Source organism: Ochotona princeps, chromosome 18, assembly GCF_030435755.1.
Source record: "Ochotona princeps isolate mOchPri1 chromosome 18, mOchPri1.hap1, whole genome shotgun sequence".
Lineage (NCBI taxonomy): Eukaryota > Metazoa > Chordata > Mammalia > Lagomorpha > Ochotonidae > Ochotona > Ochotona princeps.
In genome coordinates, this window is record NC_080849.1 from 22,656,676 (window position 1) to 22,728,764 (window position 72,089).

Sequence of the window (72,089 nt, forward strand, 5' to 3'; positions counted from 1 at the left end):
TTTGCTTTCTGATAACGAATACTTCTTCATCTCTTTTGCTGAGGTCCTTGAACCTGGTGATAATGCATTTTAGATATTGACTTTGGGAAATTTTAACAATGCTAAAATGCACACAAATACCATTGATGTTCTGACACTGAAACTATTGCATGAAATTTAAAACAAGACTGTGCCCCCACAAGATCAGTCCTGAATGTTCCACTTCCAATCCAGTTCCCTATTAATATACTTGAGAGGACAGGTAGAAGACCTATAAGAAACTTTGGGTTCTTTTCTGGCTTCAGCCTGGCACAGCCTTGGCTGCTGCAACCATCTGGGGAGTGAACCAGCAGATGAAGATTGCTTTCTCTATTCTCTCTTGCTGTAACTCTGCCTTTACCAAAAATATAATAAATGTGTCCCCTTGCAGATGGGCTTTTACTGTGACAGCTAAGACACTACACCTCAGATTGGGTGCCTAGATTCAAGTCTAACATTTGGGTCCCAATTCCATTTTCCCTCTAATGTGCACTCTGGAATACAGATGGGTTCAAGTGCCTGGGTCCTCATGTGAGAGACCCAGACTAGCTTTTAGGCTCCTTCTTTTGCACTGGCACAGAGCAATCATTCAATCATTTGTATCATTCCATTTCTCTGTCTTTCAATGAATGAATGAATGAGTGAATGACGAGTGAATGTGTCCCTTTCAGAATATATATTTAAATATATATTTAAAGTCTTATGTCCTGAAAATTCTTTTTTTAACATTCATTTTTTAATTGGAAAATCATATTTACAGGGAAGGAGAGACAGAAAGATCTTCCATCCACTGGTTCTCTCTCAAGCGGCTGAAATGGTCGTAGCTAAGCCGATCCGAAGCCAGGAGTGAGGAGTTTCCTTCAGGACTCCCATGCAAGTGTCGGATCCCAAGACCTTGGGTCGTCCTCTACTGCTTTCCCAGGCCCCAAGCAGGGAGCTGTAAGGGAAGCGGGTCTGCCAGGACATGAACCCCGGCGCATGCAAGGCAAGGGCTTTAGCCATTAGGCTACCGTGCCGGGTCTGCCTGTATATTTTCAATAGTACTTATATATTCTTCCTGAAAAATCATAATTCTTTGAGTTCTCTCTTATTTTTCATCTACTATCATCTATCCATCTACACAATAATTGTTGCAGACAATATCACAAACATGCATACTTAAAGCTTATGAAACTGTCATAAAACAAAATTAAAGAAAAGGAAAAAAACTTATAAAAATGAGACATTTGATTTGCACATATTTTTTTCCCATTGAATGCCCTACCAGAGTCCCCTTTTCCAAGTCTTTCGTGTTTCACTCATTTTTATTAATGATTTCACTCCTAGAAGTGGAGTTACTGGGTCAAGAATCATCTTCGCTTGAATTTAGCAGTCTCTCAATACCTTCAATACCACCATCTTGCCTTCTGGATACAACTTTCTCCACTGTAATATCTCTCTCTCTCAGGTTGTCAGAGATGACTGTTCCTTGAAGATAATATACCTTTCCATATACCTTTGGGGGTTCCTTAGCCTTACATTTACCTTTCTCCCTGTTAGTGTTTTCTTTTAGTGCTGTGCACATGGCAACTGCTCAAAAAAACTTGTTAGAAGAATGAATGGACATAGGCGAAGCCCAATACAATAGCAGCCAATCTGGTCCACCACCATCTGCTGGGTAGGCAGCATATGTAGTTCAGGGACTTTCTGCATTGCTTTCAGGAAGTGACTGAGCTTTTTTTGTTTCCTCAGTTTCCCATTCATCCAGTAAGTCTAGAGAAATTGGCTTGTTTCCCAGGAGACCTTGGGTGGAATCTGGTATTTCAAAGTGCTTAATGTGCTGCTCAGTAAATAAAAGATGTCATTAATATGCATGAAGCTATTTCATCAAGAGGCCAACAGAGCAAATTTAAAAGCTATCTTCAAGGGAAAAGAACTAAACTACTATTATTATGCATACTACAAGCTACAATGGAAGTCTGCAGGAACCAGGACAATGCCCTTCCAGGGTGCCTGCACATTCTGCTGGAACCTTAAGGTGCTCTGGTCATACTGCCAGCCTCTCAGGGAAGGGTCTGAAGACAAAAATCATGTGTTTGCTTCAGATGCTCACAAGCAGGAGTGGAGCCCTCAGCATTCTGAGGCTGTGTCGAAAGGCTCAGGGATGATGCATCTAATGGTTTCCGAGAACTGTCCCTTGGCAATATGAAAAATTAGATGGGAAATAGCCAATACAGAGGACAGAGAAAAACTCAGAAGGATTTATGATTTGCCACCACTACAAGGTCACATTTCGACTCTTGGGCATGAGAAATGGGGTGCGTGGTGAAGGCAGAGTCATTAGGAGTGAGTTGAACTTGCTGTGCTGAGAAAAGAACAAGATAATAGGAAAAGACTTTAGGATCCCTGGATTCTGCCTAGCAATGACCTTGGCCAAGTCCATCCAGAATGCATGCCTCACCTTGTCCATAGGTAATCCAAAAAACCCTAATGGAAATGCTACCCGTTCAGATGAACAAAGGTGTCTAAAGTCTTTTTCTAAAGGCTTTTCATTCATTAGTAATTCAAAAACTTTGGTCAGTCAGGTCAGTCTTCATCACAAATGAGAGATCCACTACTTGAAACTGCCTTTCTGTGTTGTTGTCACCACTGGCATTACACAGCACAGTCCACTCTGTTACTTTTATGGCTGAGTTGATGCTACTTCTGCTCCAGGTTTGTGCTTGGGAGCAGTGTGTCTTCTCCCCACGACTTCCTATTTACAGCTGTTAGTGATTAAATAATGTCCAGCAGCAGGAATTCTGGGCTTTTCCCCAAGACTTCTAGGTCCTGGGGTGAAACCAGATCAATACTTCATATTTTTAAAATTCTCACTCACACACAAACTTCAAGACTCTCACACTGTCACTGAAGACCCAAACAGGGTATTTCCAATCCGAGCTTCCATCACCTCACAGGGAATCCCCTGGCACCTGTATACTACTGGACACTGATAGAATGCAAAGGGTTATGTGCTCACATCTTATACCTTAGGCAGAAATTCTTAATTATCTAGTGTGCTTGTTCAAGGCAAAAGCAAATTTGAAAGACTCTATAGTGACATTTTACATTTACTTATCATTGAGACAGCAGGAAAAGTTACTTCAAAACATAAACTCTACACTGTGTATTAGTTACCTCGGATCATGGAAAACATGCTATTTGTTACATGAATTTTGTTGCAAAGTACAGGAATTTTTATGGTGAATAGTATTCTGTAGCAGATATAAAACATATTTTCTTTATTCAGTCATAAGCTGGGGACATTTGGGTTGATTGATTCTCTATCTTAGCTACTCTGAATTGAGCTGGGAGTACAGATAACTTTCATATGCTATTTCATTCCATTCAAGGAAATTCTTAGGAGCTGGGATATAAGGTAAATCTACTTTTATTTATTTTTTTCTATGTTTTTTTATTAAATTTATTCATTAACTACATTTTGTTGTAATTACATAGAATCTGGGATTCTCCCCACACCCTCCCCCCATGGTGGGTTCCTCCACCTTGTTGCATAACCATAGTTCAAGTTCAGTTGAAATTCCCTCTTTGCAAGTATATGCCAAGCATAGAGTCCAACATCGTATAGTCCAGTCAAGTCCAACTACTTATTGGGGAGATCCTCTCTGGTCTGAGGGCAGAGACAGCAGAGTATCATCCTGGTCAAATAAAAGCACTAACATACCATCTGCAGCAATTAACATCGTTATGGAATTAATTGACATGGTATTGAGCAGTCAACAAGGTAGATCTACTTTTAAATTTCTTAGTAATATCTGCACTGTCTTCCTTAGTGATTTTGCTAGCTTGCATTCCCACCAGCAGTGGATTAGTGTACCTTTTCCGCCACATCCTCGCCAGCATTTATTGCTTTTGGAGTTCTGTACAGCCATTCTAACTAGAGTGAGGTAAAACCTCAATGTGGTTTTTATTTGCATTTTCCTGATGGTTCCTGAAAATATTAAAGAAACTGACATTTTGAGATTTGCTCACTGTTTACAGCCTTTGTCTATACTCTTGAGGAAGAGTGATTTTCTTCCACTTGTTATTTGTTGAATTATTTACCTAATGGAGTGTTAAACCTGTGATTGAAGTGAACTGAAAGCATGTCGTTGTGAAAAATTTTTTTAAAGAAGCAAGGAGGAGGGTAGATGAGCAACATGAGTGAGAGGTCAATCACTAAGCTCCTAAATCTGTATTGTGAAATACATACAACTTGTTTGCCTTAAAGAAACACAATAATTTTAAACAATAGGGTTTACTTTGCCAGAAGTACAAGGTGCTTTACTAATACCTGCTTCTGGGGGGTTGTGAATACTAAAGATATTCCTGAAAACATGTATTTTCAAAAACAAAAAAGTTAGTTAATTAAGTCAAGAAGTTGCTACGTAAATGGTCATGGTTCTTTCCATTTAAAATGAAATTAAGTTCTAAAAATTCCTAGCTCTAGAAAAGACTTCAAGGCAGGTACAGATTCCCAAACAGCAGTAGAGAATAAAAATTGGTTTTCCAAAAAAGGTCAGAGACAGAGCATACCTGATTTTTGTCTCAAACACGGAGGGGAAGCCGAAAGAATGGAATGACTGAAGTGAAAATAATTCATAAGTATTACTAATTCACAGCCAGTCTTCCCATCTAAATCATTACTATTCCTCTAGTTTTGCCTCCAAAAAATTACATAAGATTTTAGAAGTCACTTTCCCATTTGGAAATTCATTTTCCAAAATACAAAATGAGAAACTTAAACTAACATCAGTGGTTTTCAAATGATTTTAATCAATGGATGCTTTGAAAAAGCAAATACTTATCAGATGTCAAATAAGTAGACTCAGGAAACAGAGTACTAAATACTCTAAATCTATATACATCCAGAGATAAATGGTAATATTCCAAAATTTGTTCATACTTAAAAACGCTTCCCTACAAACTGACTCTAACACAAACTCTCTAGAGATACTTCAGGGAAATGCCTTTTGGGGGTGCAGCTCCTAGACTGTCAGTCCTAGAATGTCGATAAAGTGTCACTGAGGTTCTTGAGTAATCTGAGTTCCAAGAAAATGAATGAATTTTAGGAGTCAACATTTAAATTGTCCTAATTTTTCCAAGCCAGAAAAATAATTGATTCTGACCAGACATATACTGATGAAGATTACCTCTGATAGTGCCTGACAAACCACAGGCAGTTAGACAATGAATAGCCTCGGTGGACTTTCTTTATGTTAAACCTGCCTTCTTTTAATGGACTAATTTCTCACTTTGCTAATAGATGGCTTCAAATTCACCCTTTGTGCCCCCATCCTCCACCACCACCAAATGAGAGGCCAGTGTGTGGATGTAAGCAGCAGTTCCACTCTTGTATATGAAGGCATTGTGACCTTAGGCAAAAGCTGTTAGCTGGGGTAGTTGATGGGGCAGAAAAATGAAGAGAACTTAGGAATAAACCCAGAAATAGATACTCTTCATGATTCATCTCTAATACAAAACCCAATCACCGTTCAACTTTGTTACTCTTCAGAGCCATGGAGATTGTCCTTTCTTCATAAAAGTTTTCATGATACATGGGAAGGATCCTAAGCAAGTTCATAATGTGGGAATTGTGAATACAGATTTGTCCAAGACTCCCAGGTGACCAACAGTCCCATGCTGTGCTTTCCCCTCAATATAATGAAAATAATACAATGTGGTCATCAGGAGCAAAGAATCCCACACTCTGTGCAGCAAACTCTTTGTGTGTGTGCTCACAGGCCATGCAGGGCAAAACAGTATTCTAAAGGTATATTTTTACTTGTCATGTGAGTTTAGATTAAGAGAATGCTGACCTCAGGAGGTCAACTTGTGGAATCTCCTAAATGAGAAAGGAAGGCTTTCTACAACATTCCAAAGAGATGGTCATTCAGATTCTGGGTGACTCTCTTAAGAACCGAACTTGGTGCCATGATATGCAGACTGTACCCATGGTGTCAGAAAGCTCTTCCTTTGGTGAAACTGAGGGGACCCAACTTTCTTGTAATTCCAGAGGTAACTGCCGGAAGAGGAAACAACCAGAAATAATGCATTTTGCGTCTAAAAATCTCATGTAGGCACTGAAGTTAAAGAGTAGAGTACAGGAACTCAATCTATTATCTCTACTCTCATAGCTCTCTTTTGAATCAATAGAGCACTGGGAGGCTGGCATTTGACTATATTTTTAAATCTCATTATCCTTTTGTGGTTTCATGGGTGTGCCTTTAAAGTAGGCATATAAGCTACTTAACGGCAACTCCCATAACACTCTGCCTGAAGCTGGCTACACAGAGAGTATGCTTTAAAGAACTTGTGACTAAACCAGTTAAGCTGAAATTGTAACAGATTTTAAGTAACAATCCAAAATGAATTTAAATACAATCCCTCAAGTTGGGTCAGAAAGAGATAATCCATGGTGCCTTCGTGAGTGTACCTAGCTTTCCAAATGTATCTTTAAAGGTGGCATTCAAGTTGGTTAATTCTTCCACATTTGTGAATGAATAATCATTGGGAGTAGCAGAGAACCAGAAAAATGGTGGAGACCTGTTATTCACTATTATGATCCGGTAGACCCTATCCTTTCTATTCCCACAGGTTCAATCTCAGTTCAAGCTCTCATCATTTTGCATTTTTATGATTGCCATGAGCTCTTAGTTGAAATCTTTTAGCCTAGTTCTCAAGACATTATGTAAAAATCTCTGAGCTTCATCAGTTATGTGTTCTCGAAGGGTTTCATTGAGAAGCAATGTGACACTCTTCATACATGTAAGTGTATGTTTTAATTGATGTTTTCATGACCATACTATAAACACCCACAAGGGCAGTGGGGAAACCTATAACACTTCTAGCTGCTCACTAATCTCTCATTGAGTGAATGACCTAACTCCACACAGCCATCCTGTAACATAGTCTAACTGAAGTGCGCACTGTTCTTCAAACATCTGCTCCACTCTCTTGCTTTATTCTTGCTCATGTCATTTGCATTATGGCCATATTAGGAGAAAATGTCAAAGACAGCATGAAAACAATAACTTGGGCATAGTTCAAGTGGTTAATGATGAAAGGGAAAGGTCAGCTATTCTTGCTGAACACAAAAAAAAAATGATTTTTAGAGTTACAAACTGAGAAAGGGCGAGCCTCATCATCAAGATATCAGATTGTATTATTCCAGGTTTTGTCTCTAGGTTAGTTTGTAGCCTTGGGTAAGTTTCTTTACCATTTTGTGCATTAGTTCCTTATGCTGTGAAGTCTAGATAGTCCCTCTATGCCTTGATGTTCCTAAGAGGCTGTGTACAATAACTAAAAAACAGCCCAGGGTTTGACACTCTTGCCAATACATTTATTCTGCTGTTGTTTTTAACAATTTAACATAATTGAAACCTGGGCTCAAGACATATTTTTTTCTGCTTGCAGTATTAACCTCCAAAAGCATAATAATCCATTATAATAATGTGCACAAATAATATTAAGAAAATGTGTTCTGGAAAACAACAGCTAGCTTTTCAAATGTCTCCTTGAATCTTCCTTTCCTGACACTCTGAATATTGGGTTTAGTTCAATTATATTTGTTAATACCCCTTTTTATGCCAACCTACTGAGGTGTGGTTGAGGGAAAATGATGACCTGACTTCAAGAAGCTCTGGTACACAGAATAATGGCCCCAAGGATGCCCATGTTTTAATCCGCACATTGTGAATGTTCACATGTTGCCTTACACAGAAAATGAGACTTTGTGGGCGTGATTAAATTAAGGTCTTGAGACACAGACATTTTCCTGGATTAGTCTATCTAGGTAGGCACCATTTCATCATGTCATTCCTGAAACCGGAGATGGCTTTCATAACTGTGATCAGAGACAGAGGTTTGACTATTATACAAAGTGAAACAGGAGCTATCACTATCTTGGACAATCAAAGAAGGGTCCACAACCCAAGAACTGCAGGCAACTTTCAGAAACTGGGGAACCCAAGATAATAGGTCCTTCTCTAGAGCCTCTGCAAGGAATAGAACTCTGTTAACACTTCACTTTTGACAGCACAAGAGCCCTGTGAGAGCTGTGACTGGCAGAATTGTAAGCTCATAAACGTGCAGTTGCTGGCAACTTGCTATGATAGCAATAGAAAATTCATATAGACCTCATGAAGTGGCAAAAGAAGAACATGAGGGAAATTACAATTTAAAACATCCAAGATTAATTCTGCAGGAGCTGGATCAACAAAAAATATGAATGACAGTATGCTGACTAACATGACAACCCTTAAATGGAATTGTTATGTGTCAACCCTTGTTCTAATCAATACATATTAATTCACGCAGTGCTTGGACAGATTTTAATTTTGACCTTATTTAATAGACTGAGAACCTGAGGCTCAAGAATGTTAACATGCACATAACAAGTTATGCAGTAAATACATGTTGATTCAAACTTTGAATCCAAGTATTCTGAAAATATCACCTAGCCTCTCAACCCCAACCTTTCATTTGGGCGGAGAGACTCTTGGGAATCCAGCAACATATTCTTGGATTAGATAGAAATGCTTCACTTTGAATAGGTGTTTAGAATTTTCAGTGAGGAGAGTAAATAGATTAAATGGTAAAAATAATGTGAACAGTGCCATGGAGACAACTCTGTACTTGTGGGAAGATCCAAGTTTTGTTGACTCTATGAAGCATGTGGAGCATGTACTGGTAGGCATCAGAAGGAAGAGGAGATCATATGGGAACGGCCGTACCAGGCACTCAGCTTCTGATTTTTTAGACAGATGGCAGCTGTAGAAGGTTCCTAAGAGAAGTGACATGGCAGAATTCATTCAGCATGATCTACCATAAAAAGAAAAAAAATTATAACTCAGTGGGAGGGGCATATTTCAATTTTTTAAAGCTTGGTCTATGGAAATAATTTCTGGCTTGACATTTGAAAGCATCTATATCATACAATTCTAAAATTCTGAATAATTTTTCCTTGGCATTTAAATTAGTATTAACTCCTAGTTTCTAGCCCTCTAGAAGGCAGGACTTGGCCTCTATTTGTGTATTTACCCACACCCGCCAAAAACCTAATTGTACAAGTGTACAATTAGGTGTACTAGAGAAGATTTAAGTGTGAACTTAGTGAACACTTGAATCAATTGTGAATTCCTCAACATACATTTCTAATAACCTTGCAGGTTGGTAACACACAATACAAATATAAGAAAACGTGTACATGCCAAATCAAATAGACTTTCTCCAAAAGTTAGAGAGGGACTTTTGGACACCGGATTTAAGCAGGTCCATTATCTGTGTCCTGGAAAAGGTGGTGGTAGTGGTAAGTGGATGTGTGTACCAGACATGGTTACAGAAACCTTTGGCGAGATAGACTGAATCCTGTGTTCAGGAGCTGTGTGGCCATAAAAGGCTACATTGCAGGACAGCTAGATTCGCAAGGGGTGGGATCCAAGAATTGTGCTTTTGTTAGGGACAGCCACAGGCTAGACTGTATGCACTGGAACATCTTCTTGCAACCTCCTGAAACAAGCTCCTAAACTTACAGAGTTCTGAGTACGGTCAGCTTTCTTGGGGAGAATGGAAATGAGTGACATTTCACATCAAGACATGATGAGAGTAGAAGGCAGTCTAATGCCAGGACAAAGCTCAAGGCAATGTCCTGTCAAATGCACTCTGGACTTGTGATTTATAAAAAAGGGATGCCTCTCCCACATGTAAACTGAGAAGAGAAGGGGGCAGGCCCAGAGGCACTCAGAAAGAGAACTCTCTCGAACAGAGACACTGAGGATCTAAGTCCTGAGCCAGTGGCAGTGCCTCCGACAAGGTATCTACATCACCAAGAGACTAAAATGTCCCTGATAGGCTGGAAGAAGCCAAAGCAATCCTCTGTTGGTGGAACTGAGTCTCACCTGGAAATAGGAAATGCCCCTTCAACAAGGCACAGCCAACCTCAAGCTTATTGGCAGTAGCTCCTTCTCTGGCAAAGACCTGACAAGCACATTTATTAATTCTCACCACTGTAATGGTAACTTGACCATAGACTTTTTTCCAATAACCTTTAATTTTTTTCCTTTTCTTTTTAACCAAAATAAAATTTAGCTTTAAAGAAAATGTTGTAATAATAATAATAAATCACCCCATATCCTGTCACTAACACAATCCCTGTTGTCATTGTCTCTTATTCTTAATCCCTTTAATCAATGACAGATTCTCTCTTGTCTTATGGAAAGGACATTCTCAATGAGAAAATGGCAATATAAAAGGAAGAATGCTTCCATTATCTACTTAAGAGTGATACAATCTACTTTAAGTGGAATACAAAGGTTCTCTTCATATATGAACATGGAACCATTTTTTTTTTCTGCAATGGAATCCAGTCCCAAGCCTTGGGACAAGTTCTTTGAAACTTCGCAAATTAAAACAGCTAACACATGCATCTTGTTAAAGCAAGGAGCAAGAGAATGTGGCTGACAGGAGTATGGAAACAATAGTTCATGTTACAAAGATGAAACTTGGCTTTCAGTACTGGGATTCTGATTCTACAACATTGCAAGCAAGCCCAAGTTGGCTTTCAATCTATTCTTCCACCAGTTCACCATATTAATCTCAGATCTGTATACAGCAAAATCTCACCATCTGCTGTGGTCTGAAAAGACCCCCTCCAAAATTCAGGTGGTGTCCCTAGCGTCAGAGTGGAAGAGGAGGCGGCTTAAAAAATTATGTCTATTAGGAGGTCCCTGAAAAGAGACTCTTTGTGGGTTAGCTTGTCCTTCTGCCTTCTCCTACATGAGGACACTAAAGAAGACTGCAGATCTGTGCTGTTGCCTTGTCTTGAACTTTCCAATGTCCAAAACTAAGAAAAATAAATCTCAGTTCTTTATAAATAACCCAGTCTTTGGAACTGGATAACAGCGGAAACAGACTGGCTCTCATTTTTGTACATGAACTGTTTCTAATAACTTCCCGTTCTCTCTACCCATCCAGTGCCCGTCATGAAGTTTAGCTGTGGAGCAGGTGTGAATAGCCATTCCTGTTTTTCCTCTGTTAGCTTTCCTTAACCTGCCTTCCAGCAGGGGAGGCTGTGTGAGTCCTTTCTGACTAGTGAGAAATAGGTTGGTTCTGAAAAGCATTTCATTTCCCACTAGGAGGTGATGGATAGGACTGGCATCAACCTTTCTCCTTTTCTCCTTCCTGACTTGAATATAGATGCAATTTGTGGAGGCTTTCTGTGACAAGAAGGTGATGAGTGTAAGAGAAAGGGCAAGAAAACTCTCCTGTCTCACTGAGCTATGGAGTGTGTGCCCCGGCTGCCCACCTCCAGATCCTCAGGAGAAGAGAAAGATAAATTCCTATTTATTTAAGTCTTGGTAAGTCAGATTTTTTATTACCTGCAATCAAAACTACTTTTTATTTATTTATTTTTTTTTTACAGATATAACTGCCCTCGGTAGAATTCTCTAACAAAAGCAACCTGAGTGGCAATGTATGTAACGTGAATGGGGTCTGGACTCGACTTCAATTTTGAATCTACCTTCCATATGTCTCATTTTACTCCTATATGGGAGAATAACAGTGGCATGTGCTTTCAATAAATACTAAAAGAGATCATGCACATGATATTCTGAAATGCAGGTAAGACTCCAATAATGCCGGTCTTCCAATTGGAGCTGGTTCTGAGAGTCTGAAGCACTTATGGAAGTGCATGGAACTTTTTGCCTACAGCAGCTGCACCTACCTGGCCATTTCTCAGAGCCCAACAGATTCCATCACTCATCTGTTCTACCCTGCCTCACGTGGGCCTCTAGCCTGAAGCCTGAGTCGAACTTGGATGAGATTTAAGGGGTTCCATTATTACTCCCACAACCTATATCACCCATTAGTTTCTTAAATGGAGAGCTTTGCAGCAGAGAGAGAAAGAGAAAGAGAGAGTTACAAATCCATCTCCCACTTCCCTGCTTCTCTGTGGCCAAGGCTGGGCCTCTGCGAGGCTCTGGTGGTTACCATGGCAATGGGCTCTAGGACCCCACATGGCAGCCTTTTGGTCTCCCTCACACTTCAAGGATGGGAAAAATAAATTGTTCAAAGAGTTTCCTTACCCCTTGGGGACGAGGGATTACGTTGAAACTTTATTATTGCTTTAAATAAATAAATTACTCCCTTGAGGCCAAATGAAAACATGCTCTTATTAAAATTTTTAAAGGAGGGCAGGAATTGGGGAAGAGCAAAATCAAAGGTGCCCAATGGATTGAAGTGGCTCTTCAGAAGCTGGCAGAATAGCAATTTGTATTTATATTATGCTTCTCATCAAAGGAGTATTTCACAAAGGCTTCATTTCCCCAGAGTTGCCCCACAGAGCTCAACTTCAACACTGACAGCATAGAGCTTTGGGGGAATCTCCCAGTTTCCAAAGCACAGCCCCAGGGATCTGACCAAGGTGGCTGACTCTGTCTCTGATCCCTAGGGACAAGTGGAGAGAGCTGCAAGATGGCACGCATGTCCCCAGTGGTCAGTGAAAAAGAGGATGGTTGCTTGCCCCGTAAGGACTCCTGGTGTAGACTGTTCACAGAAGCCACCCTGGGGGTGGAGAGTGGTGTACACATACACCAATAAAACTAAATTGGAAAGAAGAGTCAGGCTTGGGTTGAGTTTCCTTCCAACCCTGTTAATGGAGACCAAGAAATCTGACTGTGTTTGCTTTTATCCCAGTGTTTCCAATAGGCAGGATCCTTTTTTTCCCCTGGATTCTCAGTAGGATATATGTCATATGTATAAATGCATGTGTGATGTATGTGTGTGTGTGCATATGCATGAGTGAGTGGAGGCATATGATATATATGTAAGATAAATAATATTTCTGAGGTTTATCATTTTCTTCAGCTACACAGTGCTCCATATGTTTTTGGGAATAAGTAAGTATTCTATGGAATAAATGCCTACCCCTGTGAACTAATAAAGGGCCGAGTGGATGAATTAAGTGGATAGTAAGTCAAGGTCTTTTGGTAGGAATGATCAGTTTGTGACTCGGAAGCTAGACTGCACTCCTCAGACACAAAAGCAATTAAGGAAAGCAGCAACCTTGTATTGAAGTATGCTTCCAGCATGTCCTTGTGTTAAGAGTTTAGTACATATTTTAACAAATATAAGCTTTACCATAGCATAGTCCTTCCAGTATCATTGCTTTGCATGTGAGGAAACTGAGATTCAGGGAACTTGTGACTTGTCTGTGGACTTGATAGTCAAGGTTGGAGCCTGTCTCTTTGAGATCCAAATCCATGTTTCTTTTCAAAGCTTACTGATCCTTTCACCAAGTCTTGTCTCATCTTTGTATCATAATCCCCACATCCATTCTTGGCCCATGGAACATACTTATATGAAGTGCATTCTTCTTCTACTCTTACTAAATGAAAAATCTGTGTTGCCTTTAGAGTTCATCTCTCTGATACGATACTCAAGTACCCAGACAGTGTCCCAGAATATCCTTAAGCCAAATATTTCCTCAGAAAAGGCAGAGCAGGGAACCCAAATCAATTCATCAAGGTTTATACAGCTTGTGCACTGGGCAAGTGACTTATGTGATTCATATCCAGGTTGCTCCTCTTCGTGACCCTCCATCATTGTGACCTCGCACACAGAGTGATTGTGAGCTCCCTCAATCAAAGCCTCAGCCTTCTCAGTAACTTCCTCTATGATCTTAGGTAGGTCACTGAGTCTCAACACTACCTTCCTCACTTAGAGAAATAAGAGATGATAGTAAAAACCTCACTCATTAGGGCTGTTGAAAGGATTTAATGAAAGAATAAGTATACAAGCTCGTCTCTGCTTCATAGCCTAGTGGTCAAAGTCCTCTTCTTGCACGCTCCAGGATCCCAAATGTGCACTGGTTGTATTCCTGGCAGCTCCACTTCCCATCCAGCTTCCTGCTTGTGGTCTGGGAAGGCAGTCGAGGACGGCCCAAAGCCCTGGGCCCCTGCACCTGCGTGGGAGACCTGAAGGAAGTTCCTGGTTCCTGCCTTCAAATTGGCTCAGCACTGGCTGTTGCGCCTACTTGGGGAGTGAATCATAAGACAGAAGATTTTCATCTCTGTCTCTTCTCCTCTCTGTATATCTGACTTTCCAATATAAGCAAATACATCATTTTTTTAAAAAAAGAATAAGTACAGAAGCTTTAGCTCAGAGTATCTGGCATGCAGTCATTTTGGTCATGATAGTTAGTGATGATAGGGCTGATCATCAAGATGGCAGCCACCACACATTTTTCAGGCAGTGGCTGCCATGATGGGCTGGCTGAGACTCTGCATGAGACTGAGAAGGAAGTAAAATGTTTTCAGGGACCCAGACTGAATGTCTTTGAGGATTTCAAGAGATGCTGCATGGGGAGATCATCTGAGTAGGACCAACTCCTGGCCTGGTTGATTCCCAGTGGCTAACCTAAGAAGCATTACACAATGGGATAAAATTGACTGGGATATTTATAAAGGATTGGGACATCAGGACAGCTGCAAGCTGAAATACCCATCTCCTGGATAATCTTTGCCTTTTTGTCATCTCTGCATTTTTGCTTACTTGTCATTCGGCTGGCTCTCGACCTCCATTCTCCATGGTCTCCTTCCATATCCTTGCCTATGGTAACCATAATTACTCTTACAGCCCAGTGAAAAAATCCCATTCTCTCTGGAGTGTATCTCACTACAGTAGTCCAAATAACTTCTTCCTTCCTTTGAGCCTTTAAATCAGAACTGCATCTTTCACATGTCAGTCACAATATGGTGACCTTGTACTAGTATTCCATTGTTCACATTTAAGCCTTGATGATTAGCCTGCAGTTCTTCATGGACAGGACCCACACTAAATATAGGCTTTCGCATTCCAAAACAGAGGTCAGTTCTGAGGCCAGATGGAGCTGATAGCCAGTTTTCAAGCTGTGTTCTTGTTTGGGAAGAAAGATAAGTAGCACCAACTGGCCTGGCAAGTCCTAAAAGTTCACAGATTCCAAACAAATGCAGAACCAGAAAAAGTATCTTTTTTTCTAGTTGAGAATTGCAGATCATATAAGAGTCTGAGCTAATGTTTTTATGCTCAACCTATGGGAAATTTCAAGCTTTCTGAAAACTCAAGATTAAAGTATATTATCCATCTTCTCCCCTTTTCATTTCACATATTTATTAATGGGAATGCTGTTCTTCTGCTATTTAACTGAGAAAGTAAAAATGTATGCCCACCCTCCATCCGCCATGGCCTTACCTGAAAAAATCTTGCCTACTTTGAGAGTGCACACTCTGTAGTCACGGCTTTAACAGTTTGCTTTACTGTGTTACAGTTTCTTACCATCCCCCTAAAGCTCTCTGGAAGGCCTCTGCACATTTTCCCATGCTTTCTTTCTCTTGGCTAGGCTCTTCCTCTTAGGCCCTATCTTTCAGGTCATCATCTACGAAAATTTTGTTGACCTAGTAGGAGTCTGTTGGGTGTTCCCATCAAGTGCTGCCCAAGCACTCAGCATTTTTCCTCCTAAGCTCTACGTTAGATCACTATCAAGAGTCCTAGGACATGGCATTGAAACTTTTCTGTTACTAGGTGGTCTTTTGTCTTTACAGGACATGTTGTGTATCTGTTTGAGTCACACTTCCCCCTAAAGGTAATCTCCTTTAGGAGAATTTCTGTTTGTCCCATCCATTCATTGTTGAAACAAGTCTGAGAAGCAGGCTGGCACCTTGATAAGACCTGCCCTTATTTCTCCCCCTCACCAGCTCTGGCTGCAGTGGCTGCTTTGGCAGATAGCACTAGTTGAACTTAGGTCAAAACGTCTCATTCCCACGACACACTGATTGATCCACGACGGACTACCTGAGGCAAGATCAGTCAATTTTAGAATTTTCCTCTGGACATTTCAAATTCAAGATAGAAAGAGGACTCATTTTACTTTTTAATTACACACTGTAGATGTGAGACCTTGAGTGTTAGAAAGCCATGGTTTTCTCCTACTGGAGACCTGTTCTGGACACTGACTAAGGAGATGAGTCAAAATACTAGAGGAAGGGTCTTGATCATTCCTGTTCCCTCGATGTCCCTGTCTAGTTCTCACCTACTAATTGGATGGATTTATACTGATAGTGATAGACTGAATTCTGGCCCTCCAAAATTTGTGTTGAAATCCTACCTCCCAGAAACTCAGAATGTGACTGTTAGGAGAGAGGAACTTTCATTGAAGAGGTCATTTATTACAATGAGGCTATTAGAGTCATCTTAATCCAATGTAACTTGGGTTCATATAAGAAGAGGCAGTTTAGACACACAAAGAAACCCTGAATAACACATACACACACAAGAAAAAGGCCTGTGAAGAGGCAGCCATTTGCAGGACCAACAGTGAGGCAGCTGAATAAATCAGACTCAGCAACACCTAATCTTGGATTTTCAGTCTCAAGATTTATAAAATCTGTTGCTTAAGTTACGCAGTTTGAAGTATGTTGTTATGGAGTCCTAGGGATTAGTTCCATATTAAACATTCAGTTTTTGCAAGGTAAGTCTCAAAGTGTTGTAATCAAAAGGAGCAAGCATAGGTTGTCAGTTTGCCTCAGCTAATGTAATGTGGGCCACATCTTCAATGGCTTCACATCAGTTTTGGAAGCCTGAGACCGGTGATACTAGGGAGATAAACAGGTTCCCCATCAACTTGCTTATCAGTTCCGATCAAGCCTAAGTCAGACAAGTTTAAAGCCCTGATTCAGTTTGTTGAATTACTGGCTGCCTAAAACATTTTGTTTGCTAAACAGTTTTTACAGATTTATTTATTTATTTTTTAATTGTAAAGGCAAATTTACAGAGAGAAAGCGACACAGAGAGAATGATCTTCCATCTGCGGGTTCACTCTCCAAGTAGTCACAATGGCTGGAGCCGAGCTGATCTGATCCAATCCAAAGCCAGAGTCCAGGAGCTTCTTCTGGGTCTCCCACACATGTGCAGTGTCCCAAAGCTTTGGGTTGTCTTCAGTTGCTCTGCCAGACCACAAGCAGGGAGCTGGATGGGAAGTTGAGCAACTGGGACACTAACCAGTGACCACATGGATCCCAGTAAGTGCAAGGTGAGGAATTTAGCCACTAGGCTATTACACCGGGCCATGTTGAGCAACTATTAACAGCTTCCAGAGACATAGGACTAGCAACAATAATGACTTCAGTATGTGAGTAATAATAGCTTGCATAAATGACTGCATAAAAGCTGTGACATGTCTTTTCAAATGGCATTTGCTTCCCACAATCACTCCTGCAGCACACACCCAGGGCTGGTAGTCTCATGTCCAAGATCAACTGACTTGCACTAAATAGGACTGCATGTCATGTTCTTCCTGGGAAATCGGTTCCAACAACCAAGTCAGTTACTTCTTTATAAGTGGACTGTATGCTTTTCTGGTTCTATTATAAATGACTCTATCTAATGAAGATGATTATCATTTTATTTATCATCTAATAATGTTGTCTGAATTGCATTATTGTTAGACTCCCATACACTCACTACAACAGCTATTACATGCAAACTAGATATCAGAAAATAGAGTGACTTGACCATATTAATTTGGCTTCCTACAGAACATCTATTGTTGTACTAACATTCTCAGCCCAAACTTATACACATTATCCTTGGGAACTACCTCTTGAATCTTGAATAGCTTCATGGTTTATTTGCACTTGACTGTTGAGTGTTTTTCCTTTTCTACCATCTTTACTTATTACTGTGCATCCACTTAATTCCATTTCAGGGATTCTCTCCTTCCTAAAATACAATTTCTGAATTTATTCTGCCTGCCTGTCCCTCAATAACCCCACTGCCGATTTTAAAATAAGCTGAACGTATTTACTGAACAAAACTTGGAAAACAGAGGTCAGAAAACAATGAGAAATTACCAAGTTATGGAAAGTCTGCCTTTAGAATAGCTGTTATTTCTGTTTTTTTAAAAATATGAAAATAAAACTTTTTTTTTACTTTTCTCTGCTTCTATTTTTTAAAGAAAATGATTATTTGTAAAGCACAATTATACAGAGGAAGAAATACATAGAGCAAGGAATCTTGTCTCTCTCTCTTCACTCCTAAAATGGCCTCAAAGGCAGAGGTCAATCCTCCATGTGGGTGGCAGGGGCCCAGGACTGGGCCAGGTTCTGCTGCTCTGTTAGGAGGATTACCAAGGGGCTGGACCAGAGCAAGTGGAACAGCCAAAACTAACTGTTACCTGGAATGCTGGCATCACAGGCTGTGGCTCGACCTGCTGTCCCACAATGCTCTCTCCCTCTTTACTCTTTTTCAAAAACATCTTTCACCATGAGTTTTATATTGTTTCTTAAATATTTTCTTATTAATCCATTGGTTGATGCATATTATTTATATATATAGGACAAATTCATGTGTATGTTGGTAACGATCAACTTAGGTTAGTTAGTATATCCATCTTTGTAATTTATCCTTTCTTAATGGTTAGTATATACAAAATCCTTCTTCCCTCTCTTTCGCACACACCATTCCTTGTGGCTTTCATAACCAGTCCCTACATTCGCCTCACACTCATTATCTTCTATCGCTTAGGGAATCCATTACTTTTTATCATTTCTTCATTGTAAACAGGTTTCAAACCAAGGCCTTTGTTTACTTCACAGTGTGAAAGATTAAAAGAGAAAATGTATTTAAACAGATTGTTACTTAAATAAATTTGCTTAAATAGCATTGCTTTGTCTTCAACAATAGTATAATTATATTATAAACAATATTATAATTGGTGGTATTTCAATATTCTTTGTATGCACAAAAGATACGTTTTTGAGTTAAACTAAATAAGGAATTTTAAAACAAATAAATTAATTTCTTGAATATGAATCTAAGCCTCTCTGGCCTGGCAGTGGGAACATTCAGGGAAATTTACCTGTGGATCTCAATCCTCTCAGCTCAAGAATGTGGAACTCAGTTTTCTATTTTTTTCAGATGCATTAACTTCTGTTTCCATCTTAATGACTAGGGCTTATTTTAATTCCAAATATTTCAAAGTATGTCAAAGTAACAACTAAAGTCTGAGTTCAAATTGCTGAAGAAGGCTGACCATAATATATTAATTCTTGAGCTGTGAAACTTATCGGAAATTTAAAAATTCTTGTGCCCGCATAGAACTCATAAGGAGTGCACTGTAATTAACACACACAAATCTCCAACCTCTGTATCCTTTCCTTGTATATAAATAAAAAACATTTCCTTGTACATAAATGAATATATTCCTAAATTATAGTAACTTTTTTGCTGGGCTTGTTTTATGATAATGCTAATGCCAATGCTAATGCTACCTGAATTGACTACCTTGTACAAACCACAAGTCAGAAGGATAGAAAGTAGGGAAGTGAAAGATACTTGCAGAATATTTAAAAATACCTCTATTTGGATTTCAGTTTTGTGACTATTTGAAATACAGGAGGTAAAGCAATACAACATCTCTGAAAAGGAGCGTTAAGAAAAAAAAAATCAAAATTCCTAAGATTTTAACTGTTGAATTTTGAATATGTATGGGAGCCAGATAGGCGATACTATAAATACTAAGTATTTTTATTCCTTTCCTCAGATAATTTATAATTTTACAGGAAGACACACATTCATGAGTATTGTGGAGATAGCAAACACTGTTAAGAGAGCTGTATGAACTATAAATTCAGAGCTCTGGGGGTTGCAGAAGAAGACAGGAAAGTCTGATTAAGAACCCCTTCCTTGTTCTTCGCATCCACTCTAAGTCTCTCATCTTCAAAGTCCAAATCAAGCCCCATTCTCCATCGATCTAACACTCTTTTTCAGTTTTAAAGCTTGTATTCAGTCCTGTTATTTTTACTGGATGAGTTTGGACAGATAGATGTACCTGTGTGTGTGTGTGTGTGTGTGTGTGTGTATCTGTAGGGGTGTAATACCTGTCTGACTCTGTATTTTCTTAAATGATACTCACTTTGTAGGAGGCAGCCATTGCTTTGGTGATGATTAAGATTGTTAAAATAACAAAGAGAAGAAAAAGGGGGTCTTGAAACAAAACAAAAAGATTTTCAAGGCCAAGTTCAGTTGGTAAAGAAAGACTTCTTTAAATTTATAAAGTTCAGTGTTTCCATGTCAAAAGCCAAGTGTAACAATCTCCAACATAAAGCTCATCCTAATTCCTAGTGTAGCTAGTGTAGCGAATAGAGACAAGAAGGTAATAGTTCATCAGATAAGAAAAGGAGAAAGCCTTAACTGGCAAAGAGGGAAAAGGCAGCTTTTTGTATGAATGATTCACACTAAGAATACAGTCCAATTCTCTGTCTGAGGATCAAATTCCTGATTTTCTGAGGCCTTGGCCAATGGTGCGCAATAAGTTAACTGAAACATCAGACTACACAGAATGAGATTTTCTAGAATCAAAGGTCACTGTGCTACCCTCTTCTGTATCACATGGATGACATGGCAATGAGCAGTCTTAATGGATGAGTACAAGAGAGAGCTCTGATTGCCTGCTATGTGTGTGTTAAGTTCCTAGATGCCCTATACTGTGGGTGAGGGAATACAGAGATCCTGCAACACCGGGTTAAATGAGAAGGATTAAATGCGAGGAGACCTCTCCCAGACAGACACATTACAATAACCGTGGGCTTCCACTGTGATTACCTGCCTGATACCTACAATTAAACAAATGAAATCAGCCATGTTTGGCAGATAACAACACTAGGAGTTCAAGACCAGCTAAGTCCAAGTCAACGTTGTTCAGGTGGCCAGCGACAGGGCCCAAACAGAGGATAACGCCTCACCCCAAAGGATAGATCAACTTTCTTGGCACGTATCAGCCCATCCTGGGAAGGGATAGAGGGATGATCTTTGTGAAAGAGGAAATATCCTTGATTGAGTATTTGTACTTTAGGATCCTTAAATATTTTGCCTAAATTACACCTAAGAGTCCATTCTAAAATGATGAAGACTGAATCGCCTATAATTAGATAACACACATCTCTCCTGCTACTAGTATTATTTTAAAGAGTTAGGAGGACTGGTATAGAGAAAAACTTCTTCTATTTTCTGACCTGCTTAGAGTATGTCAATGTCTTAGACATGTTTAGCATGGCACGTGGGCTTGGGTCTCTTGGAGACCTGCAGAATGTTTCATGCTACCTTCACAAAAGGTATCCCTAAATATATCCTGAATGAAGAAATGAAGGTATTAAAATATAGATTCCGTTTCTTCCTTGCCTCTCATTCTATCAAACCCAAAGTAAATTATGAAAACAGAATAAGAAAGCACCCTGAGAGAAATCGCAGAGAGAATTCTGGGGAAAAAACTGGTATGAGGGAAGTCACAGGGCTGTGTCCTTAGGATATTAATAACCCCAGCCACAGTCTTTCCACCAAGCTTTGTGTCAACAGAGGCTAATATCTGTGTGGACCAGTGAAGCCTCACAGAAGTAATAAGTGAAGTTTTCAATTTTCAAAACTGTTTAAACATCTCTCGCTTATAAAGGAAAAACTCAGAACCTCTCACAAATGGATATTTCCCTGGAGGGACTAATATCCTCTCCAGGGTCAAGCTTGAATTCTCCTTACAATGTGGTGGGACCGTGATCTTAAGAAAAGCTTTTTTTTTTTTTCCCTTATTCTCTTACTGTAAAATTCACTTTGCTTTTAGAAGTCATTGAATATCCATACAGACTAAGTGAAAGACAATCCTAAAAGCCGACAAGCACACCAAGGTAGCAGTTTTTCCTTGGTGGGAAGAGGAGGCACACAGGCTATGAACAATAGAACACTGAAAAAGCAGATAGATATTGATTTTAGTCTTCAGCTTGTAAATAATTAAAAGGCAATTATAGTTTAAAAATCCAGGCATTGCAATTTGGGGGGCACAATGGTATTCGGAAACTCACAGTATTTAATACTTCATAAAAAGAGCCTTCTCGTCTTTTAAAAAGTTACACAAATTTTATCTCATGATGACTATCCAGTCCTCTCCAATAATTCTCCACTCTGAACTCCAAGAGTATTTACTGCCTGTATCACTCACTGGGCATAAGCACCTTTTTCTTTTTCTAACAAATATGGTGCAATAGATAATAAAACCCTCAGGGGTCTAGATAACAACAAATCCCTCTTATTATCCTCAGTCCCTAGCCTGGAGCCTGATCCCCAGCCCATAAATGTTCAATAAATGTGTGTTGTTGATGATGTGTTGTAACTGCATCAGAAATATCATCTGGCTAAGCACAATGCAGGAAAAGTGCAAATCATCATCTAACAAACGTACAAGCCAAGAAATCAATAGCAGTGTGCTGTCCGAGCACCAAATGAAAGACAAAGTAATGCCTTCTCCCTGCCCCCAATCCAGGGCCATGATGGATCACACTGCATAACATTATCAGTACCGACCAATGTAGCCACAATGATTTCTAAGCATAGGAAGAACCATCGGGTACACAATGAAACACTACAACAGAAGGAGCAGAAACGAGTGGCCATACATGCAATAACGTACACGCATTTGACGAAGAACTTCTCTGCAAATAAGCAATTTCAAGCCTAATGAAAGCATCACACTTTTATTTCTTCTTTCTCTGCTTCTCTAACCAGCAGGATCAGATCACGATATGTCTGATATGTTTCACTTCTACTAAAGAGTAGAAAGGCAAGCTTGGGCATTCAACCTTTGCCAAAACCAATTCAACCCTTTCAAATGAGCAAAGTTCTCACCATGTGAGTCAGGGTCACAAAATCCGTTCAATTCTCATTTACGTACATAACAGTAATAGAACCATTCACTTTATTTCTGGTTTAAATTCCGATCCTCTTCCACAGAATTTGGCTGATGAACTGAGTAGCGGAAAGTTGAAGTCAAGTCTACTTTAGCAGTGCAACTCCTCCTTCTCTGACACACTTGTTCTACTCTTTGCATGATTTATTTGGAGAAATAGAGTCCTCTTTCTTTCCCTGCAAACTGGGGACTGTTAGAAGTCCTCCTTTCTATCAAACATGTAAGTAACACACACAGTGTTAGTATTGGGTTGACTAACATAGCAAAATGAAAAAAAAAATGTCAACCAAACGATAATGCCGTTGTATCTGGGCCCTGGTAGAGATCTGGGGTGGTGGAGCGAGCGTGGGGAACCACAGGTTGATATTTTCCTCTCATTGTGTATATGCCTCGCCGTGTGTGCACTTGAGAAGGATCATGAAGCTAGTCACTTCAGAGAAACATTGGTAATGATTTGAGTGAGTGTCAACAGTATTTACTAGCTCTTTGGCCTAATTAACCAGTCAGTAAGGTTTGAACTAGTACACTTTCTCCTTATTTGTGCATGTCTAGGTTTCTGAATCATTTAAATATTTTTAATGTGATAAAGAACTTGCAAAGTACAGACTCAGTTACAATGTCATGCTCATCTTCCTATACAATTAGAAGTCTTCTTGATGTATAAAATCCACTCACTAAACAAAATAAAGATTAAATACCATGAATCCATTGATGTATAGCAGTAACAATTTCTACAATTAACTTGATTTCCTTAGTAGCCAAAGAAATATCAGTACCATCTCATCTCTCTGTAAAAAAAAAAAAGGCCTGTAGCATTTGTAGCCCATAGTTCTCAGTGAAGGAAACAATATATACATTTTTCCCTTGAAGAAAATATTTAAAGCATCCTCTCATTGAGGGAATAGAAGGAGTTGCCATTCTAAATCACAGAGCTTTCATTTTAGATCTTGAACACACGAACTTGGAAATGAACCATGTACTTACATTTATGTTCCTCTTGGTGTAGTGTAGTAAGGTGTCTGGACCTTTTCCTTGTTTGCAGACAAAGGTGAGACTATTTTAATGGGATGTAGGCATATATAGAAATACCCAGGAAGAAACTGTAAATGTCCTAAATAGAAAAAACAGAGATCATTCAACATTGTTTTCTCAGGATGATGGAAGCAGCCTACAAAATGGCAAAGGCAATGGTTGGAACCAGCACAAGGAGGTACTACAGAAAAAGAGGAATTCTCCACTAGATGGCACTAGGATATACCTATGGGCACCCATGGGCTATACCATGGGTACCCTGGACAAAGTTGTGCTTTGCACCTCTGGAAGCCAGGTATTATACAGAGTATAAAATAGATGAAAGTGATTATAGGTCTCTAAGTTGTATTTCCTACATTTGGTGCTACAGGGAACATGTGAGTGGGTGTGTGTGTATTCTTATGACTACACATACACAAATGTACTCACACGCATCATTATAGATACAGGTCTATAGATAATGATTGGGAATCATTTTTGTAATAAGTAAGAGTTATTTTGGAGCAAGACAATTAACTTCTGTTGAGTGTGTGCTATATGCTGTGCCTTATCATATGCTTCTATGTCTAACTTTCACAATAAGTATAAAAGATCACTGTATGCTTACCAAAGAGGAAGGTATCACTTTATAGATGTGAAAGGGGTATGTCTGAGGTCATGAAGTTGGGAAAGTATATGGTATAGGTCTAGAATAAAATCTAGATCTTCAAATTCATAATGCATGGTAGGCATTTGGCACAGTCAAGATGCTGGGTTGGGATCCCTGCATTCCATATCAAAGTATCTGGGTTCAAAGCCGAGCTATGCTTCCTAGAGGAAGCAAATTTTATCCCTGAAAGGCAGTGAGTTTTGGCTCAAGTACTTGGATCTTGGACACTCATGTGGGAGACTTCTTGAATACTTGGCTCCTGGCCTCATTTTAACTTGGCCCAGTATGTTGTGGGCACTTGGGTAGTACATTATTAGATGGGAGAATTCAGCCTTTCAAACAAGAATAACATCAAAGAAGGTAATACAGTCTTCAAATCCATAGTTTCTACCAATATGCAATTAACTTCAGTGAATATGTTTTATGATACAATTATACAATTCATAGTAAGATGTATGCTATGAAATGAAAAGAACATACACGTAAAGTATGTTGGACTGAAAATATACATAAAATGTCCATTAGGGCATTCTGTTTTCATTTATAAGACAGTTACTAAAGAACTCATCATAGAAAAAATAGACAAGAATGGATGCCAATCTGTGATTCAATTAAAATAAGAGTTATCTGAAAGAATATCAATCTAACTTCAGAGTGGTGGATCAAATCCACATGCATACTTGATTGAAACCATTCATTAGTTGCTTTAAAACACATTAAAAGCAAGGAAACTATATGAATTCCATTTATTTTGCCTCCTTACATTGTTGAAAAGCCACCTGCATTTGAGATGGTTGGTGATCACCTGATTTAAACACACTCAAGTACGGATCATTGTCACAAAAGTCTTTGTAGGCTTTATACATCAACCGCTCATTTTTTTTTAAATCCATTCTGTGGTTTGTGTTCTTGTAAGACAGATTGAAGAATACAGCATATACTGAGCATTTAGCAAACAGCAAGTGCTGCAAAAGATAACAGTGGTGATTATGATCACAGACAAGCAAGAAAGCAGTGTAAGAGGCAGGTAGAGCTAAAAAAAAGTACAGAGGACAAGAAAGCATGTAGCAAGGTCATATGGAAGAAAACAAGCAGGAGGAAGAAGATGAAGTTATAGAGAGAGATAAAGGATTCATGTAATAGTTGACAATTCTTAGTATCAGAATTCCTCTCCATGGCTCAAAATATCACCTGAGGGGCAGATCTGTGACCTAGCTGCCACATTTGAGACACCCACATTTCACATCAGAGTGCCTGGGTTTGAATCCTGTCTCTATTCCTGATTCCAGATTTCTGCTAATACACCTGTGGGAGGCAGTAGGTATGAGCTCAAGTAGGTGAGCTCTGAGACTCATGTGGGACACCTGGACTGAGTTCCTGGCCCCTGGCTGTGACTTGGCTCAGCCTTGGTCATTGCAAGAAAAGGGAAGTAAATTAACAAATGGCAGCTCTCATTATATATTTCTCTATCCTTCAAATAAATGTTTTTTTTTTTAATGCTTGAGACTAGAGGAAATCTTATGCCCTGCACTTAGCTAATAATCTGTTTTGCTGAAGCAATTTTCAGTTTTGTTGAAGATTGCTTAGCTCTACTGTAGAGACTTGAAAAAGAAAATGCTGAGAACCAAGATCCTGGCAGAGATTGTGGGATTGCAAAGGGGAGAAAAGCAAGGAGTAGCTCATCCAGTTATACTTTGTTGGGAAATATGTTGGTTGTGTCATCTATAAGTAGACCTTCTGGCCAATTAATAAAGGTAAATACTGGATTAAAACCAGGATAAAGGACAGCCTGGAAGCTTCCTCTAGAAAACAAGTTAGATACATCTTCCATGGTGCTTTGTGTTTCTACGGAAAAATTATCTGAAATGAGAGATCACACCTCAGATATGGGGTGGGAGAAAGAAGGAAAACATATTTTTTTTTCTCTGTAAAATTCCACATAGCGAATTTCCCCTGTAGATTTTTGCAACTTCAGGCCTCTGTCTTTGTTTCTTCATTTGTGTTGGAAAAACACTGGAAATTTAATTGATATTAAAATAATAGTAGTTATGATAAGGGGTAAGATTTACTGAGCACTGGCTAAAAGCATATCATGGTTTTCTATGTTTTCTGTCACTTTATACTTAATGCAGCTCTACCAAGTGGGTATTGTATTACAGATAAGGAAAAGGAGTCTCAGAGGATTTAAACAATTTAATTAAAGTTATGCAAGAAGCATCAGAACTAAAACTCAAATACTGGGGCCAACCGAAGCCATGGCCTGCATGGTCCACCACACTCTACCTAGATTACATTTAAAATGCCTGTGTCCATGCCAACACACAGTAGGTTTATGGTGTTGCGCATCTTTGATTTCTTTAAAGAACTGTTGCTGTTTCACTAACATTGCTGAAATCTGTGCACAGTTCAAGAGAGTGTCACATGCAGGGAGTAAAATTAACTTTGATCCAAGGACCTGAAATACTCATTTATGCATGAATGTTTCTGTTTTGCAGACTACAGTGTGGCATAAAAGCCTGGCATCATTCCCTGGGCTCGGGGAACCTTGAGACAGAAGTTAGGAGCTGCCCACATGGGTATTTGAGGAGATAGAACGTGTATTGAGAAGGGAAACAACTGACTCTATTGGGCTTCTTTTTTTTTTTAAATCCCACTCTGATGCATTCATATATACAGTTATATGTCACATATAAACTTTTAAAACCCTAAAGTTTGATCCTGTTTCTGGAGGATTATTTCCTGAGCTAATAGAGGCACATGGTAAATTTTATCAAGATCACTGGGCATAATAGTGACCATTTTAATTTGCCTTTACAACAGGATATGGTGGTACACTCTTGCTTTTGCTGAATGTATAGCTGTTTCAATAACTTTCGTATAGTCTGATTTATCATCTCATTTCACACAAGATAGGAAGATGAAACAGGAACTTGAGACCTACCACTCTTTATATTATTAGTTGTAAGTGAACTAGAGCCTAGGTTTCTTATGTTCTGGCCTCCAAATCATCTTTTATCTATGGAAATTTAACAACTTCTGCAGGATGCTTTGTTGGGAGACAGCAGAGGTAACCCTAATTAGTTAAGATGATTAGGAAATTCAGAATCCCCTATCAACTTATCAGAAATCTAAATCTAAAAGTGTGTATTTTAGATTATCATTAAATGCTGGAGTAAATCTTGAAAATTTGATTTTACCAATAATTTGTATATATTTTGACTACAGGTTTATAAAGAATTTATAAATATATAGAGACATTGATATTCCTCAAAACCCATATTAGATCATACATCTCATTCATTGCTAGTGCTGGAAATGTTCCTTGTTCATAAAGATAACAACTCACCTTGATGAATATTTCTATGCTCATATTTCACTCCAGAAAACTCCTCTCTTTCATAACTGCTTTTCTGAATCCTCAGTTCTTACCAGCAGTTTGTATGTATGCATTTCTACTGGCTTCCCTTCATGTTTACAGTCACCATGTCCTTCTCCTACTCTATTTACAGATGCCACGAGGTCCCATTCTTCCAGGATAACACCCAACTTCACAGTTTGGCATTTCAGTTCATCAGTTGCTCTCACTCTTGCTCTCAAGTTTCTTAATCCAATCACACACTGTTAGGGATTATTTATCCAGGTTCACTGCTCTGATCCCTAAACAAGCCACACAGTTTCTCGTTTCCTCAGAGGCCCGCCGTCTTCTCATCTCTTCCTTGGTGAGCAGAGGGGTGTTACCTGCTCATCACGGTTTCCCTCACAGCCCATATCTTGTTGAAGGGATGTAGTGCCAACTACAGTTGGCCACTGGTACCATCTTCACTTCCTACCTTACTTCTCTTACAAATCAGTGTCCACCAGCAGAATCATTTGTGATGACCTGATACTCAGCAACTTTCATAGTTTATTTTCATTGCAGTTAAGGATACTCGTCTTCTGCAGTTAAAATCTTGTTATCACAATTCTAGACCTTAACTTTTAAGTTTTTGTATTGGCTATCAAGGTAACTCTAGATGTCCGTGGGCTTGTATAATATGGTGCTTTGCCTTCCAGATAGTTACATCTGTCCTAAAAAGGAAACTGCAGGAGGTTCGGTGAAGAAGGCAAAAAAGTAGGAGGGGGAAAAAGGAAACAGGACAATATGTGGTCAAAAGGTATGTCTTTGGGTTCCATTTTTACAGCTGACTGCAGAGAGATCTTGGACAAAGCCATTTCATCTCCCTGTGCAGCAATTCCTTCAGTTGGAAAATAGGAAGTCCAATATCTAAACACATAGGCTTACTGTGGGAATTAACGGTGGTAATTACTGTGAATGCCTTGCAAATTATGAGGGACTCTGCAAGTGTTAGCTATTGCTGAAGGAACAGGCTGGGTATCCCCAGTATTTTAAAATGCAAAGCTAGAGATATTTCTAGATAAAATAATTTATCATGAAACATGTGATTCTATATGTGTTTCTTGTGGCTTCCGGCTCCCATTGTAACTGTTCACATTTACATTCAGCAGAATTAACCTCTTAAAAAAGAATTCATCTCTTTACTGTTTGAAGGTTGGTGCTCAAGCTGTTGTCAGTAAACTAAGTATGGAAATCTTCAAAAAGTTGATGTAAATGTGTATTACAAAAATGATGCACGAATTCAAATGGTTCTTGTATCAAAGTATGGATATTTTAATTCCATGTTTTCAAAAATTAAAAAGAAGTCCCTCCTTGTAATGGCTAAAATTCCTGTTGTATATCTTGGTAATTCTATTCTGGGACTTTTACACACATATGCACACACTCACACATTTTGTATATTTTTCCTCTTCTTCTCTTGTTTTCCTTCCTTCTCTTTCCCTCCTATCTTCCTCTACTCTCCTTTATGCCTCCTTTTCTACTTTTCCTCCAACAAATGTCACATGAATCTTTGATTAGAGTGGAATAGCTTACATCTCCCCTGTCCAAGTCTGCTTGAAAGACATGTAAAATTTCACCATTTTCTCCAGGGTCTACAGATGGACTCTTGTAGGTAAAATGTACCTAGCTATATGTTATTTACCAATTAGATCCCAGAACGGACTCTAAAGTTAATATGTAATCTACTATGCAGCTATTTGATTACTGAGGAACATTCCCGAGACATTCCATGGCTTATTGGGGCGGTATGTTTTCTGTGATATGATGGGAATTATTGACTTACTGAACCAGAATGCTCTTGGAGTCTACATAAAGGATCTTATTTCCACAATGTATTGAAAAAGCTAACAGACTCCAGTTTACTACATATTCACAGTTTGCAGATTATTGATTGGATAATAAATCAAGTTGGTATCATCTGGGTGTCCTTAACCCCTTGTGTGTACAGCTCTGCATCCAGATGGCTGTGGTAGGGAGCTCTCTAAAGCACATATGTACAGTGGTTGCTTAAAGGGCACTCAATTGCTCAAATTATTTTGTCTTTAAAATGGATCAATGTTCCTTAAAGCATGCAAGGTCAGAGAAGTAATATCCGCTCAGATCACCATAGATCTCCCAGTAATAAACAAGAAAAGCCTATAAAAATACAATCATGGAATTGTCAGATTGTAATGAAATGCAAACTAAGCATTTGCACATTATTGCAATCATGTTATGGCTAACCTTGGTGAATACAGGCAAGACTTCTTTATAAAGTAAGTGCGTGTATTCTCTCTGTGTGCATGTGCAAGCATGTGTGTGGCCTTGATGTCCTGAAGGACTATTGGTAGAGATCATTTAATCAAACACCCTCATGTCAAAAATGAAGACAAGAGCTGGAGAAATAGGAGAGGCAGGAGTGGAGCCTGGTCTTCCATATTTCCAGAAGTGCAATCTTCTGTGCAGAGGACTTGGAGGAAGGATCAGAACCTAGTCCCAATCCCTGTATTGTTTAAGGAAAATCTTCTAAATGCAGATGAAGTGACAGATTTTTCCATCTATTTCCATGGTTAGTCTGTCCACATCACCCTAGGTCATTTTTTTCCAGCTTCAAATCTATTGAATATCCCTCTTCTTAATCACAACTTTACTTTGTCTAAATTATTGCTGCCACTTTTATTCACCTCTTCATTTGGAATCCTCCCCTCATCTTCCCATATTTCTGTCCTCTCACATTGGAATGGAAGGGAGGCCTATAGCAGATTTTTTTTTTTTTTTTTGGTTGAAGCCACAGAGATCATGTATGGTAGCTCTTCACTCTATATCTCTTAAATGAAGGGTATTGAATTCCAGAATGAATCCATCTGGGGACCCAGTCTGTGAGGCATTCCATCATTCATAAGATCTTTAAATTTTTAATATGTGAAAAACTAAAAATATTTATAAACCCACAGGACTGGTTCTTTACTAACAGGATTTCAATTTCAACACAAGCAGTAAAAATTTTAGTAGTATGTCTTTGGATCAAACCTTCTCTTAACATTTTCCATCAAGGGCTCATAAGCCTGACATAGCAATGAACTTTTCCCTACTTCTTTGTTTAACCCCCAACGGTCTTCATTATATCATTCTGTTCAACAAATGTTGATGTCCAGCTCTGCCTACTCTCTCCATCCCCAGATAATTTATAGTTGATTCTAATAAAATGTTTGGCAACTTACAGCATGAAGTTGTTACAGCTCTTCTGTCAGATAATTGATAAAAGAGCAGTGCAGCCTGACCTGCACGTTCAATGGGTCAGAGTTCATTCAACTGTACTCATACAAATCATACCTTAACCACCTTTAGCTCGCTAATTCGAAGACATCCATCAGAAGATGTATCATGACACTAATCTCTGGCCCTGTATGCTTGCTGATAGCTAGGATAGAGGAATGCCATACGAAAGGCTCTTAGCACAGAATGGGTCCCATGCCTCAGACCAATGAGCATTCTCAGTTATCACCTAGTTCCATACCACCACCCCCATCTGGATCTTCTGAGCAAACCTGAAGGAGCTACTGTGCAAAGCAAGCATCTTCTCATCCCATCAACCATTCCAAAAACTCGTCAATTCAGTCAATTTTGCCTTGCCTCATGATCTTCCTTCTTTGCATGAAATTGATGTAGATGGATTACAAGGTATAAAGTCATTTGTAGGAAGCAATTGAGAAAGAGTTTTTAAAAACTCAAACAGAGGTTTTAAAACATCTCCTTAGAAGCCACTTTAAATTTATGAAAATAGAGTGACTGCTATAAAATAGCTTGCTCACAATCACAAAATCATGGCTTACGTGTCCCATAAAACTTGCCTGTCATTAGCTAGCTAACCTAAATATAAGGCCATAATAAGATAACTGTCTTTGTTTTATTGCTAATTACATTTAATATTGAACTTTTTCATAACAGCAAATTCAGGGTAGCTGTTTTATTCTTGACACTGTTATTTAGAACTCAAAAGACATCTCCTGTCATTGTCTTTAAATTCATACTGACGCACAGTGTACACACACCTCTGTCCAATGTTCTCCGAGATCCTCAAACTCAGTTGTTTATTGGATCAGGCAGAAGTTTTTACTACCAGTAGGGAGCCTCACACCATAGTTCTATAATCACATCCTAGTGAAAGTCGAGTGAACAATCAGGTACATCACAGGATTTCCACATTAGAGTCATTTAGTAAACCTCAGTAGTGGAAATAGATTCTGGAGTTTCCTCTATGTACACAGTAAGAGCAGTAAATAAATTCTCTCATTTTATTAACAGGGGCCTCAAGAGGTTGACATTCATTTGTTCCAGATAAACTCTTTTGGACTCCTGGGGGATTCTCTTTTAGCTTTCTCACTACCAGTCTAGAAGATGGTGCAAATAATTAAATGACAACTTGCACATTGTTTGAATATTATTAAATACACAACACTTATCACATATAGTATAATCTATGTACATACAAGTCTCTTCAGAATACATATTCTCAACCTCTACAAAAAATGAATTATTAAAGCACACTTTTCAACCACTGTAAAACAAACTCTCAGATGGCAACCCTAAACACTCACCACTCTGGCACCTACATGGGCTGGCTGGAGAATTCACACACTACGGTGTTGACATACTCATTCTCTCAGGTGAAATACTGCAGGCAAAACTGCATAATTCATTAGGCTGATGCAGCAAGGCTGAATAATTAGATCATCTCCTTGTCCAAGGCTACATTTTATGATGATCTTTTACCACTATAATCTAAATTGGGTTGGACTGGGGCGTTGGAGGGGGTTGAAGATAAACTGACTGGAAGGTTCCATATGTGAAATAAGAGCTCTTTCATTCATTGCCTTCAGAAGTAGGGTCTCATCCTTAAAAGGCTTGCATATCATCTTCTCTAGGCTAGCGATCACCTCAATAAGCTTCATACCAGTAAAATGATTTTATGTATACAATGATACATATCTCTATATAAACACACAAAAGATTATTGTGGAACCATAACTTCATGCAATATTGTATTTTTATTTTAGTGGACGGGAAGGAACTGAAAAAGAAGCTAAATGGTAATAATTTTCCCTGTGGCCGTGCAGAAAAGGATTTGCAAATGTTAGCAAATAAAAAAAGTAAGAGAAAGAACTTCATCTTACCCCCACGGTTCCTCCAGAAATGATGGTGTTGAGGAAAGGAGCCAATACCACCAGAGACCACACAGTAGGATGTGTGGTCCTTCTGAAGTGGTCAGAGAATAGAAGGCAGTCAATGTGAGAGATGTGAGGATGTCCAGAGATTTACTTTCCTAACTGACTCCTGATTCGCTCTTCAGCACTAGCATAAGTCTTCCGTCATTCTACGTTTGCTTTTGAAGTGCCTCCCCTGGACTGCTCTCATTAGCATCCCATTCTCCTTCAATGATCAAGTGTATGTGAGAAGATTGGGTTGTTTGTTCATTGGAGACTTTTTCTTCTGATTAAGTAGTGAGACACCCCATTCCAGGGCCCTGGCCAGAGCCCTGGAAGATCACTCTTTCCATGGCTGCCCTGGTTCTGCTTGACCTCTCCTCTGCCACATTGTTTCCTTCTTTCCACTTTCCACATTACTGAGAGGTTAAATTTTTACAAATCTTGTATTCATAAGAAATTTTTGTCTTTGAACTGATGGAAGATAAGGAGGGTTTGTACACCTGGCCTTCCTACTGTGGAAATCTCCATTGGAAAAACTCATTGACTCTCCCAAATGTTGATGTATGAGTGCATTTTATCATGACATTGAGGTGGGAAAGTCAGGTTGTAGGAAAAGGCCAAGAAAATCCCTTCCCAGAGGGGGTCAGACCCATTGCTCTGGAGAGGGTGTGAGAATGTAGCCATGATTACTCCTTGTGGCAAACTCTGGACACTTGAAGCCCAGCCTTCACCACTCTCATTTCATTTACTTCGTCTGTATTATCATTATCATGAAAAGAAACAAAAGTAATCTGTATTCCCCAATGATAAAATCATTTTCTAGTTTCTACACATTTGCCTTAAGTATAAGATAGAAATTAAGATTCACTTGAGGTCATTGTTGCCTTTGAAATCACATAATTGGTCCCTAGATTTCCCTGAAATCTTAGATTTTATTCTGAAAACCTTACATTAGCTATGACTTTATCCTGAAGATCAACTCCTTTTAAGGCTCGATATCTACTCCTTAATTTTAGAAATGAAATTGTTTTTCCAAAGGCTCAGACTGGTGTCCTTTGGGCTTTTGCTATATCTATAGCAACCACTCTATGGGCAAGCCTTACAAATAAAACTAGGCTTTATCATCCAGGCACACATAAAATATTTTAGGTTCTTTGAACCAAGAACATTAGCTTATTAAGAGATATGAGATTGCCTTTGGTTCTGATTAAAGAAAGGTATTCTACCTCTCGAAATTCAGCATACTTTTAAGCTAAATTTACTCTTGCATATAAGAAATCTTCATTTGGTAATTCCATGTTAAGCTAACTTTTAGAAGAGATATGTGGTCTTCATAAGCAATGAAGCATGAAATTCTTTGTATTTTTCCTGATTTTCTGATTTTATTCAGGAGTTTCCTGTCTCCATTTTGAAAGTCTCCTCTTTCAAAAAAACCTACTGGATTCGTGCAGCCACGCCCCCTATGCTTAGCATTCTTGTACAAGTTATAGGTAGAAAAACCACCAACTATTTTATAAAGGAGAATAAATGGAATAACATTTATTTAAGTTGAATTCAATGTATTTCTTTCAGTCAATAATTGACTTTAAAGGAATCTAGATTCCTTGAATAAATGACTGCTTTTAGGACTGAGTCAGGAAATATATAAAATAAGGCTAGAGAAATTTTCAGTGCAAAAAGGTAAGAAAGCATTTATACACACACGCACACACACACATATTCATATGACTGATATGTCAAAGGAATATAAGCTCCCCAAGTGTTCCCAATGGCCAAACTGGGCATTATTTCAGCAACTTAATGAATAAAATAGTAAAATAAGATAAATTTCCATGAGTCCATATTAATATGGAAAGTTGTTAAACAGGGACAATAGAGAAATATCTCATTCAGAACAATTCCAGATAACTTATGTAGATGCTCAGCCTTTAGGAGGATAAGACAAAACTCTCACTGTTAAGGTGGGAGTTGCAGGGAGTGTACTATTCCTGAGAAATTTTCCAACATGGCTGCTCCACTTCCCATCCAGATCCTTGTATGTGCCTGGGAAAGCAGTCAAGGACGGCCCAAAGCCTTGGATCCTGCACCCGCATGGGAGATCCGGAGGAAGCTCCTGGCTCTTCATCAGCTCAGCTGCTGCCATTGAGGCCACACTTGGGGAGTGAACCAGTAGATGGAAGATCTGTTTTTGCTTGTCTGTATAAGTATGATTTGTCTTTCCAATAGGAATAGATAAATCTTTAAAAAGAAAATAGAAAGTTTGAGAAACTCTCACTGCCAGGAGGAACCTAATGAAACATTACAACTAAATGGTTTTCCCAAGGAAATCTGAGTAAAACATAAAGGTATATACACCAATTAATGATTTGTTAATTGTGACAATTACCTTATGTTGATGTAAGATGCAAATAAGGGGAAATGGTTGTAGAGCATGTGGAAATCCCATATTTGTAATCCATCTATAAATTTAAAATTAGTATAAAACTTTAAAACATATTGACATAAAGTTGTGGTGAGTGCAGCCAGTTTCAGTCTCTTAGGGTTTGATTTCCCTATCTGAAAATGTGAAGTGCACTCAACAATACCATCCCCAATTCCAAATACACATGAAACAAAGGATTTATTTAAACTGGAAAAGAAAAAAAAAAAGCACTAAGTATAAAAAAGATCCTAGAGTCAGAAAAAAAGAAAGCCTACATTTTTAGGTAGAGGCTGCAGCCCTATGTTCACCAAGTAAATGAGACAAGTTATGTATGAATGATTCACCCAGGATCATCCAATGGGATCATGTTGACTGTGGATCGACCTTAGACTTGCTTCATTGAGAGTGGACCATGCCTTCTTGTCTTCACATGATGGTTTCTAGAAACTCAATTTTTCATTAAGTCAGTCTTTTCACATGAGCCAAATCCTAGGCAATGGGACATAGATATGGGTATTGGCAGTGCCATCAAAGGGACTGTAGTATGGCTACCACAAGGTTTTGTGGACCCAGACAGTTAAGAGAGATGCCTTGAGATGATTAGGAAGGGGCCTTATAGGAGGAAGCATTGGAAAAAAACATGCCCAGTAAATAAACAAAACAACAACAACAAAAAAAGTGGTTCTTGTGAGTCTTAAATGAGAACCACAAAAGATAGCAAGATATTAGTGAGTAACTCTGAATAATTTCCCCACGCAGATCACTACAGAATTTTATTTTAAACATGAATGGGCATACTTCAAGCATGAGAAAGACATATTGTTCAGGGGGGCAATGACACACTCTTCTCTGTGGAGCTGCTCAACTGTCCCAGCTGAGCTTAGAGTAGGTCAGCACTTTCATTACGAACCCATCAGCAGGATGTAAGCACCCAGAGACTGCTTAGAAATAAATTTGCTGAGTCACTTCAGAGACAAATTGCTTTATAGGACGCAGCAGATTGTCACAAACAAAAACTCCAACCTCTTCCATAATACCATCCCCTTACTATGGTCCTCACTCTGATCTCTTCTGGATCTTGCTTTTTCTCCTTATTCAACCAGATAGCTAATTGTTGTATCATACTGTTAAGCTTCTCTTATTGGACCATGCTTTTTCTCAGCAGTTAAAAAAATCATATTTTTATGTATCATGCAGCTCCTTATAGAACCTGTTATTGTTGTACATTGTGGGTTTTGGCACTGAAATAGCTGAATAAGAAAAATAATCAGTAATCTAACATGTGATCATGCATTTAGATATATTGGAAGTTCTCTCTTTGTAGCTCCAAATTGGATGAGATTTAGTTAGAATACAAGATAGGCCAGCTTCATAGTTCTTGTTAAGTATATGGATGTGATAAAACATAAAAATATGAGTGGCACATTCAAATCCACTAAGCGTTATTTTTGATTCTGAAATGTCCCTGCAATAAGTGATTAGGTCGCCATCAGTCCCAGCCAGCCTCAGAGAAGGCCTCCCCACTGTTTCATTTCTTCCCTGTTACATCTGAAACATATTTGTACTTTCACTTTTTTCTCTGCAACATAGCCTTCATTTATACGTTGTCTTGGTCTGTGTTATTTCAGAGATATTGGTTCTCTTGCTGAGTAGATGGAAGAACTCCTTGAAAGCAGTCCCTAGCTTCAGGTTTGACATGCAGCTTGAGATCACTTGCTGTAAAGAGAGACATCAGCATCACTCCTCTTAGGTGAGCCTCCTTCTCCTTCAAAGTCATGGATATGGTGCGTTGAGTTGTGCACAGAGCACTCTCAGTCGGATTGTAATTATCCTTTTCTATAGTTCTGCCAAGGTAGCAGCCCTTCTTAAGAAATATTCCTCCAATTAAGGTTCACAAATTCCAAGCAGATTTTGACTTAAAAGGGAGAACATGAAGGACTTTCAACCACAGCTGTAAATCTTACCTTTTTTTGCCACTTAAGAGATTATCCCAGCTTTACAGCAGGAAAATCCTTTTGCTCAGTTTGATTCAGAATTCTTCAATTGTAATTAGAAATAAGAAATATTTTACACAGAACCCTCGGGCATCTATGTGATAGAATGAGAGAAAAAGAATGGAAAAAGTATCAGGAAATACTAAGCACTGTATGTTGCAGATCTGGTCTATGCTAACCTACACTGTCCTTTTTTACCTCACTTGTGATAGTCCATGAAGGAAGATATTAGATATTAGCAGCTATATTGAATTTATGACTTTGATGATATAGAAACCACTTTTGTTATGAACTTGGGTAATGGGTAAGCCCCAAATCTCTACCCATCAGCAACCAGAAAACTTGCACCAGAGCCTTAGAGCAGTCACAGGTGGTTTACCCCACAAGCCAGCATTTCCTCTCCCTCTCCCCACATCCAAACGGGGAAAGCTGGAGCCACTTGGTGTAGTTGAAGAGGACTGCAGGAGAGTTGAGCTCATGTAGAAGTATCATGTAAATGAAAGGATTTTCTCCTTCTCTTGCCCTTAACACCTGAAGCCTCCTAAGGAAGCTTCCTAAGAATGTTATTCGTAAAGATTTTAAAAACACGTTGTAGATTAGAACTGGGAGAATGTACAAGAAAACTGCAGATCAATGTCCCTCACAAGAAGACATGCAAATACAGCTAATTCAGCAAACCAAATCTCAGAATACATAGAAAGAACAATTTTTCATGACTAATGGAGTTGATCCTGAGAATACAAGGTGTATTTAATGTTTGAAAATAAATGTATTTTGTCATATTAAAATGCAAAATATGAGCAAATAAAAATAACATGCACAGTCATTTTAAGATTTCAGAAGAAACCATTTGACATTATTCAACATCCATTTTAGATTATGCTCATAATTGAGGAAGTAAAGATTTCTCCTACCTAGCAGAAACAATTTATGAAAGCTCTGAAGCTGATATTATACTCACTGCTAAAATATTTGATGCTTCTTCATTTAGATCCGGAACAAGTTAAGATTGCCCACTCATTAGAAAAAGGAAAAGTAAGACATCCAAGTTGAAAACAAAAAATTGCAAACTATATCTTTTTTTAAATTTTTTTTTTTAAGATTTATTTTTATTACAAAGTCAGATATACAGAGAGGAGAGACAGAGAGAAAGAGCTTCCGTCCGATGATTCACTCCCCAAGTGACCACAACAGCCGGTGCTGCGCCAATCCGAAGCTGGGAACCTGGAACCTCTTCCGGGTCTCCCATGCGGGTGCAGGGTCCCAAATCTTTGGGCCGTCCTCGACTGCTTTCCCAGGTCACAAGCAGGGAGCTGGATGGGAAGTGGAGCTGCCGGGATTAGAACCGGCGCCCATATGGAATCCCGGGGCGTTCAAGGCGAGGACTTTAGTCGATATGCCATGCTGCCGGGCCCCAAACTATATCTTTATTCACTGAAGCTATGGCTATTTGTGGAGAAAATCTGTTAGAATGTCAAACAATGTTACTATGAGTGATTTGATCAAGGTTGCAAGACAAAAAATCCTTAGGACAAATCAACTATGTTTTTACTCACTAACAAAAAGACAACTGTAAATTGAAATAGAAAACACCAATTTCAATACGATCAGAAGTATGAGGTATTTAGGGGAAAACCTGACAAAATACATACAAGAGCTATACATGGAAAACTAAAAAAAATTACTAGGAGAAATTGGGCAAAATATCAGTAAATGGGCCAAGATACTATACTTACAGAATAGAAGACTCTATTGTCAAGCTGTTATTCTCCCTAGACCAACCTCTACATTCCAATCAAAATCCCAGCAGGTATTTTTGTAGAAACTGACAAACTGATCCTAGAACTTTTGCGAAAATACAAAAAGCTAAAAGAGTTAAAATAACTTTTTACAAAAGAAGGAAAAAATGAATGCTTATAGCATTTGATTTCAAGACAGATTACATCTATTAAAACAGTGAAATGAAACCGGCATATGAGAGTTCTTTGTATACCCATGTTTACTGTGGTCTAGTTGACAATATCTAAGATTTGAAACCAGCACAAATGTTCATCAACGGATAACCAGATGACATATATATATATATGTATGTATATATGCATATACATATATATACACACACACACATACAAATTATGAAGTACTGCACAGCCTTAAAAGCCAATGAAATCCTTTCTTTTGCAACAAAAGGGATGCAACTGGAATTGATTATGTTTTGCAAGAGAAGTTGTCTCCAAGAAACAAACATATATGTTTTCTTCAATCCATGGAAACTAATATAGAACACACAAAAAAGGGTAGAGATGAAATGGTTACTTTGGGATCAGATTATTGCTCTTAGTCCACATTTGTACTGCAGTGGAAACATGGTTGTCTTGGTTTTTACATGTTGAATATTATGATCAGTGGCAAATTAAGCCTGTGACTACAGAATGGCTTAAAATTATGACTGCACAAGTACTATTGAAGAGAGGGAAGGGTATGAGGGATAGAGGGGAAGCAGGAATGAATAAATGTGGGGTTTTTTTTGGAACTTAGAGGATGTTTTTGTTTATTAATAACTTATAAAATAAAATAAATAGATACAGTGTGCTATTGCCATGAAAATAAAAAACACATCAGCAAATACAATAAGAAGTTTATGGATTGTTACATATGTCCTTTCTAAGGTGCAAAATTTGGCCTAGAAAGACAACATCATATAGCCATTACAAATAAATGAACCTTTGATGCACCCTGTAATGTCAATGAATCTTAGTTCAATTAGATTGAATTAAAGGAGCTCATAAAAAGCATATTGTGTAATTCTAATTGTACAAATTACTAGGAAATACAAATCATTGGATTATGACAGAAAGTAGATCATCGATCTCCTGAGGACAGAATGCAGACAGAAATGATCCCAGGAGAGACAGGTTGCATGGAAACACAGAGCCTTGGTTGAGGTTCCCCAGCAATAGCCAGTCCAGCAGGCCAAGTGCTCACTGCCTTGAGTGTGATGGTAGTTTCATGGGTAGGTACATATCAAAACCACATTAAATTATATTCTTTAAGCATAGGCTATTTAAAGTTAATGGTTATACTTCAAGAAAGCTGAAAGTTTTACTTGCATGTTGATATGTTATCTTTAGGTACACTAAAAAAATTAAAAAGGCAAAGCATACTCAAGCAAATTTTGTTGAAAGTGATGAAACAATCTTAGAATTAGGATAAGATGTCTGCTTGTCCGAGCGGTGGTGGTGGCGGTGGCACAGTTGGAAGCTGAGACAAGAAAACCACAAAGCCAGAGCATCTGGCTTCCCCCCTCCCCCACCCGGCATGAGTTGGGATCCCTCATTGATAAATTTAGTTTTCACACATAGATTATAATCCTACTTTGGAGCTGTTTCTTCTTCCTTGTGACAACTTTTCAAATTCACCAAGGCAGTCAATATAACTTCTCTGTCTCCTCTTGTCCAGAATAAACATCCCCGATTACCATGGAGGAAAGATACAGTTTCCATATATATATATATACATATATATATATATATATATATATATATATATATATATATATATATATATATATATATAGTGGTTTTTTTCACCTTGTTTTTACCTAGTTTTTTCCAACGATGTACAAATTACCCAGTGGATGCCTGAGTTCTGTATGCACACTTGAAGCACCTAGGTCTCAAGTCACTAGTGAAGACAAGCTCCAAGAGTCCCTGCGTTGAGATGGAAGATCGCATGTGTTTAGACTCACCCCTGGAATTGCAACCTGAAGCACCGAGGTGATAGAGACAATGTAGTCTTGGTAGGTTCCCAAGGAACAACCCAACAAGAATATCAGAATATGTCATTTAATTAATCACTTAAAATTTGTGTAATTTCATTTGGGGCATGACTATAAAAAGTCATCTTACAATACAATTTTTCCATGCTTAGTCGATGAATTTAATGATATCCCTAGTTTGTGTGTAAGCCTAAATCTTGGAAGATTCATTCTATAAGCTAGGAGAGCAGGATACACTTTCTGTATGTGATGACATTGGGAGAAAAGTGCCCGGTTTTCACAAAGTTGGATGTAATGGGAAGATGCTAGCTGTGAATAAAGATGTTTGGTTTCTGGGGAACTTTACAATGCTGTCACGGCTCTGTTTTATTATGAATGAAGAGTTGAACTTTTGATCAATTTTGTCATTGATCCAAGGCAGAAATTTCATAGGTATTGACCTTAAATGTTGGTTCTCAAATCTAACTGCTTACTCTAACGTGATCTGAGGTATTTGTTAAGAATGCAACCCATTAAACTCACTCACAGTTCCTATTTTATTCAGCCTGGAATGGGGAGCAGGAATACTATATTTTTAACATTTACTGGAAGAGGCTAAGGCAAAATTTATAAACATGATTCCCTTTGAGCTCTGTCAGTTTCAGCATGAAGCACCAACACTCGTTTATTTTTACGGTCCCAGAAAAGGAATTTATAAACTTTTGTAGTATGATTTGCTGCTTCTTCAAGTAAGATCTGAAGGGATAGTTTGCAGTGAAAATTATTGCATAAACAGGAAAATGTTTATTCTACTAAAGAAGAAAGGTCAGTAAATGTTTTCCAAGTAATAGATAGCTTTTTTTGGTATGCAAACAATGCTGCTAAACAGGAAGTGTGCTAATTACAAATCATTCCTATTTCACCTGCCAGAACCTTGCTTTTCAAAAGCGCACTGTAGAGCTATATCCTGCTCAGGTCTCAGACATCAGCTGAATCTTCGGAAAAACTCCATCATAGTCCTTGAGCTGTTACAAATCTTCTGAAGACAAGAGGTGGCATTCCCCAAGGAACTCTGACATGGCACTAGGGATGTATCCTATGAGAAATGTGAACTAGAGATGAATCAACGCGATACTTACTTTCTTTGCAGGTTTGGTGATTTTTGCTTCTGTTCTCTGAGGCCAGCCAAGCCCGCTGAAATTTTGGCCACACCTTCAAGTGGTGTGGAACACTCTGGTGGATGCACAACCATTTCCTAACTGGTGAAGAGACCACCAATGAGGAACCTTTTACCTGTAGGTTCCTGCCCAACAAGGAGGGGTCAGCTAACGCTTAAAATCTCAAGACCCTTTCTCAAACCTTTGGTGTCTCCCTCCCTCTCTTTCTAAGAGGCACCTCACCTCCCATCTCTCTCATGGGAGGTGCTTTCCTCTTCCCTCTTCTTTCCACAATCACCTTGTCATTTTTCAAATAAAACTTCTCTGTCTGCAATCAATACCCAGCATTTTATTTCTATATTAAACTAAGAGAAAAATTCATCAAGCTTCTTCTGGTAACATTCTTATCATTCGGAGGAAAGATGCTCAGCTCCTTACACCTGGATTGTTGGTTCCAATCTCCTGGCAAACACTTACAACCCGGTACCTTTTCAAGATCTTAGTCATTTCGTGTGTTTCTTAACAGCACATGAAACATGAATAATTAGCTTGCCATGTATATGTAGAAAGTCAGATTCTGAGAGGTGAACTAACATGGTGGCACCATCACTGTTGATGAAGAGACCTAGGATGTAACTGTAGGAGCCATGGTCATATTCACACTGCCGTACTTCTCATACCTCAAAAATAATTTCATTTTACCAGTTTTGTCAAGGGCTAAATTGTTTTACATTTGGCTGGTAGATTTCTTTTCCATCAAGAAAGACAACACCTACCATCAGACAGTAACAGGCCAGCACACTTCAAGTGCTTTCGTCCCTTATCTCATTCAACTATCAAAAGAACACAGCAGGCATGTTGTGTAATCATCCTCATTCAATTGAAAACAAACAATTTGAACTGCAAGGAGTTTTGCTCTCAGAATCATAACAGTCATTACTATCAAGTCTTGATTTGAATTACAAATTCTAAGTATGGAAACTTCAAACATACTTCCAGTCTCCTATAATACTTGCTGTCTTCCATCATATGCCACAGGTGTTTAATCTATGTATTAGTCTGTTAAGTAACGGAACTATTCTACCTTAGAATCATGAGTTGACTTTTGCCTTGGAAACTGGGTCACAAATTCCAACTCCAAGAACAAACATATAAAGACCCTGCCTTGTGAGGAGCAGAGCTCAAAACATATTTGTATAATCTTATAATAGGAGGCCTGAAGGCAGAGATCTCCCCACTTTGATTTGCATTTTGGAATGTTGTCAGCTAACTAGCTAGCTCATTCCTCATTTGCAAACTTGCCTTTGTTTTCCTCAGACTTGAATTCCCAATTGTGCAGGTGTGTTTAGATTTTCATTTGATTTTTAAATTTAGAGAATTTCCTAGGTGTAGCTTCCACTTCATCCAAGGCAGGATTATTGTGTGAGCACAGAAAGTTTCAAGTGCAGCAAACAAGGCATACTCTCCTTATGGATAGTTGATTATAAGTTGTTTTAAAATCAGGGAAGAGGTGAAGGGAAGATGTACAGGCAGGCAGGGATTTTGGATCAGAGAGGTCTGATAATGGACAATAGAGGCCTAGATAGGTACCACCCAGTGGAAAACAAGTAACTGGCATAGAGAAACAAGAGTAAGAAATTCTGAGAATGTACTAGATTATAGTCTAATAGGACCTGACTTGCAGAATTGCTACCAAAGCAGGGAACTGATAGAAGAGGACAAAGTGGTAACCAACGTACATGAACCAGGATATAAATTGGGTCAGGATCAGTGGCCAGGATAACTGGTAGTGATAATCATCACTGAGTTGTTGCCAAAAGATTCTGTAAATTCCTACCCCTGGTTATTGGCAAGATGGAGAAGATAAAACACTACTTTCAACTGTATACTAAATTTTCCCCTCTTCCAACTATATTCTTGTTTCTCAACCCTGATTCTCGATCTTCTCCCCTTTTGAATTCAATTTTTGTGACTGAGTTGTAAGGGATTCTACATTATAGCCACTTCCAGTTGTCTAATTCTCATCACCCCATACATCACTCCTTCTCATCGGAGAAGATTGATGATTAGCTCCCAGGATATGTAAGCATACTGTGGACTCTAACCTGTATCTCACCTTGTCTATTAGTTGGCTTTGAAGATTAACATAAGGAGCAAGGACCCTGGGGTGTAGTGAGCAACTGTAGCACAGATTTGTATTGGCACTGATAGGGCATTTTCTATGTAGCAACTGAAGTCGTCAAACCCCAATGTAATATATGGAGCCTATGCCATCTTACAGACTCTTTAAGAAACCACTGACATTATAATTATCATAGCGATACAATAATTCGAGAATAGCTCACAATGATTTATTGTCACAAAAAATTAAAATTTCACATATTCCAAGGACAGAAGCCTTCCGTCAAATAACTCCGACCCCCTTTTTATAAAGTCAGAGCAAAGGTAGTTATCAAGCAATAAAGGATCATCTGCAAAAACTCTACCCTTGCCTCAAGTTGTGGATGATTTTCTGTAGTGACATCACCAAATTATTTCATCTTATGTGGGCATCTTGTCAAGCACCATTAATTCCATGACAGCTCTTATGGATGTAGGGGCTTCCCAACACCATGGTACCAAAACAACCTCTTCCTCAGCCTCCAGTAAACTGATCCTAAGAAGAGAACCTGAAGGAATACAAATCTTACTTCATTATTGTAGATTCCTCCAAATAAAAACTTTGTTTTCCCTCAAGTTGATTTAATTCTGTGCATACCATTCTGTTAAATGCTGTACATGACATTAAAGCTCATTCAGTTAGGCAATATTTTCAACACGTTCTCAAGGGATTGTCCTTAAACTTTGGTTGCGTATATAGTCCCAACCATGGGGAAAGCTCCATCTAAACTTTGAGGTTGTCTGCCTACTCAGTCACCCATGGAACTATTCCAAATCTCCTGTGGTCCTTCGTGGTTGATGCATTCAGGATATTGCTTTTCTTGCTTCTGTCACAGTCAACAGAGTAGACTAAACATTCAAAGATCAAAGTGAATGCAGAGTGATCCTGGGTGGTGACTTAACTTTCAGAGCAACCAACGACCTTGCAAAGAGGTACTCTTTGGAGCTGCAGACCAGAGAGTGCTGTGGTGGGCAGCCTTGCTTTCTGAACTCACTCAAGAGTCTTCTTCTGGTGACTGTGGGGATTATTATGGCAGTTAGAGTGGGTACAGACCATTCACACAAAAGAATCTGAGGACAAAGAAGAGTGTTGGCATTACATGATGTTTCAGTTAGAGTTCATTTCAAGACTTTTCCAAGATCCTCACCAGGAGAATGAACCTGGGAGTTCTCCTGGACTGAGAGTCCACCAAAGTATTGGGAAGGCTCTCCTTATGACTGAAGCCCCTGGAAATTTCTTACTCTGACACTATTTGGCTTCCAAATCTCAACATTTCATCACAATCACCATTTAACTATTCCTATTAGTTTATGACTATGGGAGTTTTTACGCCAATCTAAATGTTGGCCATTACTCTCTGAATGCTTCCATGTTGGTAGATTTTGGCTTGGTAGTTTGCCCTGCACCCTTAGTTCTCTGAAAGATACAAGAAAGTCCTGGATATACAATTTTCTCAGTTTTTCTTATAATAAAGGACTAATGACTGCCAAGTTCTTTACATATATGAGTTAGTTAAAACTAGATTTTTCCAAAATTCAACACCTCCCCATGTTTTCTTATGTAAGTTTAACAGTTTTAGGTTTTACATCTTAAGCTTGTGATCCATGTGGAATTAATTGTCATAGATGGCGTGACATATTGATTGACATTATATGCATCTTTCTCTTTTTGGTATATAAATACAGTTGTTCAAACTTCATATATTTGTGTTATCTTTTCTCCATTGAATTGCCTTTGCAGATTTGTTCAAAATTAGTTGTTCAAATACAAGTTTAGGGGCACATGGACTCTCACATGGAGAAGAGAAAAGAAGAGGCAAATAATTTATTTTTCCCCCTCCATTGTTCTCAGACACAGTGGTCCTGTAGCTACTAGACAGATCGAGCCCTAGATGAAATGAAGCAACGACTGAGGCTTGATCTTGACTAGAGGCAAGGCTGATGATTCGGTTTCCCTTTATTGCTGCCTCACCCTCATTTTCCTTCACTTCTATCTCTCTTGAATTACACATTTTAATGAAAAGAATAAAACATAAACCATTGCTCCCTGGGGAATATGAATTAGGAAGGTGTGAAGATGCAAAATCTAGAACTAGTCCATTTGTTTTGCCAATATGCTAGAGGATGAAATGAACCCACTGAGGTGGACAAGCTAAACTAATCAGAAGTAAGAGGAACTGAGTTTGCTAAACTAAATCACATCTGAACCCTGTTTCAGTTCTGTGCAATTTCATTTTTTTTTTTTTTTATTTGAAAGGTGGGAAGCAGAGAGACACTTCTATTCTCTGGTTTAATCCCTAAGTGCCTGTGGTGTTTTACTAAGCTGCGACTGGAACAGAGTCAGGAATACAGTCCAGGTCTCCCACAGGGCTGTAGGAACCCCGTTGCTGGAGCCATCATTGCTGCTTCCAAGGATCTGCATTGGTGGGAAACTTGGGGATTGACAGCAGACGCCTTAGCCACTAGATTAAATGCTTATGCTACACAATTTATTATTGTTTAAATCACCTAAACTGCTATGTTTTCTGTTAATTGCACTACGTAAGTAGTGCACATGTACACTACTTATGCCTTGTTTGTTTGATACTTCAATTAGTATGTGTTATTTTTTTTATATCGTTACTTTGCTACTTAAGAGTTAGGTTGGCAATAACATTAAATGAATATCAATTTCTCCCTTGACTTCGGTATTTTAAATTAAAAAGTTTGATTCTTGCAGAATTGTTTCATGTGTAAGCTGTGAAGTAATTGACTAGGCTTACCTCCCTTCTAAAAAAAATAAGTACTTGCAAGAGCAGAAGCCATTCATTCATGTTTTATTTCTCTTCTGGTTTGTGATGGCATTTTTTTTCTGGATTCAACTTCTGAACTTGAATAGGAATCCAGATATATTAAAGAGCAAAAGTACATTAACTGCACCTGCCAGCAAGAGGTGGCCTGGGGTGTTGTTTGCAATCATTTTAGTTCCTTTACTACATTTATTTGCATTTTTACTGCTAGATTTTGGTTAGTTAGCTAACATCTTTACTCTTACACAAGAAATGCAATGACAGTGTAAATAAATGAGGTTACTTCAAATAATTCATGGAAAATATATTATGAAAAAAATCTGTGTATGGATTTTTAAAAGAAATTGATACCAAAATAAATGTATCACTTATGCATATTTTTCCATGAACTTCTTGAGCTACCCTTGTAGAAGGATGATAACAGAAACAAATGTAGAGATCATTGTAAAGCAGTTTAAAAATAGAGTGTTATTTTTAAGCAATGAAAGTACTTAGAAAATGGCAAATCTTGCATGCATGTGTAGAATGAATAATTCCACAGCTAGTGATGATCCTGATGGGCAAGCGCAAATTGTATAAGCTAGAAAGGTGCTGAATGCCTCTGCTACACACAATAACCCTACCAGCAATGAAAGGGCCTAGGAAATATTTTGAATGTGGGTTTTAGAAGCAGTACTAATATCAGAAATTTGCTTGTTACTGCTGTAAGAGGGTGGAGACTTGAGAACATAAAAATTAGACTGCTAATCCAGTCTGGTTGGAGGCACATTTCAATCAGTCCATCAGAAAGAGTGGTAAGGTGAAAGGAAAGGTTACTGTAAATGCTGCGGGTCTTCGGAACATGTACAGATCTTTGAGAAGGGAGCTGCCTGCCTGCAGAGGAAATCAGCCCTGCAAGCAACTGATGTGATTCCCAAAAGGAGGAGCCATTGCAAGAAGGGCATGTTTGGATTTAAAGCGCTGAAAGATCACCTCTCAATGTAATTCTGTGGGAATGCGTGGGAGGAAGCCAGCTTCCACATCACCCTCCTCATCACTTTGGGCTTATGAACAGATGGACCTAGGAGCTACACTTCCAAATCTAACTGTTCATAATTCTAATCTATACCAGTCTCCGTTTTTGGCCATTTATACTGTTCTAGTCACCAATCTGTCAAGTCTAGCACCAATACCCTACTGTTTTAATTATTCCCACATGATTTTTTTATTTAAAAAGCTTTCCTTGGCCATCTATAGCTTTTATTCTTCCAGATAGATTCTAGAATCTCTTTAGGTTGAATTAACTTTTAAATCACAATAAGGAGAGCTGTCATATTTATAATATGTATTTTTCTATATAAAAACAGAGCATGTTTCTCATGTATGAAGTCCTATTTTATATCCCAATGTAAATTTTCTTCATGTGCTGTGGCACATTTTATATTTGGCTGCTTTGTATATATTTTTGCTTGTGGTTGCTTTATATTTTTAATTTGTATTCTTTAATAAAAGGACCTTTTTAATAATATTTTCATTTGCTCTTTATTGGAACAAACTACAGATTCGTACATTTTTTCCTATGTTATAAAATAGTCTTGTTGACCTGTGTAGCTTGAAGGTAAATTTTTCCCCAGAATATGTTACATGTTTTCCTGTGCTCTTTATAAACATGAAAAATATTTACCTTTTCAAAGTTTGAAGTAACACTTTTTCAGGTCACTTGAAGTCTTTGGGGAAATTATTTTTCAATGATGTTGTTCCTTTGTAAGCTAATATTGGAAAGTAGATTTTCTCAAGAAAATCTTTTGTTTTTGCTGGACCTATGGTGCTGGGTTTCAAGGAATCTATCCCTCAAAGTCCAGGACTCTGACTTCTCAGAGGCCTGGAGAAGGGCCCCAATGTCAAGGTCCCTTGGACCTTGTCTGGGTTCTGTCTATCCCAGTATGGTGAGAGATTGCTTGTAACATCCCCCCTCTACCTGACCCCATCTACCAAACACTAACAAAACTGCCTTCTGCTACTTTATAAATGTTATAACCCGGGAAGCCCAACCGCATGTCATAGGAAGCTAAGAAGTCAGTGTACCTGGCTAGACTTTGGACATACACCACTGTCCTCTCGTGTCCCCATGTAGAGAAGCAGGTAGCACCCACTGTCTGTTTCTCCCATGCCATGGTATATTCTCCCAGACTGTGGAATCCTCCTGGAAGTAATTTACTATTCCATAAAAACTTCCTACAGCCCTCTTCTACCGACCTCTATAAAATGTGTAATGTGTGATATGAAATGACATTCCTGTAATTTTCCCCTTGTGCTATGATTTTTTCCTCTTGCATATTTATTAGTTTGTTTGCCTTTGCTCCTGTTTAATTTGTCGTTGTTGCAGGGGGCCTTCAAAGGGTGGAGGGAAAATTTTCCTTCGCACCTATGACTACCATAGGTTCTAACAGGACACTAAGCAGCTTTCAAAGTAGTGCTTGTTCGTTTTTTGTTGTCCCTTACATTTCATATTATCTGTTTCTTGATTAGATTCTTTTATTGTGACTTTTCTACTATAGCAGACATCATTTTTAAGTCTATTTATCTAGTTTTCCCATTTCAGAATTTTATCCACCCCCCATTTTCTGTTAGAGTGTAAAGCTTTTAAAGCTTATTGACTTGACTGCTTAATTTATTGCTTTCATTTCTCATTGCTTAATAAAAGAAAACATTTAATGCTGTGAATTTGCCAATGATTTCTTTTCTGGCCACAAGCCATATTTTTTGATAAATATTGCTCTCATTTTAGGCAATTTCTAACCAGTTTATAATTATGCTTTTGATTTCTTTTTAAGCCCAAGAGACTTTTAAGGAAATTGCATAGTTAAAAAATAGATTCTTGTTTAATACACATTAAACTTTATTTATTAATATGTTTCAATTCTCATAATCCATTTAACACATTAGGATCAATCACACAGATTATTAAAGTGTCCTGTTTTCTGCAAACTTGTTTTTATATTTTAAATATATTTTGATACAATTGGTATACAGAGCTATTTCAGATGAAATCTTTTATCAATTAAAAGTGATCCGTTGGCGTGGACATTTGGCTTAGCACACTTTGGACACCTGCATCCACACTGCAGTGTCTGGGCTGCATTCCCAGTTTTGGTTCCTGATTGCAGCTTCCTGCTAACGCAGACTTTGAAAGGCAGTTGTGATGGCTCGAGTAATTGGATTCCTGTTACTCATGTGGGAGACCTGAATTGTGTCCCTGACTCCTGGCTTCATCCTGGATCCAGCCCCAGGCATCATGGGCATTTGGGGAGTGAACTCACAGGCACACTCTCTTTCAAATACTTTTTTTAAGAGTCTTTGTTTTTATGTTGTTGAATTTTCTCATTAATTTTGCTTTATCTGAAATTAATACTGTTATACATTCTTTCCTTACGCTTGAACTTGCTGGGTACTATTCTGTATTTATCTTGGAATTTCAGAGTTTTGTAAGGGAGAACTCAGAAGAATTTACATCTACTTTTGCCATCTGTTATGTAGCCTGTAAGGGTGATAGAGAAGAAACACAATATGTCGCTGTGAGTGACACTGCTTCTCTCTGAGAAACCCTTTCCTGAGGCTTTGGATCTCTGTTGCCCTGAGCAAAGGTACTAGAACCAGGATGTCACTCCTGACTCAAAAAGGTCCTTTGAAGTAACTGAGCCTTGGAACTCAGTAGAGCATGCACATGAGTGGATGGTTTGATTACCCAATAGGAGCTTGAAAGCAAGACAGAAAGACAGGAACATACAGACCTGTGCACAAATCCTGAGGAGGCGAGAAGAAAATGTGTAAGTAGTCCACAGTGGTCTTTAAGGGACATGGTGCTGGGTGGGGACCATGGCTAGTCTGCAATACTGACTTGTACAGGAGCAAGTGTCACCTGAGGCTCGGGCCGGGGACACAGTCAGGCCAAGAGCAACAGGCATTTCTGTCCTCCGGGTGCTGGGCTGGAGTCCGTGCTCTTGGGTCCCTTGCTACTCCAGAGTGTCTTTGAATATGTAATCAAGGTTTCCCAAATATTGCATTGTTTTCCATTTTCTATGCATTGTAATTCTGTATTCTTCTCTCTAAATTTTGGTATTTTGCTACATTCAATGTATGTTTGATTTTATGTACCCCAGAGACTTGAAAGGCTTATAGCACATTTTGAATTCTGTTAGTGAATATCCTTCAGTTTTTCAAAAGTATCATTTTGTTGAGTTTTAGTTGATATTTCTATATCTATTAAAATCAAGAAAGGAAAGGAATCTCCTGAGTCCTGTATGTACCAGGAAAGATTTAGCCTGCTTTTACAGCTCCTCCTTGACTCGCCTCCTTCCTTTAAAACATAAACAGGGATTTTACATAGATTGTTATTCAGTTACTATTCTTTTTATAATACATAACTTATCTTTCAAATGGCTTAGCATTTACACATTTTTAAGCCCCACATTTAGAGAAGCTATTCAAAATGAATAATTTTGATGCTTATTTCTCTTTTGTAGATTAACTTCCAGGATCTTTATTACAATTAACAAATAGCTGCACAAACACTATTGTGTGCCAAAAAGTCTAAACACCATTAGAATGATGGCTAATTTAATCCTAGCAATATCAAAGTATAAGATGAGTGCTAGAACTGCTCCCTTTTTATAGATAGACAAATAGAGGTTCAACGTTAACAAATTGTCAACTGCCACCCAGTTACTTGGCAATGGAGTCAGGGTCTGAAACCTAGACAGTAACTCTGCTATGTTGTCATCATTTGTAAGGTTTTAATGGTTTTTTAAAAAATTTTCTTTATTTTTATTGCAAAGTCAGACATACAGAGAGGAGGAGAGCCAGAGAGAAAGATCTTCTGTCTGATGATTCAGTCCCCAAGTGACCGCAATCGCCGTTACTGTGCCAATCCGAAGCCAAAAATCAGAACTTCCTGCAGGTCTTCTATGCATGTGCGGGGGTCCCAAGACTTTGGGCCATCCTTAACTGCCTTCCCAGGCCCACAAGCAAGGAGCTGTTTGGGAAGTGGAGCTGCCAAGGCTAGAATCGGCACCCACATGGGATCCTGGCATGTTCAAGGCGAGAACTTTAGATGCTAGACCACTGTGCCGGGTCGTAAGGTTTTAATTTTATTTTAACTTTCTAGATTCTAGTCTTTTTAAAGTTAACTTACTTTTTAAAGATTTCTTTATTTTTATTGGAAAGTCAGATATACAGAGAGGAGGAGAGACAGAGAGGAAGATCTTCCATCTGATGAATCACTCCTCAAGTGACCGCAATGGCTGGAGCTGAGTAGATCCGAAGCCAGGAGCCAGGAGCCTCTTCCGGGTCTCCCAAGCGGGTGCAGGGTCCCAAGGCTTTGGGCCTTTCTTGACTGCTTTCTTAGGCCACAAGCAGGGAGCTGGATGGGAAGTGGGGCTGTCAGGATTAGAATTGGCACCCGAATGGGATCATGGTGTGTTCAAGGCCACCGCGCTGGGTCTAGTCTTCTGTTTGCTTGGTTTTTTTTTTTTAAGATACTTAAGTGATGTGTTTTCTGAGCCCTTTATGCCTAAGAAAGTTTTATTCCTCTTATTGATAAAGTCCAAATTCATATAGTTTAAATTAGCCTGCAGAATATACATATTTTTTCATTCAAGTACCATGTAATTAAAAACTAGTATACCTAATAGACCAGCCCAGTCTGCATTCAGATTGAGTTTTTAAGGATTTAATTATGGGAATCCCCCAGATATTTCCTACCTCCTTCTACCTGAAATGTCTCACTAGATGGAGGGCTTCCTGGAGGTAGAATTCCTGAAATTCCTCCCAGAACCTCACAATGAACCCAATAGCCCCTTTGGCCCAGCAGATGAGATTCCCTAGGCTAGCTGCCACCAGGCACAGCGCTGGGACCTGTCCAGCCAGGTTATTGGACAAAGACAAGACTTTCGATATGTACATTTTGATTTCTTACTATATCGCTTTCCTTATTCAACATTTCTGCTCCTTGGGACTCTCCAATGGGAGGAGTGATTTGATCCCCTGGCCCGATAGAAGGGCTATCTAAACTTTTTCTGTAATAATGCCTGGTCATAATACAGATGACCAGAAGCATAACTAGAAAATGAGAGCTTAATCTGTGATATGTGTTGGCAGTTAGCTTCATTCTGCCACAGGTACAGCTAATAGTCACAATTCTTTTAAAATTCATTAAGGGGAAATGTCAAGTATTGATAATGATCTCAAAACTTATACACAAGTTGTGTTAGGGAGAGACTACATTTGCTTTAACCTGGAAAGGCATAGTTCCCTCAGAGTCACGGTTTTGCCTCATAGGAAAAAATAGTGTCAGAACCTGCCTATGACTATAGACTCACAGCTCAGGGCACTTCTGAATATTAGAAGCAAATGCCAAGCATCATAGTCAAAAGCCAACTTTAACAGATACCATGAAAAATAAAAGTGAGCTTTGCAGAAGCCTAGGTGGTAGCTACTTTACAGTGTTCTGCTGTCAAAAGGACCCAACCAAGCCAGTCCAGGTGGCTCTTGCTTACATGTAGGAAGACAGGGTCTTGGACAAAGAGCTGTTATGACAGAAGCTGGCTTCAGATGAGCCCTGCCAGCTCAAGAGTGGGGTCACCAGAAATGGAATTGCCCTAAGGCCTAAAAGACTCCCAGATCAAAGCTGAAGACCCTGCTAGCCCTAAGAAGTCCTTCACTATGCCTGACTTCCAAAAGTGCCATCGCTTTAGAAGGGATGGTCTAGGGCCAGGGATGTTGCAGATTGAGCGTAGGTTTCCTTCCTATGATGCTGCCTATTCTGTACTAACCTCTTCTTTAGGTCAACCCTTCTTCCCAACCACCTGGGCAAACCGAATCAACAGGTCACATTCCCTAAGAAAGTTCACACTTTTCTTGTAAAATCTCAGCACCCAAAGACACAAATTAGGTCTGGGTCTCACACGTGACTCACCAGGTCTTAAAAGCCTGCTCGATTATTCTGAAGCCCAAACACCTCTCCTGTCAGTTCCTGCCTTCAGATGAGTTACAAACAGGGCGTAAGTAACAACTAACCTGGACAGTATGGTCACAAGGACTTATAGACAGTTTTACACATGTTTGGGCAGGCCTTCAAGGAGAAAACAATATTCTTTAAACAGAAATATTCCTATAACATTGCTGTGTTGTTCTTTGGTACTCAGCAATACAGAAGAGAAGCCTGACATTGGTTGGATGATTACCAAGAATTTTAAAAATCCTTATTCTTTTTTTTTTTTTTTTTGGATTTTACTTTTTTTTTCTTTAATATTCATTTATTCATTAATTACATTGCATTACATGACACAATTTCATAGGTACTGGGACTCCCCCCCCATCACCCCAAACCCTTCCCCCATCATGAATTCCTTCACCCTGATGCATAACCACAACTCAAGTTCCGTTGAGATTCCCTAATTAAAAGTTTACACCATACAGAGTCCAGCATCCCACTTGTCCAGTTCAAGTTCAACGGCCTCTTAGGGAGGCCCTCTCAGGTTTGTAGGCAGAGCCAGCAGAGCGTCACCTCGATCAATTAGAAGCTCCAACATATCATCAGCAACAGTCCAGGTATGATGAGGCTGGTGCAGAGTCCACTGATTGACATAGTCCGTCTTAGGGTTTCCCCTTGTCCAGTTTTCTGCTGGAAGCATAAAGCTGAGGTGGTTGATTCATCTACTCCATTTTCCATCTTTTTTTGATTAATGCTTTGATTCCTCCATTTTGTTCAGGGGAATCCCCCTAAAAAAAACTTTGAGGCATTCCCAGTCCAGGCTCCTACATGTACTACTAGTAAGCACAGTGCCCGCCACCGTCCATCACTCCGATCAGCTGATGGTTTTAACCCCTGGGTTGGTTCTCTTCTGAGCCCCGACCTCTATTGGAACCAATGAGTATCGCATCTCTCCCTGGCTCTGCCCATCACACTCTCGTCCCTCACCTATTCTTACCAACAGAATGGAAGCAGCTTTCTGCATAGTATAAGCTACATGGAGAATTCTGTTTCATCTTTGTTTCTCTCCCTACCTGTTCCCCTTTTTCATCAGGCCTAGAAAGCATGCTCTGATGCCAAGCAATGTGGTTAACTGATGTGCAGGAAGTAGCGGGTGGGTGGGTGGAGGTGAGATGGGAGGGTAGGGCAGGGAAAAGGAAAAACAGGTCAGGCAAGAAGATGGAAGGTTGCATCAGGCTCTGCAAAGGTTTTTGAGTCCTGGGCTACATCTCTAACTCAAATGAGAAAATATATAATAGGTGGTTTTGCTGACAGGTGACCATGGAAAATGACGCGTGGGTTGGTAAGGGGGAGATAGACCCTGTTTGAGAAGACCAAGCAAGTAAGCATGGAGGCTGAAGAGCCAATAAGTTGCTCGAGAATTCTCAAAGTTCACTTGACAAGGTTTTTGTCTGAGTCAGTAACTGAATTGGAGGCAAGAGAAAGTTTACCAGCATCAATCAGAAACAATGAAATCCCACCCAACGTCACCAGCACAATAGTCCATGTCACAGATTCCTCCAGATGTTAACTTGTGATATTCTCATTATCAGTTTCATCACAGAAGTGATTAAACCTTTTCATCTTGTGATCAAACATCTCCTTCAGCTCAACGATTTTTCTGAATTCATCATGGTAATTATGAACACAAATGCTAGGGCCAAATAGCCAGGATAGTAGGCAAACTCCCTTGTGTCTGAATTGCTGAACTGTGTTAACTACTTTGCTTCAGTTTCCTCATTTATAAAATAGATAACCCTAGCACCTACCATACTCTTTCTTGTCCAGATCGGAAGATACTTTGCCATATATCTGGCGCAGAAAGGCAGCTGAGAAAAGCTGTTCTAATTGTTGTGTATTTGAAATTGATGCTATTCCAATCAGTCCAGCTCCTCCCTGGGGAACGGCTACATGATACTTCATTTTCCGTTTCCTTATTAGGAGCTGTTTATACCTCTCCTACTTTTTTCATAATTTACTGTACTTTTGCTTCATAGGATAATAAAAATCCACAGGCCTTTCATTTACAGTGCTACTTTAATTTTTTATTGTGCTTCCTTAGCATAATCAGTATGGCAATGGGCAGGGCCAAAACCAGGAGCTGGGAGCCCCAACCAGGCTCTCCCTTATAGCTGACAGTAACTCCAGTACTTGTGCCGTTACCTGTTCTGTCCCTGGGTCTGAATTCACAGAAAGCTGGAAATAGAAGCTGAAGAAGACATTCAACCCAGGATTCTGATATTTAAATCAGGAATTTTAATAGGCATCTCTATCATTAGGCCAAATACCTGCCTCTCAGTTATTGCTTTATTGAATCTAGATGCTATTGCTCCTTACTAGCAATGCTCAACTATTTCCAAACTTTCTTCTGACTTGTATGTGAAGTGATTTTTCATTGCTGCTCATGCTTAGTATATTTTTATATGTGATATTATCATTCTAATAGTTTTATTTTTCATGCTTACATATCTGAATAATAATTTGCTGCTTCTTCTTAGTAGAGAATCTATGGAGCCCAGTACTCTGGCTCCCCCCAGCAAGGCCATGTCTTGCCTGCAGCTCCTGGCTCTGTCCCTTTGTGGTGGCTTAAGCTTTGTCCTTAGTTTCGGAGCTCAATCTTATGGTGAAACAGTGTTAAGGCGGCTCTTGTCTTTATCTCTTTTAACTTGAGCCTTGATAATGTGAACAGATGAAACACATGACAGTTCAGAGCAGGAGTACCAGTGCTCCTTTTTGCTTCTACTTGAAAAATTTTACTTTAAATCTTTCTCTTTTATCTGTTCATTAAAAAGATAGGCATTTAGTAACCATGTAGTAACCATTAACTGATTATCTACTTTATACTAAGCCATGCAACTAAACTACTAACAAAATGTACTTCGTTTCATATTTCAAGAAGTTCATATAAATAGTCCCACAAATATGTAATTATGAATTTGTGAATATTAGATGGATAAATAGTAATAGATGAATATATAAGAGATCTACAAGAAGTTAATTGGGAACATGTTTACATCCATTCATCCATGAATTTTTGAAGTTCTGCTTTCATTGTATTTTAGTATTATTCTTTCATCATTGCATATTCCAGAACATGAACAAATTCAATCTTGGAGGCCATGAAGGAAGACTTTTCTGGGATGATATTTAAGTCACTAATTGTCGGATGAATGGGAACGACTAAAAGAGGAAAATATTCTTCATGGGTGAAGCAGTCTGTACAAATATATAGATGTAACATGGAAAGCTGTGGCTGGAGCAAAAACTGCAAGAGAGGGTGAAAAATGTGATGCACTAGAAAAGAAGCTCAGGATAGCTCAGGTAAGGCCTCTCTGGTGTTATGAAGGACACTGAGCTTGATATCAAGAATATCAAGAATGGGTGTGAATGTAGCTGAAGGAAGAAAGTATTGCTTTATTTTTATTTGAGAAAGAGATCCCATTCACTAGTTTACTCCATAAAAGACTGTCCCACTGTACAAACTGGGACTGAATCAGGTAGAAGCCAGGAGCCTGGAACTCAGTTAGAGTAGCTCCTCTAAGTGGCAGGGTCCCAACTACTTGGGCCATCACCTGGTGTCTCCCAGGGTGCACATTTGTAGCTAAAGCAGAAACTCCAATCCAACCACTTGGCTGTGGCACATAGATAAGCAAGTACCTGAAAACCACTAAATGACATGCTCTTCCCAAAAAGGGTTTTCAGAAGAAGGCTCAACAATGTCCAATTCAGAAAGATTGTAAATCTTTTCCTGGACATTTTCATTTGTGAGTAGCTATAAAAATGAATATGCTAGCTTGAAATAAGAGGATATAAAGAAAAAATCCAGGCTGGGCAATCAGAATCAGCTTTGTGAAAATTCTCTATATGGTATAAACAATATTTCTCAACTAGAAAAGGGGAATGGGCAGAAGCCAAGACATTTTGTGGGCTCTGGTTTAGACATGCTGGGTTCAAATCCCAACTCTGCCTCACTGGTTATGACACTTGAGTATTGTTATTTATCACATGTTATGGTTGTGAGGCTCAATCAATTAACATTTGCCAAGTATGCTCAATGGTGTCCAGGGCTGAGGAGTACACAATGAATATTAGTGGTGATTGTTTCTTCAAGTGGAGAAAATCAAGACAAGCAGGAGTGGGTAACTTGTGTGGAGACTAGTCTATTCACCCTGGTGGTCTTGACATCATTTCTCCAAGTTGCAAAGATCCAGGATTATTGTGCTTCTTCATATGAATTTTGCAGAGAGACAGAATAGAAGTGTATCAGTCAGAGAGTCTCTGACACTCCAGTTATAAAATTTTATTTATGTGACCAGCTATTCAGACAAGAAACGAGGCCTTCCTATTAGAGTTTCTTGTCACATGGACTGCCAACTAAGGGCTCAGCAACCTGATAAGACTCTCATGTTTACTCCTGTGAACAATTGGCATGACCCCTTTCAAAAGTATGCTGTCAACACCCTTTACAGCAGGCTCTTCAAGGTTGCTAACCTGGTGGCCTGATCATAAGTTAACAGCACAGAATATTCCACAGTGTTGTAACCACATCACCATGAACAGCTTGTGCTGTGACTTACTGAACCTGAGTCTTATTCCTTCCTGTCTGTCACCATAGCATACAGCTTATTCAAGAGCTTAGTTGTGTGGTTTTATTTTCTGTGGAATACTCATGGGCTACGGAAGTCCATGTGTGTAAACGGTGCTGAGCCTCAGTCATCCCCTTCTCTCACCTGCCAGGTTATTACACAAAGACCTCTGCACTGCCACATGGAATTGTAGCCATCAGCTTCTCCTGTTATTCCAGAAGTTTGTTTTTCATTATTATCTGCCTATCTGCACTTTTCAAATCATAAAACTTAGCACATTTCTAATACAATTTTTCAGTTTTGTTTCTTTAAAAGTAGTATGATATAGGGATTTTCCCATATTACTATATATAGATAGCTCCTTTATTTTAAAAAGATGCATATTTCATTTTGCTGGATGATTTTTCAAAGACCCTTATTGATATGCTTCTGGTTTGTCTCCAGTATTTTGCTGTTATTAAGAAGGAGTTTGCTACAAACAGCTTCATTCGGATATTATTTTGCACCTGTGCAACTCTGTTTGTGGGATAAATTCCCAGAAGAAGGATTACTGGGTCAAAGGGTTTTTGCATTTGTAATTCTAACAGATATCACCAAATTGCCCTCCATAGGGGTTGCACTAATTTAAATTCCCACCAGAAATGTATGAAAATGGCCTGTTTTCCCTATAGCCTTCACAACAGGGAATACTTTTGATCTTGTGGATTTTTACCAATCTGATAAGTGAAAAATGAGATCACAGCATAATTTTAATTTCCATTTCTCTTATTATGCATGAGCTTTTGCATCTTTTCATTTAAGAGCCTTTCACATTTTTTTTATTAACTGCCACATGTATAACCCACCCATCTACTTAGTACATCCTTTTCTTGGATATTATAAACATAAACAGACTGCTCCCTGCCAACAATTTTTACTATACCATCCTAAGACCCAGTCCTTAAGCTATTGATCAGGACCCTTTCTTACCATAGTTCTCCATTAACACACATGCAAGTCTGTACATTTGGAGGTGGAACAAAGAGTTCCTATTAAGAGTGGAAGACACAGGAAATGATAACAATTTAGGCTTCACATTTAAGCTCTGCCTTTTTTTTGGTAATGATTCTAGCAGACTCTCTTGACTTTAGTAAGGGCTCATTTCTTTCCAGTTTTGAAAGAAATGTGCAAATTAGAGAATATATATGTATCTTCTCTAGAGTGATGCTCATAGAATAATTACTGTCAAGATAGTGGTTAGAGAAATAGTGTAGCAAGGAGTGGGCTTAGAGAAGAATTACCCTTACAAACACCTGTCAGTCACCTGTAAATCCACTGACAAAGAAGAAAAATGGTCAGGAGTCTGTCATTGCTAGGGGGAAGGTAGCATGAGTGACATTCCTAATAGAGATGCTGATGTGGTGGGAGAGATCCATTTTGACATGTTCCCTGATGGGGAGAAAACTCATTCTCTAGGTGTACATATCTGATCTACTCTGTGTTATAAAAATAGAAATGGTGGGTTCAGTTCAGAGGGTGCTCCCAGTGGGAACACAGCATCATCCAATGCAAAAACCGACCTGGTAACACACATTCACATGATGCAATGATTTATTCTATAGCATCTTTTACAATGAAATTCAGAAAATGATGTGAAACATGATCACCCACCTACGTCAAATAAAACTATGAGACGTTAATTTTAACCTAAGCTCTCACTTATTAGGCATGTGTCTTAAGTTACTGAACTACCTTTCAGTTTCTCCTCCGTGCAATGGAGGAGAAGGTTGAGGCATCTCTGCATGTTTTTTAACTTCATAAGTTGATTTTCCTGGGTACCATTGAGCTGGCATACTGTCAAAGTGGGAGGGCATATATTTAGTTTCCAAACATTCACAGAACATTTCCACTTATATGGCATTTTCACTAGTATCAAGTAATTGAAGATTACTTGTGATCCTCCACTCATATTTTGAGTTGCAAGACAACTACTAAACCATCCTAACTGCCATTGCTAAGGAACATCAGCCTCGGTTTGAGCCTCCTGCCTCTCTAACATTTGGGCCAAAAGAAGATGCGACCTCTCTCCGGAGATTTTGCTGAACCATCTTTGCATATCCTTTCATTGAATTTTGCCTTGATTTCTCTTTTCTTTTATGAACATTTCTCAAGCAATCTCTTTTACCTTTGACACTCCAGCCCTCACCTGCATGATGATGAAAGGAAAAACATGATGAAGTTGATACTGGCCTATTTGAGCAGGTGCTGCCTTTAAGCATCCTATGTAATGCTTCAATGTGGTTTTAATTTTCATTGCTTCTAAATATAAATTTCCAAATATGAGTTTTTCTTCAGTCATTCCCAAGTCTGATCTTAGATATGGGGAATATATAAAAATATCACCTACCTCTATATCCCACCTGCTGTATAGCATCTTTCCTAAAGAATTATCTATTTGCTTAACACTCCTGCTGACAAGGAACTCACTGTTTCACAGGCAGGTAATTGCATCAGTATAACAGCAATGGCAATACATGGCTGCCCATTTTGCCTTTTCAGAAGCAATGTGACATTGATCCATTACTTTTAGTGTCTTTACTCATTTTAAATTAAGAGAAAGCATTTGGCAGTTGATAGCGTCAATTTAGCATTTATTTAGTAATAAAATTACCAAATAGCAGTTGTAATCTTTAGAAGCTGTTTTGTGTTATTGATATAACTCCAGTGATTACATTTTAAGAAACAGTTTCCATTAGGGTTGAAGCAATCTATAGACGACTCACTATTGGAAGTTCAGAGAATTAGGACTTTGCCACAGCCTTAAGAATAATGACTTCAGAGAAAGTCAGTTCTCTTTCTGGTTCCGAGTTTCCCAACACGTAAAGCAAAGGGAAAACGACAGACTTGCTTTAAGCTTCACCTGTCCCTCACTAGAAACCATTAATGAGGTGATGGCAGTGCATTGCAGCTGGAAGACAGCAATGCCACTCATAAGTAAAAGAAGGAATAAATTAATTTCTATGGCCAAACAAATAATCATTCATAAGACCTGGACTAAGGTTTGTTAGAAAAGATCCAGTTACCAAAAATATCCATGAAAATAAAAGAAAACATGACTTCCACATCTTTGGGGACTTCTGAGATGACATTTCAGCTTATAATTATCATTACTCTATTGCCTAAATGATGCCAGCTGCTATAAATATTGCTTCATATAAATGAAAAATGGGGAGTTAACCTTTGAGTTAGTGTGTGCTTTTCGGAATACTGTTTTGAGAGTAGCTGAACTTAGTGAAGGAGCAGTCCATATGAGGAGATAGTGTGAGCCAAATTTCTGGGAGCAGGTAAAGCACACAGATCTCCCACAGGAATGCACAGCAAAAGTTAGGGAAGGGTGAAGTAACGTAGGGCAAGATTCTTTGAGCAATGCCAAATCTTATTTACAATCCAGGCTAGTCATTGCTTACGACAGTGATACACATGGAAGGTTGTTTTTTGGCACGAATCTGTGTGTGGAGAATTTAGTTGTCTGTGGAAAATAACAACTACCAGAACTCGAAAGGAAAACTGCTTCCCTAAACTTTATGGGATGTCAGTAACAATCTGTCCCACAGAAATCTGAACACTCAGGAAAGGTTCCCAAAGCTGGTTGAGAAGGCAGTTCAAGTGATTCATGGTGGGACTCAGCAAAGAATTTCATTACTTAACATTCACTATCGTGTTTCAATAGTTTGTTGGTTAGCCCATTGATGGTTGGGACTGCTAGTTTTATCTTATTTTTTTTTTAAAAAAAGATCTATTTATTTTTATTGGAAAGGCACATTTACAGAGAAGAGGAGAGACAGAGAGGAAGACCTTCCATCTGATGGTTCACTCCCCAAATGGTTGCAACGGCTGGAGCTGAGCCAATCCGAAACCAGGAGCTAGGAGCTTCTTCTGTGTCTCCCATGTGGGTGCAGGGTCCCAAGGCTTTGGGCTGTTCTCTACTGCATTTCCAGGCCACAAGCAGGGAGCTGGATGGAAAGTGGGGCTGCCGGGATTAGAACTAGCGCCCATATGGGATCCCAGTGCGTTCAAGGTGAGGACTTTAACTGCTACGCCCCGGACTGCTAGTTTTAGAAAGAAGAAATACGTAACTGTTTAATGCTAACAAACATGTGTTTGACCAGAGTTCTGTCCAACTTTCAAACTCCTATAAATCCCAGTTTGAGTCATTCTGTGTTTCTTTACACTTTGATTCTTTGGAAGTCTGGGTCCATTTTTATTTTCCTGACTATAATAGTAGTCCTATGAGAGATGCAAATTGATGCTAACATTTTATATCTTCTCCTACCCATAGTGTTTGATCAGTGTATGATTGGAGACTCCTGTGACAGTCCCCTACACTCCCCTGGGAACTTGCTCCTTCGTGTTAAAGCTTAGACCACCCCTTTCTCAAAGAGAATCAGATAATATAATCATGTCCAATTTGCCTAGATCCACAATAAAAGGGCACAACCTCCATGAAAATGTACATTGACGTTCACAGCATTTGGTCAGTGCTATCAATGAAAATAAAAGCTGTCAATTAAACTAATTAGTCCTAGTGAATTAGAATCCACTGTAAGATCATTTGCAAGGCGCAATTCTTAGCTTGCCAATTTTGTACTTTAGCTATCCTACAACTTACAATCTCCGCTTATCAGAACATTAAACTGACCTCCTCCTGAATTTGAAATCTCTTATAAGGTCCTAAGTTCCTTTTACAACCGTGTGTAGACATGGTGTTCTTATGTCCTTGCTGCCAGAAACCAAAGACACTAACCCACTCTCTCCTCAAATTCAAGCCTTTTGACTTTAACCGCCCATCTGAATGAGTTCTTTCCCCTTCAAGTCTTACTCAGATTGCTATGACTCAAGGACCTCTTGAGCCTATGCTTGCTCCTTTGTCTATGTCTCCACTGTTCCTCATTCCTGCATCTCTAAGTTGTACCATTCATAAGGTCACTGGTTTGGGAAGCTGGAAAACAAAAAGCATCTGAGAAATCTGATCTGATATTCTCACTTTAACCTGTGAAGAAATTATGCATTTACTTAATAATGTTCTACAGCAGACTAACATAGTCTGGATTGTAAATATCCCTAAGGTCTTTCTTTTCTTTCTTTCTACGTTGCATCTTTAGGAGTTACTTTACATTAGGAATTACTGCACATGGTTAATTTGTCAGTGAGTCAAACTCACCATCCATCTATCTATCTATGTATCTATCTATAGTGTGTGTGTATGTGTGTGTGTATTTATGTGTGATGCCAGCCATTTCCCCTGCCTCCTTTAATCTCAGACAGCATTTTGTCTGTAGCCCTCTTGAGATACTTTATCTTTTATAGGCTGTGTTTTTGTTGCTGAGAAGGTTCCAAGAGAAACCATTCCCTGTGCTAAAGGGAAGGAGCATGAGTGACCCCTGGAGCGCTGCTTTTCATAATGACCTGATGGTTCCACTGGGAAGAATAATTGAATAGATAGCGTCGCCCAAAAACTGAAGCCCATGGCTAAAGTTTTCATAAGCAAGGTCACATGACTGCTTCTAACCCTCTGGCCTGAGAAGTGACCCTGCAGAAGGGAGCAAAGCTGCCTAGGTTACCCTAGGGACACAAGTTAAGTATGGTTATGAAAAAATGGTCTTGAACAGAGCATCATCATGTCTTTCCACGTTTAACTGCAGCCTAGGCTAAATTGTCATAGATTTATTAAGAGAGACACCCATGAAATAAGTATTATGTTAGGAGCAGTCTAAAAAAACTAAAGTAATTGTGGCCTTGTGATTAGAGTCTTATGAGTATTTATTGGACGCAATAGCTAGTCAGGGATGTCTTCGAAGGATGAATCAGCCAGAGGAGGGAGGGTGCTGAGTGAGTGCCGGCTCCAACAATGTCAGCAGACACAACTGTGTAAGTGGACATGTGACAGCCACAGGCCTCAATATCAGAAGAAAGTGGTTTACCACACAGGATCAACCAAAATTCCATGTAATCATAGACTAAACTTGGCCAACTTTCAGAAAAACTTATGGTGTGTGTGTGTGTGTGCAATGATGCACCAATTAGGTACACACCAAATTATATCAACTGTACAAAATACTTGTTTTAATGTCTTTACTTATTTTATGTCTATTAAAAGGCAGAGATGGGGGTAGAAGAAAAACACACTTACTTTCTGGTTCCTCCCCAAGTGCCACAATAGGTGGAGGCAGGCCGTATCAAAACTAGGAACCCAGAACTCAACCTAGGTGTCACACGTGAGTGTAGGAACCCAGGTACTTTAGTCATGACCTGATGCATTTCAGGTGTGCATTAGCAGGAAGCTGAAATCAGCACTGGGGTCCCAAGACTTGAACCCAGAGAGAAGCCAACTACTTAATCATGGTGCCTCAGAAAAGCTTACATTTTGTATGTGGAGTTTATCACCAAAAATATGTTCTGTGGCAAACAGCCTAGTTTAAAGAAAAGGTTTATTACATACTTTGCTTTAAAGCTTTTTGATTTCAAAATGTTGAAGCAAGATGCCTGTAAAGACAATTACTGCACATGGTTAATTTGTCAGTGAGTCAAACTCTCAGTCTGGGGATCAGCACAGTGAGTAAAGGCACCACCTGTGACACCAGCGTCTCACATGGGTGCTGGTTTGAGTCTTGGCTGCTCCACCTCTGATCCCTCTCCTTGGAAATGGCCTGGGAAAAAGTGCTTTGGCTCTTGCCACTCACATGGGAAGCCCCAATGATGATTCTGGCTCCTATCTTGTGCCTGGTACATGTTTGTCTATTGTGGCCATCTGGGGGTGTGTACCAGAGGATGGAAGAACTTTCCATCTCTTCCTTTCTCTGTTACTCTGGTTTTCAAATAAATAAATCTTAACAAGAACAAACCTCAAGCTGTTGATTTCAGTCATTCGGTATTTACTGAATGAACCTGGGAGCTGCCACTGTGTGAGGCACTGAGCTGGGTACCTTCCAAAGCAGTGAATGAAACAGACACAGCCTTCATTCTCAGAGAACTTAGTCTCATGATCCAAAATCATAAAGATAATGTTTGTATGCCGTAAAACACAGGAATGAAAATATTCAGTAAGTTTTACCCATTTGGAATTATGAGTTTTCTGCTTTAAATTCATCTTTAGATGTTTTGGGTTGGTCTAGCATCAGACGTTAGCATGATGTTCGAGGCCCTGAAGTTCTCATACAAGCAAGCTCTTTTCCACCAGAACAATACTCTCATTTGAATGCTTCATCAAATGAGGACAATTTCCTCGTGATCAGTCATATTCCAAGCACTTAGATCACAATATGTTAAATTTTCTAAAGGAAGTCACTTTTTACCAAGATGCACAGGCTTGCGTCTATAAATTCTACACTTCAAACATAACTACATTTCAGAAATATTACTAAAAGCTGTAATTTCCTGAGTGCTGCTTAGATGCCTGGTACTAAAACCCTTTTTCATTGCCCTTGAATTCAATCTATGTTAAACCCTATGAAGTCAGCACCACTAATGTTATTTCCATTTTAGAGATGAGGAAATTGAGGCACACAGAGATTAAGAACTTTCCCACAGGCACAAATGTAAGAAGTGGTCCAGACAATATTCCAACTCAAATGTCTGGCTTTTTAGTTCATGTGCTATTGGTTATATAAACAGGTATGTAATGCAAAATCATCATAATGATGAATTTCATACTAGAAATCAAATTGGGGGATCCCTACAGAAACAGTCTATAAATTAACCAGTTAAAACATCACAATTTAAGGCAACTCATGTTGCAACTTGCGTTTAAGGCAATTATATATTACATGAATGGACATTGCAAGCAAGAAAAATGAAGCCTGACAAGGATGATACTGTCTACAACCATGCTCAGCACCAGTAGGAAGTTGTAGATCTGGGGCAGCATCAAGAAACACGACATTCCTGATAAGCTGTTCACCTCCTGCTTGTAGAGCTTGCTGTGCTGAGTAGAGCTTGACCTGCCTAAACGCACCATCAGGTCCACACTAAATTCTACAAATGGCAATGCAACGCGATGGCATGTAAAAGATAGGCTTTTAGATTAGGTGGTGACACTCAGTAGAAAAACTTCACCAAGAACTACTCAATATTTAGGACTCCAGGATTGTCTCAACTGCTGTACCATATGGAGAGCTCAAGAATCAACCTCAACCTCTCTAGTACAAAACCAGCAACAACTGGGAGTGCTGTGGATGAGGTGTGGCTGAAATCATCAAGGGCACAAGGCAGGGGCTGGCATGTGGAGCAGTGGGGTCAGTCACAGCCTGCAATGCCAGCATCCTATGCATGTGCCGGTTTATGTCATGGTTACTCCACTTCTTTTTTTGTAATATTTATTTATCTTTACTGGGAATGCAGATCAGATTTACAAACAGAAATAGACAGAAAGATCAGACATTTGCTGGTTCACTCCCCAAATGGCCACAATGGCCAGAGCTGAGCCAATCCAAAGCCAGGAGCCAGGAACTTCTGGGGCTCCCATGCCAGTACAAGATCTCAAGACTTTGGACTATCCATTACTGTTTTCCCAATTCATAAGCAGGGAGCTGGTTGGGAAGTGGAATAGCTGGGAAATGAACAGGCACCCATGTGTGATCTTTGTTCTTGCAAGGCGAGGATTTAGTCGTTGAACCATTGTGCCAGGCTTGGATGCTCCACTTCCAATCTATAGTCCTTCTAATGTGCCCGTGAAGGACGGCCCATGTGCCTGGGCCCCCACCACACAGAAGACTCATATGAAGTTCCAGGCTCCTGGCTTTCACGTAACCGAGTCCCAGCCTGTGTAGCAATTTGGGGGAGTGAACCAACCCAAGGAAGATTTAACTTTCATTTATTTGTTTTTAAAGATGTATTTATTTATTTGAAAGGCAGATTTTATGGAGAGAAAGAGGGAGAGAAAGAGATAAGTATCCTGCATCCACTGGTCCACCTCCAAATGTCCACAACAGCCAGAGTTGGGCTGCTTTAAAGCAAAGAACCAGGGCTTCTTCTGGGTCTCCCATGTGGTTTTAGGAACCTAAGCCCCTGTGCCATTTTCTGATGCTTTCCAAGGCACATTAGCAGGGAGCTGGATCAGAAGTGGAGTGGCTGGAACTCAAATTGGTACCCTTATGGGATTTTGATATTGCAGGCTGTGGCTCTGTTATCCACACATTGATAGGACCAAGATATAACCTTCTATAAATTTACCTTACAAACAAATAAATAAATATTTAACAAACAAATAAACAAGCAAACATAAAGTAACATAGGGATAGCTGCAGGTACACTGCTGGAGTGACCTTGAATGGAAGATGAGAGTAGGAGATAGTCTGCATGACTGTTTCCTTGCTGACCGGGATATCATAGGAAATGGAGAATGAGGATTAAATTTCAGAAGTGTCTTGGGGAGGGGTGGGGAGAACCCAAGTACCTATGAAACTGTGTCACATAATACAATGTAATTAATGAATTAAAAATAATAAATAATTAATTTTTAAAAATTTCAGAAGTGTCTCATCACTTCTATACAACTATGGTAAGGGACATACCATACAAGCCGATTCGTAGCTTGGCATGATCTTAGCACAATACAGTTCTGTTAAATCTGTGCCTTCTTGTTTGCATTTATAAGAGGAAAACCTTAGTCCCCAGATGACACGGTCTGTCTTCTTTTTGACTGTGGCCACTTGTGATGTGCTCCATGAACATGCAGGACATGTGACATTCAGGGTCACAGCCTAGCTTGATTTTACATAAGACAAAATCAGCCAGAATCGTGATAACATCAGTAGTAGACGGTATGTTCTAAGACACTATCCACATATTTGAAAGTCATTGCATCCCACATTGTCATCGTAAAATTATTAAGTGGTTAACTGAGGCAATGGAAAGACAGAATGTAGAGATAAGGATGTTCTTTATTCAGTTGTCAAAGTGCAGAGCCAGACTTGGTGAGGTAGTGTTTCCCTCATTGACCATACACTTTCCCTGGGAATCCTGACTAGCAACCCTAAGTTTCTGACAATGTCCTAATTCATGATTTCTAGAGAGTTATAAGGCTAGACCATAGAGGGACTGAATCTTAGAGTTAAACAAGCTGATGCTGCCCTATTTGGGCCTCTGGCCAAACTAGCTCAGGAAAGGGCCAAGGCTCCAGGGCTCAGAGAATAGGGTAAGTAACCACATCCAGCCTGTGGGGAGCAGGAGCAACATTGGATGATTGTGTATGGTGGATGAGTCTCCAAACTGCATGCCCGTATGTGTCAGCTCATTTATTCTTCCCAGTTTTTAGGAGATATTGGCATTGTGTTCTTTGCAGCCACTGTGGTACAAATAGGGCCAGGGAATTCTTGTGAACTGCCTGATGCCATGAGACTGGTGAGTCATGAGACTGAAATCTGAACTTAGTCTGTGGCTATTGGGGCAGAGCAGCATCTATCCCAGTTAAGCCACCTAAGAGGATTGTGAGCAGAGCCAAGAACTTGAGGACAAATTACTTTGGTTGAAGTGATGTTTTGTTATAGCATATCACATTTTAAAATACAGTTAACAAAAATGCAGAAGACAACTGTAAAACATATCCTAGACTGTGAGTCAGATCATAAATCATACCACCTTCATGTTCAAGGAGAACCTGCCCCTCGGGTGGCAGTGTTGTTGAAGGGAATCACATTCTTTAGCATGGGTTCCAGCCCAGTAAGAAGAGCTGACGCAAGCCAGGGTGCTCATGCAAGGGATGCTCTTGGATTATCCTGCACAGAGTTTTGAACTTCTTGCGCAAGCCCATTAGAGGCTCTCCAGAACACATATCATCTCCTGCTTGAAGAAACAGGTGGATTCAGCTGACAATTTATTATCTTGCCTCTCAAGATAATGTGTAGACACTTCCTAGATATATGTATCATGAAATGTTCTGTGTTCAGGAGGAATTGCTCCAGCTGCCCCAAATGAAGCCGCCAGACAGTAACCGTTCAACACGCTTTGTGGTTTCAGGAATCTGAAAGACTGTGTTCTAAGGAGCAGACCTCTGATTGCCTAGTTTACTCCACCCCCACCCTGATGTTGCTCACTGAAGGGAGCCAGTTTCCCACTCCGATTCCCAGATGTGGCTCAGAACTGCTTTATCTCTAGATTTTCCCTTAAAATACAACGAATACAGGCTGAGAAACAGCTAGGCTAAGAAAAATATGATGAGCCCTTATTGAAGCAAGCTTGCTGACAAACCTTCTTTAAGACCTTCAACTCTTTGAAGTGAATGCTTCACAGTTTAATTCCTTTTCCTCCTGTTTATAAAAATGTGTTCCCAATAGGCTTGGCATAAAATGTGAATTCTTTAAATGCACTGGCTTGACACTCCGACTTTGGGATCTACTCCCAAGTGTTCACACGGCCACTGAGGAAGACAAGCAAAGAACAAAGGAGAAATTTTCTCAGCTCTCAATGACTTCCCAGTCAAGGTATGAATTAGGGACAAGGGAAGGAGCTTGTATGTACCATATGCAAATAGGCATGTTCTCCCAGAAGCCTCCATTTGACGCCACGTCCTAAAGAATGCTGTTCAAAGGCTACGCCCGCTGAAACATCGGCAGCTTGCCTCAGGGATAGGCAAGATAATCTTGTGTACTGGGCAGTTGTTTAGCTGAGTGGTTAAAATACCAGTTTAAACACTCTGAGTCCTACAGTAAACAGGGTGCCTGGGGTTTTTAGTCTGGTCCAACTTCTTGCTAATGACAGTCCTGGGAGACAGTGGTATTAGCTAAAGCACTCGAGTTTTTGACAATCCCATTGAGGCTTGGATTGGGTTCCTTGCTTCTGGCTCCAACTTGCCCCAGCTATTGTGAGTATTTGGAGAGTGAGTCTGTGAATAAGATATCTTCCTTTTGTGTTTTGTTTCTCTCTCTCACTCTCTTCTTTTTCCTACTTACTCTCTCCCTATCTCTGTCTCACTGTCTCTCAAATAAATACATGAATTTTATTTTTTATATATATTTTAAAAAGATATTATTATTATTAGAAAGTCAAAATCACAGAGAGAAAGAGACACAAAGAGAAAGATCCTCCATCTGCTGGTCCACTCCCTAAATGGCCACAATGATAGGAGCCAAGACAATTTGAAGCCAGGAGCCAGTAGCCTCCCCCAGGTCTCCCACATGGGTGCAGGATCCCAAGCCTTTAGTCATCCCTACCTCTTTTCCAGGCCACAAACAGGGAACCAGAATGGAAGGGAAACAGTAGGGACACAAACTGGTGCCTATATGTGATTCTAGCGAAGGCAAGGTGAGAACTTCAGCCACCAAAGCCACTGCGCCGGGCCCAATAAATGAATTTTAAATAAAGTTATTGCATATATATAGAATAGACCCAAGAGGAATTTCTTATATGACTGCATGCTCTAGGCAAAAAAAATAATTTTAAAAATATTTGTTTATTGTCATTTTATTTGAAAGATACGGACATCAGACAAAGATTGTCCATTGGCTGTTTCACTCCCCGAATACCTGCAACAACCAGAAGTGGACCAAGTCAAAACTAGGAGTTTGGGGCCCGGCGGCGTGGCCTAGCGACCAAAGTCCTTGCCCTGAACGCACCGGGATCCCATATGGGTGCCGGTTCTAATCCCGGCAGCTCCACTTCCCATCCAGCTTCCTGCTTGTGGCCTGGGAAAGCAGTTGAGGAAGGCCCAATGCATTGGGACACTGCACCCGTGTGGGAGACCTGGAAGAGGTTCCAGGTTCCCAGCTTCGGATCGGCACAGCACCAGTCATTGTGGCCACTTGGGGAGTGAATCATCGGATGGAAGATCTTCCTCTCTGTCTCTCCTCCTCTCTGTATATTCGGCTTTCCAATAATATTAAATAAATCTTTAAAAAAAAAAACAAACTAGGAGTTTGGAACCCAATCTGGGTTTCCCACTGTGTTGTAGGGACTCAAGCATTGATGCTCCTCTCCCCTGGCCAAGTGGAGGTTAGCAGCACTCCACCCACGAATTTCAATATGGGATGTGGGCACCTCAGGTGGTCACTTAACTGCTCTGCTGAACACCCACTTCCCTCCCTTTTTAAAAACAACTTTCATGTCTTTACCAAATAATTCTTAAAAGCATATTGTTCATAAGAACTATATATATTTCATTACAAAATAACTAGCT